The sequence below is a fragment of the Nyctereutes procyonoides genome, unplaced genomic scaffold, assembly GCF_905146905.1.
Source record: "Nyctereutes procyonoides isolate TBG_1078 unplaced genomic scaffold, NYPRO_anot_genome, whole genome shotgun sequence".
Lineage (NCBI taxonomy): Eukaryota > Metazoa > Chordata > Mammalia > Carnivora > Canidae > Nyctereutes > Nyctereutes procyonoides.
In genome coordinates this window covers 8,422,340-8,483,287 of record NW_026575130.1, presented here as the reverse complement: position 1 = coordinate 8,483,287, position 60,948 = coordinate 8,422,340, and the positions used below count along the sequence as shown (strand labels likewise).

General features: G+C 37.4%; 3 protein-coding genes across 9 annotated transcripts; all 3 read left to right on the top strand.

Moving 5' to 3' along the window:
* The first annotated feature begins 12,127 nt into the window (after nt 1-12,127).
* Nucleotides 12,128-20,347, top strand: GAR1 (GAR1 ribonucleoprotein). 7 transcript variants are annotated; one of them, XM_055342527.1, is made up of 7 exons: nt 12,128-12,184; nt 12,759-12,965; nt 14,421-14,575; nt 15,035-15,094; nt 18,075-18,213; nt 19,620-19,688; nt 20,052-20,347. In XM_055342527.1, exons 2-7 carry the CDS (start codon nt 12,770-12,772, stop codon nt 20,063-20,065), a joined length of 633 nt encoding a protein of 210 aa, XP_055198502.1. In that variant the 5' UTR covers nt 12,128-12,184; nt 12,759-12,769; the 3' UTR covers nt 20,066-20,347. The 7 variants fall into 7 exon arrangements, with proteins under 7 accessions (XP_055198502.1, XP_055198504.1, XP_055198499.1 ...); XM_055342529.1 differs by lacking the exon at nt 12,128-12,184 and adding an exon at nt 12,187-12,255; XM_055342524.1 differs by lacking the exon at nt 12,128-12,184 and adding an exon at nt 12,193-12,319.
* Nucleotides 20,348-24,045: 3,698 nt separating this feature from the next.
* On the top strand, nt 24,046-41,376 carry RRH (retinal pigment epithelium-derived rhodopsin homolog). Its single transcript, XM_055342343.1, has 8 exons — nt 24,046-24,240; nt 29,346-29,536; nt 31,618-31,717; nt 32,252-32,405; nt 33,294-33,462; nt 38,290-38,468; nt 40,109-40,235; nt 40,845-41,376. Exons 1-7 carry the CDS (start codon nt 24,105-24,107, stop codon nt 40,221-40,223), a joined length of 1,044 nt encoding a protein of 347 aa, XP_055198318.1. The 5' UTR covers nt 24,046-24,104; the 3' UTR covers nt 40,224-40,235; nt 40,845-41,376.
* Nucleotides 41,377-42,501: 1,125 nt separating this feature from the next.
* Nucleotides 42,502-57,651, top strand: LRIT3 (leucine rich repeat, Ig-like and transmembrane domains 3). Its single transcript, XM_055342330.1, has 4 exons — nt 42,502-42,620; nt 45,357-45,829; nt 54,174-54,479; nt 56,324-57,651. Exons 1-4 carry the CDS (start codon nt 42,502-42,504, stop codon nt 57,469-57,471), a joined length of 2,046 nt encoding a protein of 681 aa, XP_055198305.1. The 3' UTR covers nt 57,472-57,651.
* Nucleotides 57,652-60,948: the final 3,297 nt, after the last annotated feature.

The following is a 60,948-nucleotide window of genomic DNA, read 5'->3' as shown; positions in this document are numbered from 1 at the left end:
GACAGAGTTGGGGCTACAAGTTAGAAATTAACTCCAGTGAAAGGAAGGGAGATTAAGCAGGGGGGAGCAGAGAGAAAAGTGAGACTGCAATGCAGGTTCAACAAAGCCCTGGTTAACTCATGGGGAGCTCTGGAGCGAGTGTGGCCTGTCACAGTGTCTCTGGGTCAGGCAGGAGTGGTTAGACTATTAAATCCTGCCTTGCTCAGTCACCTGGTGTGGATTGTCCAGGAAAGGCATCCCCTTAGGTGAGGCCATTCTCTGCAGCTGAGGCAGACTCGGAAGGATCTCTCATTTAGTTGTCATCAGAAGAAATGTCTCCTCATCACACTTTTCACAGGTAGGTAGCAAACCCTTCCATGAAGTGGAATTTGGGAAACTCATCTTCCCATTTTTAGAGTGCACCATTTGCACCTCTTAGGTCTACCTTTCATATATGCTCCAAGAGTGGCTCCTTCAAAACTGCAGTAGGCTTTTCTTCCTGAGGGAAAATTTAGAAGAGGGAGGTGGTAAGAAAAAATGATGGCCCTGGCCCTTGTAGTTGCTCTTGAGGCTGCAGGTGATGCTCATCCATCCTCTGCCTTTTTTCTATCCATTCTAGATTCCTTTCACCCTGAGCTTCCACATCTGCCAGCCTCAGTTGCTTACCTAATGTCATGACTCACAAACTTCCTGGAGCCTCTGGTTACATTTCCTTCTCAGACCATAGTTGTTTTTATCCTTTTACTGTCACAGGAGGCACTAAATAGCTATATGGTTCCATACATACTCTTTTCCCTCACTGTATGACAGCAGCCCTGCTTCCTCTAAATGAGCAGGGTCAGTTATTCCTGTCAACATGGTGACTTCTCTTCTTTCTTGCCGATTCCTAGACACTGGAAGCCCAATGTGCACCAGGCAGAAGGCTCAGCTTATAACTCATTGGGATTCTTGCTGTGCCTCCTGGCAAAAGAATGCTTCCTTGGAGGAACAAGATCCCTAATTCTGCAAAGTCTACAATTGTGGAGACAGGAAGCACAAAGCTCTGTTAGTCACTGGGAGTGACAGTATGTGTGGTCATTCCGGCTTCTATTGCTTGGCTCCCAGACCTCCATCTTCTACTATAGGGTGTACAATGCTAAATGAAGGTTTTTTATTCAATGCATATATTACTTCCTGGAGGACAGTACCCAGTCCTCAGAGTATTGTCTTTTTTTTTTTTTTTTAAGATTTTGTTTATTTATTCACGAGGGACAGAGAGAGAGAGAGAGGCAGAGACATAGGCAGAGGGAGAAGCAGGTTCCATGCAGGGATCCCAATGTGGGGCTCGATCCTGGAACTCCGGATTACACCCTGAAGGCAGATGCTCAACCACTGAGCAACCCAGGCGTCCCTCAGAGTATTGTCTTTAAATAGCACCTCACTTCTGCATTCAGCAGGCTGTTTCAATGACCATAAGGTTGCCAGCTTTCAAGTGATGGAGTATATGATATGACCAGTGAACTGCATGGTCATTGACCTACTCACATCTCCTTTGCTATCAGGTGGGTCCCCTTGTCTGACAGGATGTTGGAAGATTACGCTGAAATCTTTCGGATTTGGATCCCAGCTGAGGCCTCGCAGGCAAGAAAGGCACACTTCAACCTGGAATGTGTGTCTATTTGTGTGAGAATGTACCGCTGGCTCTTGTAAAATTGAAAGGACCAACTGTGTCAATTTACCAACAAGTGGCAGTTGCTTTCCCTGATGCATTTTCAGCTTGTACCTACATTGTAAGCCCACCTATCTGTAAACCAAACACGTTTTTCCCTCTTCCTGGTCATACCATATTCCTATGGCTGTGAGCTGAGGAAAGGACTTGGATGCAACAGTTTGGATTAGGTGGGGAGGGGGAAATCTGAGCTACAAGCTGGTGCAGTTTGCTAGTGTCCTTGGTCCAGTTTGTATTTGGTTCTGGGTGTACACTTCCATCTTATAATACGGTTTTTCTAGGCCTGCTCTACCTTATGTTTTGTGGGTGTTAGGACTCAGCTCATAATGGGCATTTCTGGTCACAGGTGACATAGTGTGCAAGGTTCAGTAATTCCAGATTTACCAGGGGCTAGTAGTAAACAGTTATTTCTCAAAAAGGGTATAGTTTTCTGCTGTAGATAATTCATGGCCTTGCTCCAGAACCCCAGGGTTCTCTTTTGTAATTCTCTCAATGGTTCCTTCTCAAACATTGGGCAATGTTTTTTTCCACCACTGACAATTCTAACATCATAGGTTCTGTCAAATCATGGGAGAACTCTTTCCTGCTCTGGCAGCCTGAGCAGTATTCCTGTTTTGTGCTTCCTTCTTTGTGAAGGCAGTTCAGGATAAATAATTTGTCTTTTACTTTAGAGACGATATCCTGGCAGTTTTCTAAGCACTGGTTTCCTAAAAATTTTATTGATGTGCCAAGCCTTGTCTCCTGGAGTATATGTATCTTTTTAAGGCATTTGGCAGGCTAGCCACCTCTCACTTACCTGCTCTCATCAATGTAAAACCATCAATGTAATGGAACAGTGTGATGCTTTACAGGAAATCCAGATGATCCAAATCTCTTCAGACTTTATTATGACAGAAGATGGGAGATAAGATCTATGGAAAAACTGTAATGTATATTGTTGCTTATCCCATGTGAACAAGAACTGTTTCTGATCTTCTTTCCTGTTTAAAATACTTATAATTGTTTAGGTTTCACTGACTAAATTCTTATTGATACACTTTATAATATTGCTAAAACTAGCATCAAGGTTCTTATCTCTAAAAGAAATTCAACTGAAACAATTTTAAAGCAAAGGGGTGATTAGAATGAATAGAAAACAACAGCAAAAATATCCAAATTATAAATTTTTACAACAATAAAAGCATACAACTCAGGATAGCATTAAAAGAATAAAATGAATCAAGTGATAAAAAGGAAATAATAAAGACATAAGCAATAGTAAAGAAACCAGAAAGTAAAAAAGTAGCAGATTTTATATATAAACCAATGAATGATTTTGAGAAATTAAAAAGAGAGGGTTAAATATTTTAGAGGAAAGCTGTTGAAGTGGCAATTTTTAGGGGGGCTGCCAACATCCATTTTCCTTCATAATAGGTTCCCAATTCTCTTTGTGGAATTATTGCTCTTCTATTATGGGTTGTTTGGGTGGGAGAATAATTCCCAGCACCTGCTTTTCAAAACAAGTTAAGAAATCCATATCCAGCCTCTTTCCATTCCCTTTTAGAGCAGAGACTAATCAGAGTCTTTTTTGCTCATGTCTAAATCTTGAATTAAGTGTGATAAGAGAACAGAAGAGCCAATTGGGAATTATATATTGAAGCAGCAGCAGCAGCAGCAGCAGCAGCAGTGCACCAGTCAGACAATTTAGCTGTTAGTTATAAGACAAGTTTCCTGTGATTCCTTTTCACCTTCCTGACCATCCTCAGTTCTTAAGCCTAACTTCTTAGCCTTCTGTCAATAGTCTGAACATTCTATTATCTGCCAAATGAATTTTCTTTTGCTAAAGTTATTCAGAGTTGGTTTGGTAGCTTGTCACTTAGAACCTAAAGTAATAAAAGTATGTGCAATTTATCAAATAATCTGAAGATCCAGATGAAAATTTCAAGGAAAATAAAATGATCAGAATAATTTATGCAAGGAGAGGTAGAAAATTCAAATAAATTAATAGCTAAGAAAAAATAGAAAAGTTAAAGATTTTAACCCCTAATGACACTTTTACTAACTCTTTCTTTTAAAAAAGATTTTAAGTAATATCTACACCCAATGTGGGGTTTGAATTTACAAACCCAAGAACAAGAGTCACATACTCTACTGACTAAGCCAGCCAAGAGCCCCTATTTTTTTAAAGATTTTATTTTACTAACCCTTTTAAGAAAGATCATTCTTCTGTTATTTAAACTTTCCTAGAACACAGAAAAAGATGAAAAGCACTCCAATTTATTTTTTTTAAGATTTGTTTATTTATTTATTCATGAGAGACAGAGCAAGGGGTGGGGGGCATGCAGAGACACAGGCAGAGGGAGAAGCAGGCTCCATACAGGGAGCCCAACGTGGGACTCGATCCTGGGCCCCCAGGGTCACACCCTGGGCTGAGGCAGCGCTAAACCGCTGAGCCACCTGGGCTGCCCCAAGCACTCTAATTTATTAGCAATACTCAAAAAATGGTAAGATGGGCCTCTGAAATAAATCTTTAAGTTAATAATTATAATTAATCATTCATTTATATGTAATGATCCTAAATAAAATATTAGCAAAGTATACATTACAAATCACAGCATATTAAAAACAATATAATGACCAAGAGGGGAGCATTTTAGAAATTTACAAGGATGTTCAACATTAGGATATCTATTTATATAATTCAGTATATTAAAATTTTTAATTAATTAAAATAGATTAAATAAGATAATCTGTATAATTATATCATAAAATATGGAAAAGGTGTTTAATATGAGTTTAACATAAATTCTTAATTTTTAAAAAGTGAGCAATCTGGAAAAAGAACAAATATCATTAATATCATAAAGGATAGAAACCAACAGTAAACACCATGTACAATGGTGAAACACTAGAGGCAAACCCGTAAAAATCAAAGATGATGTATTTAAATGTTGTTGTTGCTATTGGAGGCAATAAATATGAAAAAAAATTGCAGTAGAAGAGACAAAATTGCCATTATTTGCAAATAAAATGACAGTCTACTTAGATAAAAGTGCTTGAAAAAGTATTAGACCTAATGTCAGTTATTAAAATGACTAGATACAAAATCAATAGAAGAAAATGACTTTTTTATCAACAATTAAAAAAATGTAATAGATGGTTCATAATGACTGACATTCTCTATAGTTAGTATCTCTTCCCTCCCAACATGTCATTGAAAATAAATATAAAAATAAAAATAATTCCATTGCACCATCAAAAACTGAAAAGGGATTCCATCAATAGGATATAAACAGTGAAGAGTTACTGAAGATGTATAACAGAGGAAAAGATTAATTGCAAAAAAGTTTAAGAAATGTTATATAGGTGACAGCGAGGTATCCAGAATAAGGGAAACCACAAAATAAATGGAGACAGTAGATTCTGAGAGAAGTGATGGACTAGGTGGTCAATTAAAGAAAGATCAGAACAATTGAGCCAGTAGCCCATTCTTTTATTATTTTTAAAGTAATCTCTACCCCAACCTATGAGGGGCTTGAACTCAAAACCCCAAGACCTAAAGAGTTACCTGCTCTGTCAACTGAGACAGTCAGGTACCCTGAGCCCGTATCCCATTCTTGGGGCAACTAGCTTCAGCATTTGTTCCAAGATAAAGTCTACAGAAGGCTCTCTGCCCAACAGGTTCTAACTTAGCAGTTCCTGAGTGGATAGTGAAGCAGGAGAAGCAAAGAAGCATTCCAGGTATATACAACTTCATGGGGTTCAGGAAGTCTCTGCATTTGAAAAATAAGCCATAGGAAAGCTCCTGAGGCCTCACATCCCACTGTACCCCTCTCCTGCACAATCATCCACGCAGAAATCCTAACAAGGATCTATACAACCAGAATGTACAGCACAAGAAAAACGAAAAGAAAGATTAACTTCATTTATGACTATAGGTGCAAAAAGTCCAATGTCAGCAAATTGATACAAAATCTTAAAAAGGATTCAGCAGTCTGTAATTAATAACATCAACACTTGACAACTATTTTATGCACACACACAAACGCACATATGTCTGTAGGTTCAAGTAAATACGTGGGCTGTCATAATTATTATTTTTTAAAATTTATTCATAAGAGAGAGAGAGAGAGAGAGAGGAGAGGAGGCAGAGTCCCCCCCATGCAGGGAGCTTGACGTGGGACTCGATTCCAGGTATCCAGGATCATGCCCTGGGCTGAAGGTGGTGCTAAACCACTGAGCCACCCGGGCTGCCCTCAAAGCAACCATTAAAAGTCATTTTGAAATAGTCTGGGAAAATTCTACATGGACTGTTACTAGCTGATACTAAGGAATTATTACTTTAGTTAAGTGTGATAATGGTATTGTGATTATGTTTAGAAAGTCCTCTGGGGAAAAAAAAGTCCTCTGGTGGAGATTTATGGATGAAATGCTATGTGAAGCTTACCACAAAATACTCTAGCCCCCCCCAATACATACATATATATATATATAATAAAAATATATACTAGTAATTTATAAATAATTATAAGATAATAAAATATTTTGGAATTACAAATTTAAGAATGTATATTTTTAAAATAAAATATTTTCCGAAGAAACAAATAATCCAATCATGAAATGGGCAAAAGACCATGAAGAGAAATCTCACAGAGGAAGACACAGACATGGCCAACATGCACATGAGAAAATGCTCCACATCACTTGCCATCAGGGAAATACAAATCAAAACCACAATGAGATACCACCTCACACCAGTGAGAATGGGGAAAATTAACAAGGCAGGAAACCACAAATGTTGGAGAGGATGCAGAGAAAAGGGAACCCTCTTACACTGTTGGTGGGAATGTGAACTGGTGCAGCCACTCTGGAAAACTGTGTGGAGGTTCCTCAAAGAGTTAAAAATAAACCTGCCCTACGACCCAGCAATTGCACTGTTGGGGATTTACCCCAAAGATTCAGATGCAATGAAACGCCGGGACACCTGCACCCCGATGTTTCTAGCAGCAATGTCCACAATAGCCAAACTGTGGAAGGAGCCTCGGTGTCCATCGAAAGATGAATGGATAAAGAAGATGTGGTCTATGTATACAATGGAATATTACTCAGCCATTAGAAATGACAAATACCCACCATTTGCTTCAAAGTGGATGGAACTGGAGGGTATTATGCTGAGTGAAGTAAGTCAATTGGAGAAGGACAAACAGTGTATGTTCTCATTCATTTGGGGAATATAAACAATAGTGAAAGGGAATATAAGGGGAGAAGAAATGGGTGGGAAATATCAGAAAGGGAGACAGAACATAAAGACTCCTAACTCTGGGAAACGATCTAGGGGTGGTGGAAGGGGAGGAGGGCAGGGGGTGGGGGGGAATGGGTGACGGGCACTGAGGGGGGACTTGACAGGATGAGCACTGGGTGTTATTCTGTATGTTGGCAAATTGAACACCAATAAAAAATAAATTTATTTTAAAAAAAATAAAATATTTTAAGGATGCCTGGGTAGCTCAGTGGTTATGCATCTGCCTTTGGCTCGGGGCATGATCCTGGGTCCGAGGATTGAATCCCATGTCGGGTTCCCTGTGGGGAGCCTGTTTTTCCCTCTGTCAATGTCTCTGCCTCTGTTTCACTTATGAATGAATCAAATCTAAAAAAAAATAAGTTTATATGCATAATTTATAATTATATATATTATAATAATGAAGGGATAGATGAAACAAGATTTGCAAAATGCTGGTAATTGTTGAAACTGAATTATGAGGTTTGTTATACTGCTCTCTGAACTTTTATGTTTGAAATTTTAATAATAAAAGTTTTAAAAAAGAAAGTCATGAGTTCATATTGTTTCCAATTTACAGTCAACTTTGGCTAAGTCCTTAGAACATCTTCTTCTGGGATCCCTGGGTGTCACAGCGGTTTGGCGCCTGCCTTTGGCCCAGGGCGCGATCCTGGAGACCCGGGATCGAATCCCACGTCGGGCTCCTGGTGCATGGAGCCTGCTTCTCCCTCTGCCTATGTCTCTGCCTCTCTCTCTCTCTCTGTGTGACTATCATAAATAAATAAAAAAAATTAAAAAAAAAGAACATCTTGTTCTAGTATAAGGTTTTTCAGCCCTTTCTCTTCTCTGTTGTTTAGAATATCTCCTTACCAAGTATTTTAATTAGATTTCCTAACTTTTCAGTAGCACAAATGGATGTATGCTACTTATATGCTTTCTCTTTTTCCCTCCATTTTTTTTAAGATTTTATTTATTTATTCATGAGAGAGAGAGAGAGAGAGAGAGAGAGAGAGAGACAGACACACAGGCAGAGGGAGAAGCAGGCTTCCTGCAAGGAGCCTGATGTGGAACTCGATCCTGGATCCCGGGATCATGCCCTGACCTGAAGGCAGATGCTCAACCGCTGAGCCACCCAGGCATCCCCCTCCATTTCTTTTATAATCTCTTTGTCCATTATTCTGTAGTCACTTTGTTGACAAATACAATAAATGGTCAGAAATTCAAATTATAAAGTTCAGTTTAGTTCAGGTAACAAATACTTATTGGGCATTATTTTTTTTAATAGGCACTGTGCTAAATGCTTAGGATTCCAAAACAAACTGTAGCGTCCATTCTTTGGGAACTTAGAATCTAGTGTAGATTTCTCAGTTGGGTTCTGCAGATGCCGTTAGGAATTCTGTGAGAAGTCACTAGGAATTCAAAAAAAAAAAGAAAGGAGAAAATTTTTAATTTTTTTGACTTTCCTCCTCCATGCAATGCTAGTACTTGCAGTAATGAAAAGTGATCAAGCAGCTCTGTTAGTAATTTTGCTAGAGATTTTTCAGCTATATGGCAGTGTCTGCATGACTATGTCCATTTGGTAGAGTCCACTCTGTTTTTGATGTGAGATAGGGGATGCTATTGATAATTAGTGACTGCTGAATTGTACTGAGAGGGTAGTGATAGGCTGATGGCATCAGCTTCTCCCTCTTGAACTGTATCTCCTTATCCTCCCCCAGCTTCTCCATACCCACAGCTACCAGAGAGCAAACAAACTTTCCCTGATATGATTAAAAAAAAAAATCAAGGAGTAAATTCTAAGTAAAGCTATGACTCAGATGCTTCCCTGTTTTGTAATTTTGTGATTGCAAAACATGGAGCTTGTCATTAAGAGTGAATTATAAAGATTTCATTTTTCCTTTCTGATTTCCTTGTGTAGTTTTCTTGTTTTACACTTTGTTAGAAACTGTTTTACAAACACGACTTAAAGTCCAATGTGATGACCTCAAGGTCGTGAGATTGAGCCCCACGTACTCAACCAATTCAACAAAGTCATATAAGGAAAAAATGTCTCCTAAGTAGGCTAGTTTCTGCAGCCATTCTTGATCTTCAAAGAATTTGGCAAAATCTCGCCTATTTTCTTGGAAGTATTACCACAGTCCACTTCTCAGCGCAAACATCCTGTTTGCGCTGAGAACCAAAATCTGTATTAGTTTTTCTTATTGTGTAACAAATTAGAAACAAAATCTGTATTAGTTTCTCTTATTGTGTAACAAATTAGATTGATAACAATGATAGAGGAGAGTACTCAGAGGTCTGAGTCCAAAGATTCAGAAACCAAGGGTATGGTGCTATCATGAAGACTAACAGGGAACTGGAATGACGCACAATTTGGGAAGAATAAGAGATGAGGGGTGGGACCGAAAAGGACTGAAAACTCTGAGACTCTAGGGTTCTACTTTGTTCCTCTAAGTGGCTGAAGTTACTTCACGTCTCTGAATGTTACTTTCTTGCTGTCAAGAAGTAAAATAAAGGGGTACCAGGTAATCCTGAAGGTCTTATAAAACTTCAATAATTTTTATCACAGTGAGTTAGAAATAACAGTGGACCCCAAATGGAGCTAAACGCTGAACATAAAAGTTAAATGAAGCAAAGCAAAATAGAGCAGGGCAGTTATGAGTAATATTCTTCATAATATACAGTATTTATTTATTTATTTATTTTTTTTAATATACAGTATTTAAAATACATTTAGCAAATATGAATAAAAATACATTTATCAAGTTCCTTTTATATGTAGGCTTCTTAGGGGCTTAGAATAGTGCAGAAGACATATTGTGATTCCTAGTGATGAGGGAACAGAAGGCTAGCTGAGAACAAAGCACAAGCTCACACCCTGCAACACCCCCCTTCCACTCCTGGGTGGGAATATATGTGACTTTCCCCCAGGAAGTTCCCAAGTATCTTAATGTTAATGCCCTGCTAGAGTAAAAACAACCTTAACTTTGATGTAGGAATGAGCGGCAAATGGGGCTAGGCAGGGAAAGTTAAGGGAAAGGCTGAGAATCAAGCTCCCAGAAATCTGTGGGTTCCCATAAACGAAAGGTCCAGAGTCAGGCTCCCACACATCCCAAGAAAACAGGGGCTTTAAGACAGTAAAAACAGAGAAAAATAATAAACCTGGCTTCCTAGCTCCAAAATGTTGGGGAGTATCTCCCTTTGATGGTTACTAAGTAATCACGGAAACTCACCAGACCACAAAGAAGTCAGTCATTATGGTGTTATCAATACTCTCTGATCAATCCAAGACTGCACAAGAATCTCAAGGCCATTGGGCTCCCTGGCCCGTTCTCAATCAAAGACTGCCACTAAAAGCCCTGTGGCAATCCTGTGGGGACCCCTCTGGCTTCTGAGAGCTTTCTCTGTACCTCTGCTTACTAAACTTTTATCGCGTTGCTCACTCTCTATTGTCCATGAGATTCATTCTTCAACTCCATGAGGCAAGAACCTAGCTCTCTCATATCAACTTGACAACTGCAAGGCCTCCAGTATCTTACAGGTCCTCCCCAACATAGGGAAATCTTTTTGAAACTTCCCTTTTCCTTACCTTCAACTCCCAGGTATATAATCAGCCAGCCAGCCCTCACTAGCCCTGGGCAGCAGCACTCTTCCTGCCCGTGGGTCCTGCCCCCAAGCTTTAAAAACACAAACAAACAAACAAAAAAAAGCAAACAGAAACCCCACCACCACCACCATTTTGCACCAAAGACGTCTCACGAATTCTTTCTTGGTGGTTGGCTCTGGACTTCACCCCAGCAAACCTCACCTATATTTCCAAAACTACATCACTAGTATTCCCATAGCGAAGTTCACAAAGTTCTCTCCCAATTACATCAGCCCTCTGAAGCAGGTACCAATCCCCACCCTTTCAAAGAAGAGGAGGTGGACTGTGTCAAATACCAAAGGAAGAAGGTTTCAAAAGATTCCAGTATAAAAGAGACCAACCAAATTTAACAAATAGGAGATCACTAGCTTTCCTTGGTAGAGAAATCTCACCGGAAGCTTAAATTAGGTATTAAAGTCTTAAAGGAAAAAAAGGATAGAGGGGCTTGTAGCATAGATGGTCCACGGCCCGTGTCAGTGCTCAAAACCTACTCTCCAGGGACCCCTGGCTGGCTCAGTCAGAAGAGCCTGCCACTCTTCCGCTCCCAGCTGTGAGTTCGAGCCCTATGTTGGGTGTAGAGATCACCTAACTAAAAGGTTAAAAAAAAAAAAAAAAGTACTGACAAATTAAATAAACTATTTGGCGTAAAAGATAAAAATACAGCTTAGGGCAGCCCCGGTGGCTCAGCAGTTTAGCGCCGCCTTCAGCCCAGGGGGTGATCCCGGAGACCCGGGATCGAGTCCCACGTCGGGCTCCCTGCATGGAGCCTGCTTCTCCCTCTGCCTGTGTCTCTCATGAATGAATAAATGAAATCTTTAAAATAATTTTTTTAAATACGGCTTCGTTTTTTGTTACCTAAAATATACTTTTAAAGAAAAAACATTTTTATTTATTTTATTTTTAGAAGAAACATTTTTTTTAAATTTTTTTTTATTTATTTATGATAGTCACACAGAATGAGAGAGGGAGGCAGAGACATAGGCAGAGGGAGAAGCAGGCTCCATGCACCGGGAGCCCGACGTGGGATTCGATCCCGGGTCTCCAGGATCGTGCCCTTGGGCCAAAGGCAGGCGCCAAACCGCGGCGCCACCCAGGGATCCCAGAAGAAACATTTTTTAAAGAACACACACGCACGCACTTTCCCCTTCCTTTAACGAAGTGTAACGACAGGACAAAAGAACCGCCACAGGTCACCTCACAGTCGAGCTTACTTCAAAAGGTCCGGAAGAAACACACGCGCTCAGAAGAACGCAGGAAGCCCTGCGCGGCTTGCGACCCCACCAGATCCACCCCAGGGTACAGCGCAGCTGCAAACGCAGAGATGGGGCAGTACAGTTGCGGGGGCTGGCGACGAACTAACGAACGAGGAGACCATTCTGCAGCCTGAGAAGCCAGGGCTCCCCCCCAGCTTCCAGCCACCTGGAACCGCCAGGTCCCCGGGAGAGGGGGGCGGAACTCTCACGCCAACCATCTCCCGGGGCAACAGCGCGGCCGCACTTCCGGCAACTTCCGATTCAACGGACGCCACTATTATACGTCATTTCCTCCGCTCCTCCGTAGGCAAACGGACGTGACAGCCGTAAACTACTGTTTGACGGTGGGTAGTATTGCCGCTCTTCCAGCGCTGAAGGCTGTTTTGGAAATGTGACAGCGCCCCCGGTTCTGCCGGTGACTGGCTTTTTTGTAAATCAGTCGTTCGAATTTCTTGTCGCTCCCCGCCACCTTTGTGCGGGTACGGTGGCCGAGGAGGCTCGTTCACGGCGGAAGTACCGGGCTGGCGGGTGGGTGGCGGCAGCGGGGCCGGAGGGGCACGTGGCTCCGGTGCGTTGCGGTAGCGAGCAGAGGGGTCTGAGGATGTCTGGACGCGGGACCCAGCTACGGAGGGAGGGGGGAAGGAAGGGAATGTGGCGTGAAGACCTTTCTGCCTGCTGGGGGAGGAGATACTGAGCGGGGGCGGAGAGGCTGGTGAGCGGTCGGTCCGCGCGCACAGGGCAACGGGAAGGTGACACTCCTCACCCTCGGGTTCATCTCTGGCGGCTTGGCCTTGGGTGAGGTGGCAAGGTTGCTGTACGTATTACTGTCCCGCTGTACGATGTTCTGACCGTGGCACAGAGGGTGGTGGACCCAGAGGCCTCAATGACCAAAAAGATACGTACTGTTTTTCTTACCAGGTAGAGTAAGCATGTCTTTTCGAGGCGGTGGTCGTGGAGGCTTTAATCGAGGTGGTGGCTTCAGTCGCGGCGGAAGCAACAACCACTTCCGAGGTGGAGGCGGTAATTTCCGAGGCGGCGGTGGTGGTAGAGGAGGATTTGGACGAGGAGGTGGCCGCGGAGGCTTTAACAAAGGCCAAGACCAAGGACCTCCGGAACACGTAGTTTGTATGTCGGTTTCAAAGCTTAACGTACTTGGGGGGCGGAGGTTGTGGGTTTAAGTTTGGGAAATGAGCGTGCTGAAAGGTAGCTCTAGCAGCTCGCCTATGGAAGTTGCTGCTGGGTTGGGGAATCGGGTCTGGAGATGCTGTAAGCTGACTTACAATCGTGTTGTAGCGCTCAAATGTAAAGGGGAGATCAAGAAAGCAGAACAACACTTAGAATGCGTCGTGGAGGTGGAACTTGAGCTTGGGCTGAAAGGAAGTTATTAAGTAGGTAATACTGTGTGTTTATTCCTGTTGTCCCCGTTTCACAGGTAAGAAAACCGTGAGAGTTGAGTTTCTTTGCTAGGGTCGTAGTAATAAGTTTCTTTGCTGGCATCATATTAAGAAGTGATCCGTTTGAGCTACAAAGCCACGTTTTCTGACTCCAAAGCCCATGCTCTCCATTGCTTTTCATAAGTAAGAGAAGTGAGGAAAATTGCCTGTTAGGGAATCTACAGAGGGGAGGGAAGCCAAGGAAAAAACCTAATGAGAGTAGATTTGAAGTAATTATCAATGAGGTGGGATGGAAGTCCTGGGACGTGAGACAGATTTGATAGTAGAAGCCTACATCAAAAAGGAGAAGTGATGAAGAGAGTGCAACCTCACACTGGTTGGATCAGTGTGCAAAATGGTTTGAAGAGTGCAATGGCTAGAGTCATAGGTCCCAGCCCACAAGCATGCAACAGTCCGTGCATGATGCACTGTGAGGGTAGTCAAAGTGAGGAGAAAAAAAGGACAGGTTTGATGGGAGAGCGATTTCAATGGAAATAAATTCAGTAGAACTTGGCTAGTTCTTGGGAATAAAAGGTTCCAGGTTTGGATTTTGGGTGATAGGGATGAAGTATTGGTTTTGGAGGGATGTGATGAGTTTTTTAGTTTGGGGTGACGGTCAGAAATAAAGGTAGTTATTTTGGATTCCACACGTCCCTGAAAAAGAGTGAAGAGTCATTGGTAAAGAGGTGGTAGTAGGAAGTTATAAAAAGGGAGGAAAAAAGGAGAACAAAGACCGATTTACAGTTAGGGACCGGGGAAATGAAGAGACAGAATGTAAGCATGGTGTTTAATAATAATACTTATTGTTATAATAAAACACCTGTTATAGGTTGGATGGCCTTAATGTGCCAGGCACTTTTCTAAGCACCTGACATTTATTATTGTATTTATTCCTCATAGTAATATATATAGGGTGTTGGTATTGCTATTTGCCCTTATTAAGAATAGGACAGTGAATCAGAGAAAAGAATCTTACCCCAGGTCACAGAGCTAATGTGGAGTTTTTGGCTTTTTTTTTTTTTTTTTTTGCTTCAGAGAAGAACAGATAAGTGAAATCCCAGGTACCCAAGAAGAAAGCTTCCAGATGATGTTGGTCAATATCATTTGAAACTGTTTTATATTTTAACATTTTCTTGTCCTATTTCAGTATTAGGAGAGTTCCTGCATCCCTGTGAAGATGACATAGTTTGTAAATGTACTACAGACGAAAATAAGGTGCCTTATTTTAATGCTCCAGTTTATTTAGAGAACAAAGAACAAATTGGTAAGGTGGATGAAATATTTGGACAACTTAGAGATTTTGTATCCTTTTTCATTAGAAGACCCAGTGATCTCATTAAAAGGTTACCATTTGCTTTTTTCTGGAGCTAAGTATTGTTTTAATTAAACTTCTTGTTTTATTCATTTGGGAGAGAGTATTGGTAAGATTGTAACATAAAGGAGAATCAAGAGAAGAGAATATATTTCCCCATATTGAAAAGGAAGACTATAATAGAGTAACTTCCTTTTTGGAAGGTTTTAGAAGTGATTACCATTTGGATAAGTGCTACAGGATTAAGGTACTTTGCTTTGATTATGTTGATGCTACTGGAATAGCGTGGAACTAGAAGTTTTAAAGATAAAAACTTCATTTCCTCTTGGAAACTTATTTCTTACTTTTCCTAGATAATTTCCATATAGCTTTGTTTTTAAAATTACATAGGAATTCAGAAGGTTACCTCTTGTGATCTTAATTGCTTATTTCCTTAATGTAACTAATAGTATTTTTCTGTTAAATTGTCAGAAAATATGAAGGCATCTTCCTTTAAAAAACTGCAGAAGGTGAGTGAAGCTTCTGATAAGTAGGATCTTTGGTTTTGTAAGTAAATGACCTTCCTTAGGACAGTGCTACTTAGAGCACTTGAACCCTCCAGTATATCATTAGTGAAGCTCTTAAATTGATATGTTCTGTACTTTAAATGTTGAACTAACTGATCCATAAAAGTAATTTAATACAAGCTTTCAGAAATTACTCTTAGGCAAATTCTGTAACTGCTACAGTATGTTTTTTTGTTTATGTAAGATTCTTACTGAAAGCTTACATGACCAAACTTTCTAAATAAAGTGTTAAATTAGGAAACATTATTTGAGAGAAGTCAGATATTAAATGATTTCACAGATCTTTCAAAACATGATAAATGCTGTGAAGGAGAACTGCAGATTGCCATGAGGATGTTAGTAGTGGGACCATATTTAGTATATTGGCTTTCTGAGTAAACTAGAAGCCGAGACCTGGAACTTGATTAGAGGTGATTTCCAAACCTTGTTGCTCATCAGAATATCTAGGGGAGCTTTTAAGGTCATGTATTTCTTGGTCCCACTCTTAGAAATTGGAGCTGGTAAGTCCTCAGATAGGGACCAGGCTTCAATTGTAAAAAAGGCAGGCTCCTGGATAATTTTGATGTAATTAGATTAGCACTTGGGAACCACTGCTATTCAAACAGGTGGGAAGCACATTGTAAGTAGAGAAAACTGTACAAGTCTCTGAGACAGCCAGTTTAAGGATCTGAAAAAGGCTGAAGTGTAGCTTGGACATAGATCATTTAGGAGGGACTAGAGAGGTAGGCAGGGGCACGGTTACTAAGGCCTTAGGTCATGGGAAAGCGTTTAGTTTTAGTTTTGTTTTTAAATATTAGGATAAATACACTTAAATTATACTTAAAAAGAGCACCAGAAAAATTAAAGAGCACCCTGGAAAGGGGTTAGTACTGTATGTGAAGGGGCTAGGTCAGAGACTGTTGCATCAGTCCCAGAAGAAATGGTGTTTCGGACCAGGGTAATAATGACAGTGGAAATGGAGAAAAGTGGATGGATTTATGAACAATACAGGAAGTAGCATTGATAGATCTTGGTAGTTGATTAACAATTGAAGTTAAAAATATCACCATCTTTCAGATGTCTGATTTCAGATCTTTGTGGATGGTGTCACCATGTACCAAAACGGGAGACACCAGAGAAGAAGGAAATTGGGGGAAGATGATGAATTCACTTTTAGACATGATGAGTTTGAAGCACTTGTGAGATATTCACATAGGAGCTCAAAGGAAGAGCCTGGATTAGTGATGGGATTGCAGGTTGTCATTGTGCAGATAGTATATGGTACAGTCTAGGAAGAAAGAGTAAGAAAAAGAGCTTTGGGGTATCTCCTAAATTTTATATCTATCTGGAGATTAAGAATAACACCAGTAAAGGAGGAGGCAAACCAGGAGAGTTTCATAAAAGTAGTTATCTTCTGAGTCAGGAGAATACAAGTGGTCAGCTATGGCAAAGTGCTGCCGCAGAGTTCTTTGGACTTAGCAACAGGCAGGGCAAAAGGTCATGGAGCCAATGGAGTGGTGGGCACAGAACCCAGATTGGTGTAAGAGATTCTAGATGGGGACAGTGCCTTCTTGCTGGCATATGGCTGCTGTAGAAACTGGCAAGTAGCTACTGGGAAATTCAGCTGCTTCAGGCAGGCCCGAGAGCCAGGCTTCGTATTTGGTGACCTGAAAAAAAGAATTGGCCTGTGATAACCACTTAAATTTGATCTGGATGCCTGCCTTTTGTCACAGTATTACTTATTTGAGGATTTATTATTTTTTAAAAAGATTTTATTTATTTGAGAGAGAGATGGAGCATAAGCAGGGGGGAGGTGCAGAGGGAGAGGAAGGAGCAGACTCCCCACTGAGCAGGGAGCCCAATGTGGGGCTCAATCCCAGGACCCTGGGATCATGACCTTAGTACTTAACTGACTGAGTCACCCAGGGGCCCCTGAGACTTTATTATTAAGTGTTTTTGTTGTTGTTTGCTTTTTTCACGGATGCTAAATTGGGACATTCTACCTCTCTTCATTTTTAGATCCACTACACTGCTCAGGTTCAGGTCCTCATTATCCAGCCTAGGCTATCCAATTGAATTTTCTGTAATGATGGAAATACCTGCCTAGTAAAATAACTAGTAATCATTTGTAGCTATTGAGCGCCTGAAATGTGGCTAATGTAACTCAGGAACTGAATTTTTATTTTATTTATTTATTTATTATTTACTTTAAAGATTTTATTTATTCATGAGAGACACAAAGAGGCAGGTTCCTGCGGAGAGCTTGATTCAAGATTCCAGGAGTCTGGGATTACAACCTGAGCCAAAGGCAGATGCTCAACCACTGAGCTGCCCTGGTGTCCCAGGAACTGAATTTTTAATTGTGTGTGTGTGTGTGTGTTTTTTTTTAATAATAGAATAATAGAATGGGTTTAATTTATGCATATAATTTATTACTTTATATGTTCAGCAAATACTGATTTGATCAGTAGTTTGAAATAGTTTTCAATATTTCAAAGTTTCAAATATTTCAAAGTTTTGAAATAAATAGTGTGTGCTTCATTTTGAATTTTAATGTTAAATTTTTAACAGTTTTAAGGGCAATTCTATTGTGAAAAGGTAGTTAATTTTTAGAAGACATCTATTTATAAAGAGGAATTAGATTGAATTGATCTTCATTTTTATTTATATGCTTGTAATGCTTATCGTGTGGAAAGTTTAAGGGCTTTGTATACATTACTTTTTTGATCTTCATGAAGACTATGGGGTAGGTGCTTCATTCTCTTCATCTGATAGATTAGGACATGAAGGCACAGAGAAATTAAGTCTTTGCCCAGGGTTACACAGTAGTTAATAGGGTTGAGATTTGAACCTAGGCAGTCTTGAGTCTAGTGTGTAGATCCTTAATGATCATACTGTATCACTTCCCAAGCCATCACACTAATTGTTTCTGTCATACTTCCAGTTTTATATAGACCCATATAAACTGCTACCACTGCAGAGGTTTTTACCTCGACCTCCAGGTGAGAAGGGACCTCCAAGAGGTGGTGGCAGAGGAGGTCGAGGAGGAGGAAGAGGAGGAGGTGGCAGAGGTGGTAGAGGTGGTAAGTTGTTTTTTGGGGAAATTTTCTAGTGAGATTTCAAACTTGCAGCCAATTCACACAGTACAACTTAATTTTTATATAGGCAAACCTCCTTTATGTTTTTTTTTAGAAAAGCTATTTTCAAATCTTGACAGATTACCATAGTAATAATGCTTTGTTTCAATGACTTATTTTTTAAAAAATCTAATAAAGTATAATTTTGAGGGATTTTATCTTTGGGGTTATCCATGTTTTGTTGTGCATTTTATAAAGTGTAAGATTATCTTGACTGAGTTTTAGTTTTTTAATTAATATTATTGGGTGTTGATTATATGCTGAGAGCTAGTTGTATTCTTTTAATATCTATGTGTATTCTTTTAATATTCAGCAAAACCTTGTGAGATAGGCGATAGCCTTATTTTAGATGTGGAAATGGGTGGCTCACAAAAATTAATTTGCCCAGTTAATTGGCAATCCAGATTCTATCTTCTGATGTCATGTCAAAGACTTACCAATAAATTTATTGCTTTGATTTCAGCATTTTGCTATATGTATTTCCTAAAGTTTTGGTACATTCACCATTGTGGACCGTTAGATGATGAGCAGGGTTGGGGATAAGGTGTGGTGCAGTATTGAGTATGCCTAGATCTGAGTAGTGGTGTGATGGGGGACAGGATGATGGCAGAGCCTAAGTAGTTGGGAACAGGAGCCAAAAATTGGTTGGATATCTTCTGTTACTGAAACAGAAAGGAGAAAGAAGTCGGTTTCCAACTTTGCCTTTCTCAATTTAATTATTTCATTCTAAATATGCTTTTTTTTTTTTTTTTGATCCAGATAGCTAGGAGAGATAATCTCTTTAAGAAATCTGGATATATCTTTTTAAAATATTTTCGAGACACTAATGAGATCCCCCTCATTCCCATTCTATATTCAGTCTCTCATGTGACACTGAAAAAAATTCATTTGTTTTCTTAAAACTTTTATATTTATATACCACTGTTTTGGGAATATGTTTTTTCCTCTTATTGTAATTCATCATTCCTTACAAAGCTAATCAAAAGAAGTAAAAATGGAGACTGAAATAGGAGGTCAAATATGTATTGGATAAATGAAATTTTTTAATTTTCTTATTAAATATGTGAGCATCAGTGATGGTCCATATGTGGCTGATATCCCCAGAGTGAAACCACCCCTATCTGTTACCTTTTGTTCTTAGAATAAAAAGCCTTAGTTTAATCAAAAAAGTAATTCAGCAGAAGTTGAATTACTCATACATTTAATAGTAGGGCTAAATGGAACTTTAAAGTTACAAGTTTGGTAATTCATTAAAACAGGATTCTTGTTTAAAAAACTGTAACGTAGGTTATTAGGCTTATCAGATTAGGATAGGCTACCATAATTTTTATAAATATTTCCTTTATTTTTAGGTGGTTTTAGAGGTGGAAGAGGAGGTGGAGGTGGAGGCTTCAGAGGAAGGGGTGGTGGTGGTTTCAGAGGTGAGTGTGAAAAATAGTCTTTGAATCACTGAATTTCTAGGATTGGTATTACCTACCATTTTAAATTTTTATTCAGTCTTATTTCTGTTTCCCCAGTATATGGAACACCATGGTGTTCTTTGCTTTAGCCTAATTTAGATCTTTATTTTATGTCACTTTCTTGCTTTTCCTTTTGAATTTTTTCACCTACTTCTGTTTTGCGGAATTAATTTGAAAAAGCAGTATGAATGACAGTTAAATTTGGTAAATTGGTTGGCTACATAGTATAAGAATTAATGTTGATTTTAAGTTTGAGATTTTATTTATAGTGCTATTAAAAATTCATTTACTATAGCCTTAATACTTTCATTTTCTCTTAATTAGGGAGAGGACATTAAGTGTAGGAGTTGACAGAGAAACTTCCTGCATGATCTACTTCAATGGCTCAGAAACTTGTTTCTTGAGGAAGTCTGGAAGAACTGGTCATTTTATGATGGTGGAACTAAAATGTCATCACCATGCAAAAATGAGTACAACAGAATAAGCAGTTTTGCTCTAAAAGTATGAGCAAATGTTTAAATGTTTTGTATAACGCTTGGAACTCTGGGGGCTTAATAAATGGCCAGTTTTCATTTGAAGCATACTTGGAATTTTTAAAATAAAATGTTTTATTTCTTTAACTTATAATAGAACTGTGTTTATTAAAACAGCAATTTTTGAAGTTAAAAGGAACAATTAAGCTTAAACCCAGTGGATTTCAGATAGAAAAAATGATTTGTTTATGTATATAACTGATTTTTAAAAAGAAGGCTGGTGAAACAGTACTTTAACGTTATTAATAAATTAACACCCCTTTCAAAATCTTTGCCTTTTGTATATGAAAATATCAGCACTTTTTATTGCGTTTCATTTGTGTGCATAATGGTTACAAAAGCAGTTTCTTTAATTGTAATTAACAATTGGTTAGCAAATTTTAGTGTTGGGTATGAATCTATTAAACTTGGAACAGCTCTTTTCATGTAAGAACTAAAGTTCAAGAAATTTCTGGAGAAACATTTAATTCTCACTCAACATAGAATTCTGAAAGTTTTACGGACTCTTATTTTACTTTTTTAAGGGGACTCTAAAGGTTTAAGATGTTATTCATCATAAGAAAAAAAAAGATATTATTCATCATAAATAATTTGTTCAGATTCCTGGCAATATGTTCAGATTCCTGGGTAGAGACATTTCAGATTTTTTTTGAGACATTACATATTAAATTGACTTTTGATGCCCACTGCTAGTGTAGTATCAAGATATAACTATGAGAGCAAGTTAGAATACTGTGATAATGAGACCATTTCCCTGCCATTGATTTTTTTTTTTCTCTTCTCACACATAATCATTCTCAGAATGATGTTTCTCTAGCTGTTCCTTTCTACCATACTATACCTAATAATCAATACTTGATTAACTCTTGGAATGCTTGAGCATATAGTATTGTCTGCATTATTAGCAATTTAGGTTTTACTTATCTTTTTTTGTTTAATGGAATTACAGCAGAATTAATAAGCATGTAGGCCATAAATATATATGATGAAAATATGTTGAAAATTTTTCACAGGAAGAAATAGTGCTTTTCAACTTGGGAAAGGAGGCTATTTGATTTTTTAGAAATGTTGGGTTGAAATTGAGTTGAGAATTAAAGCCAGAGTTTCTACTCTTGGTTTGTAAAAGACATAGTGAGCATTAGAGGGGTGATGATGGCATTGTCCAAAGAACAAATAATAGTGCAACTGTCCTATGCTTGTTTTGACGTTTAAAAGTCTCAGATGGTTTTGATGGAAGCAATGTGTAGATCAGTAGACAAACTACTTGAGGTTTCCCCTTTTACATCTTTTGGTCATTGGTTATCTGTATACTTTTATTTTCACATCTTAATTCCCCCTTTTTTTCCTTAACAGTTTTCTGGATTTCCTTTTTTTTTTTTTTTCTTAAAAGATGTTATTTATTTATTCCTGAGAGACAGAGATTGAGAGAGGCAGAGATAAAGGCAGAAGGAGAAGCAGGCTCCCTATGGGGAGCCCAATGTGGGACTTGATCGCAGAACCCTGGGATCATACCCTGAGCCGAAGGCAGATGCTCAACCGCTGGGCCACCCAGCATTCCTCTGGGGTTCCTTTGGGGCATTTAGTTTTGAATCAAGTTCACATGTTTAGGGAGCCTAACAGTGAATTCTGTACTGTGGTGTGGTAAATATCACTGAGTTCCATTGTAAAAGATATTTTGATGATTATTCACGTAATAAGTCTTTTGAGTTGTTAACTGAATAACATCTTGATTGCTTGCATCATGTTAAAATGTACTTGTTGTCATAGCAATGAAACAATTTAGTGGAATACAAGCAGTATTTCCTGACACTGTTAGAAATTCGGGAAGAGTTATGAAAGGATTGACTTCAGGCTAGTTGAAGTTTATCAGATTAAAGAATTGTGAGCTATATGTAAACAGGATATGCTTATAGTTCTATTTCTTAGTATTCTAAACCTCATCCCAATATATCTTTTCCTGTATCATAAAGGAAGCATGAACAAGTGGTTTGAATATACTTATCACATTCATACCTGTAAAGATTTTATCTACAACAGATGCATTTGGAATTATATTTTTCTTTCATTCTTATAAATAGAAATAATTATTTCTGGAAGATTTAAATGGTTGCTGATTTAAATGGATGCTACAACTAAGTACAATCCATTACAGAAAAGGAAGGGAACATGAACCTATGAACCAAAGAAAACTCAAAAAAAATTTGTTTTATTCTACATACTGAATGCAAACAACAAAACTTAAAACCCAACAACCCAGAGATTTTTTTTTTTAAAGGGAGATTCCTCTTAGGTGTTACGGTAATTGCTTTAGGGAATATTTGAAAATATTTTGATATTGGAATCTGATGAGATTCACTTTCCTCACATAGATACTCTTTGGATTGTTACTTGACATTTATAAGAATTTGAGTGTTGGTAGTTATAAGATCTGGGCAGATCAACCTGGTTCAACTTCATTTTATTTTTTAAAAATTTAAAGATTTTATTTATTTGACAGATTAGGAGGGAGCACGAGAAGTGGGGAGGGGCAGAGGGAGAGAGAAGTAGACTCTGCTGAGCAGAGAGTAGGGCTTCATCTCAGGATGATGAGACCATGACCTGAACAGAAGGCAGATGCTTAACCAGCTGAGCCACACAGGTGTCCCTTAGCTTTATTTTGTACATGGTGTGGAGGAATTGAGGCAAAGGATTATCTTGGGTCCTCTCCTGCTATGCCATTCTAGGAGTTCTAAATTAAATTAAGTGGGTATATATAGCCCTCTAGTGGTTTTGCTATATGCTTACACTGTTAACTTTGGTACATGTAGCATTTCTCTGAAGTTACTGATTTTGAAAAAATAGCTATTGAGAAGAATCAGATTTTAGTAATATTACATGACATAAATAATGGAGGGGAAAAGATGGTATTCTAACAATTTTCATGCTATATTATAACCCATTTCTGTAACCTACTTTTTGGGTTATTATAATATGGTCCAGAATATTAGAATTGCCCTGCACCTTACAAGATGAATGATTGCATCCAGATTCTTTGCTGATAAATGCTGTGATTGTTATCTGATAATTGTGCATATCAAAGCATAGGGTAAATTAAGTAAGGTACTTAGACTGTGAAGTAGATCATACATATCCATGCTATGAAATACAAACTACTAGTAAGTTAGACTTAAATTTATTGACCTGGAATTTATGATAGGACTTTGAGGAAGAAAAGGTACAGAATGATTTTATATGCATATCTCCCCATTTTGCTTAAAAGAAAAAAAGAAACTTCAAATCCTAGTATGAATATGTGTTTGTATAAGCAAAGAAAAACAGAAGATCTAAGCCAAAAAATATTACTACCTTTAGGGCAGTGAGATTTGGAAGGATAGAAAGATTACTTTATTATTTATGTCTGATTATTCAAATAGGGAAAAAGAAACAAATGAAAAAAATTGAAAGGCTCAACAGAAAGGAAACTTAATCTGAAAAGTTTTAGGTGACCAAGTTTGGTTTTTAATTTCAGAACTGATTTCCAGCAACAATGAGTTAAGTCAACTCCTGCTGATTTAGAGTTTGTTTATTGTTTTAATGGGAGGTGTGCACTTCATAATCTCCTTAGATACAAGACTGATGCCCAAAGTGTTTAAAATGTGTGGTGCTTGGTATTTCTCTTTATTTTGCTAATAAGCTTTTTCCTTGTTCTGGGATTTAAAATCCTTTCTTCTCCAGCCCAATTAAATTTGTTAAGAGGGCGTCTATGAAAAGGCCCTTCTTTGAGGTCTTTGAGTGGAACTGATTGGTTCTGAAAATTCTTCCTTCATTGGTTCTTAAAACATTTCATAATTATTGAAGGCTCATTATGAAGGCTGTCTCAATTTCTTCCTCCAAAATGCTAAGGAATAATTTAGACAACAGTACAGACTCTAAAAATGAAGATGGCTCCGTCTTTTCACAGACTGAACACAATATTGTTGCAGCTTACTTGATCACAGCAGGTATGGATGTTTACTTCATTAACCATTATTTTGCTTTTGAGTGGGTGAAGAAAAGGGGTTTTCAGCTTAAGGCAGGAGGAAAAGCATGGATTCAGAGATGTTTCAGGTTCCATATTGTTGACCAACAAGTCAGTTATTTTGTCTCAGTTGGGGTGCTCATGTGGTAAATAGGGATAATAATACTTGCCCTATTTCGTCGATGTGTAGCAAAGAGAAAGTAGGTGAAAGGATAAATGAAGGCATTGTTAATGATGGTTAATGCCACAAGTTATTTTGTATCTTGTGTAACAGTAGTGAAGTGGGACTGAGAAAAATTTTCTAGAAAATAATTCTTTTATGATCATCCATATAATTCGTTATTACGTTAAGTTTTTATTGGTGAAGAATGTGTTCCATGGCAAAAATATATATGCCATTTACTATTCTCATACATACTATTCATAGTCTTGTCTTGGTGGTGGAATCTAGTTAGGATGGAAAGGTCTTAGAAAAAGTTGCAAAAAGAGGTAGCAGATTATTGTCGCTGAGGACAGTTTGAAAATTCAGCTCATTCCCAGAATGCTGTATTGGGAAACTCTTGAGCTTTGGATTTCATCTTTTAGTATCTTTGCAACAATGAGCAACTTCCTTCAGCTTTTTCTTCCATTTTCTTATCTGAAAACAGGATAAGAATAAGGTAACTGTCATGATTGCTGAGAAGAGCAAAATTAAATGACCTAAATGACACATACAGTAGGTGTTGGATGCATACTTGTTTCTTTCTGCCCACCTGTACGCACTCATTGATGTATACTAAGGTTTAAGATAAAGGCATGTTTACTATATAAAAGGGGTGGAGGAAATGAAATAGAAGTTCCAACTTTTTAGCATATAGGTTGAATTGTATACATTTTATATTGAGCAGTCCCTTCATTTCCAACTTTATGCTCAGTAATAAGTTTTAGAAGTAACTCTTAAATTGGGTTATTGCCATTTTGTGGATTGGCTTATGAAAATTCTCAAATATATTCAAAAGTGGAGTGAAAAGTATCAGTTAATTTATAGTTGCTTAGTTTCCCTATAGTTCACAATTACTTCTGTGCTAGAAATTGTGGATCTTCAGTTAATTTTTGTAAATTTCAGTGATATGCTAACTTGTTCATTTGAATACCTCTGTATGATAAATACTGGACAAGTTATGTTTTCCTTTCGAAGTTTGTTGTTGAAACAATATGAGAAAACAATATGCTAATTAAAGAGAAAAATCTTTACAACTACATAGAAATACTTTGTATACAAACTTTTGATTTAGCTAGTTTTTTGTAGATGAACAAGAAAAACTGTCTTTTTAAAGTCTGTTTACAAAAGTAACATGCAAAGAAAATTTCTTGTTAAGAAATTGTTCCAGGTTCTTATGCCATAGCAGTAACAACAGTAGGAATTTTACTACCACTACTATGATGATGGTCATCACCACTACCACTACCACCGCCACTACTACTGCTACTGTTATTTGAATACTTGCACTGTTCTAAATACTTACACATACAGGATAATTCATCCTTATCCTTATGAGTTAGTTTTATCTTCTCCATTTATATAGATGAAGAGTTTAAATAATTTACCCAACACACATCTACTAATATCTACATCAGGATTTGAACCCAGGCATTTTGATTCTAGAGCACTCATGTAATCTCAAGGGCCAGTTTTACTGAGGAATATCATTTATTTATTCATTCATTCATTCATTCATCATTTATTTATTTATTTATTTATTTATTTATTTATTATTTGAGGAATATACCTTGAGGGTGTGTTGTGTTTTTGGTAGATAAACTGAAAGGAGCATATCTAACCTCTTCATGCTTCTGCTGAAAGATTTATTGTTCTTCAGGTCTCTTAGTTTTCCCCTTTTAACAAAACCCACTTATATTTCCAAATCAAAACCAAGGCTTTGCGGAGAAGAATTTAGTTAAAGCATTTTTTTCATTTGTTATCTTTACCAAGAGTTTATTAGTTTTGTTTTGTTTAAAATTTAATTTTCAATTTAATATGTTTCTTAGATTTTAGCTTACAAACTTTTACCAGCTTGAGCACTCTCCCTTTCTCCAGGTAAGGCTGGGAGGCAGGAGGACATGGTATATTGAGGGTCTAAAATAAGTTCATTATGGATGAATTGTAAAGTGAAGTGTAAGAGATATTAGGCTGCAGAGGAGGCTGTGGACCAGGTAATGAAGAATCACCTAAATGATGAGGAATCACTGAATGACACGATTCCATTTGCATCTTAGAAATACACTATAATAGTAGCTAAGAGACCACATACAAGCTGTTGTATGATTAAGAAGGATCCTGAAGAGGAAGAAGTGGCAATTGGGATAGAAGTAGACACATTCAAGAGTCAGAAGTTAGAATTGTTAGTTGTATGTGGCAATTGACTGAGAAGGAAATGAAGTGTCAAAGATGACAAGTTTTCTGTTTAGGGGTTCCTACTTAGATGGGGAAGCTATTCATCAAGATAGGAGTACACTTGGGAAAGAACAAATTTGAGGAAAAAAAGTCTCTGGGTTCAGTGTGAGAAATGCCCAGTAAAAAGCTGCATGTGTGGGTTTGAATTTTATGAGATCAATCTGGAAAGGAGCAGCATATAGGCTTGGATATGTATGAAATCACAGATTATGTGTTTAATGTTAAACGAAAGGGGGTCTAAGAAATTTGGACAATGCACATATCTAATAAGGTAGAGATGGAGAAAGGCCAGGGTATAGATTAAGTAGGATCTACCAAGAGATTATAAGAAAGCTACAGAAGCCAAGAGAAAATTACCTTAATTTAGACATAACTATTAAATGATCTATTGTCTACTCAGAAAATACCTGCAGCCAGGGAAATAGAGTAGAGAGCTTGAGATAGTGGCTGAATGGATAGAGAAAAAGGCCAAATTGTTTACCTCATACCCCCCATTATATCTAAGACCTACCCCAAAATACAATTACTTTATTCTGGTTGTGTACTGGTAGGCAACAACTTCTGCATTATGTTTTATATGACTTAAAATCATCAAATTTGTACTTAGCTTAGAAAGATTCAATTCATTAAGCTTTTTGGATGCATGCTACAATACTTGACACTATAAATAGAGCCAAAAGGGCACCTGACTGGCTCAATCAGTAGAGCATGTTTCCATCCATCCATGTTGGATGTAGAGATTACTTAAAAATAAAACCTTAAGAAAAAATTTTTAAAAAAGAGACGGAGAATCACTGAATTGGCTATCATTGTGCCTTACTTATGCTTTGCAAGAATAATAGAACTTAAACAATATGAGTTTTAATTGTGCTCTGTTTATTAAGTAAATTTGTTAACTGCTACATACTCATAGAACACAGAAGTCATTAGGAACCTGAAATCTAGATGAGAAAACTAGGAATACCTAAGAGTTAAATACAGCATCACATGAGATGAATTATGTATACTATAAGCAAGCACTTTGGAAATTTAGAGAAGAGAGAATACTGCGGGTAGGGGAAGGCTCTAGGGCAGAACTGGGCTTGAATAGAACTTTGAAGGATAGGTAGCATTTGAATAGATACAGGGAGAGAGTGTTTCAAATGGGAAAAATAAGAGTCAAAATTTACAACAAGCTTGTGTATGTGATAAATAACTAGAGTAGAGGGGTTGTTTGGCAAATGTGGTAATTTGCTTAGAGAAGGTGAAAACAGATTGAGTCAAAACCTGGAATATCAAGTTGGGACACGGGGGCTTTTATTCCACAGCCAATGGAGAGTATTGGAGTTCTGAGAAGAAAGATGGCTAATTTTATGTTAAAGCCAGCTTACTCTGCCAGCAGTATGAAGGGAAAAGAAAAGGAACCTGGAAGACTAGTGTCACAGGATCCTAAAAGAAAGTTTTGACTGAGGCCCCAAGATGTAATAGAAGTTCTTCGTCAGTTGCTACTTTTGGGTGTTGGTGTTTGGAAATCCTCCCTCTCTACAATTGCTGGGGGCTGCTCACCAATAGTACACTTCAAATACAACTCTTCTCTTGTTGCTTACCCCTCCTTTAGCCCCCAGGAATCTGGTAATGGCTCTAGCCTGTCCCAAAATCTATTCATTCCTCATCCCCACTGTTAGGACCTAGTGTGATCCACAACTAGCTTATGGGAAATTTATGCATCCTTCGCAGCATGTAGAGGTTGTTAATTGGGCTAACATGAGTGTCTGGTCCATTCAACAGTAGTACTCATTGTATATTAAAATACTACCATTCTAATTATGAAATCCAGTCATCTGTCTACTTGAGTCCATCCCGTCCCGGGGCATTGACAACAATGAGTTTCTGGCCCTGCAATGCTACGAGTCAGATCCCAGACTGTGGAAACTTGGAGGTATCATGTGTGAGGCTTCTCAATGTACCTAAAACCAGTCTGACTCCCTTTCTGAGTAGTCAAACCTTGCAGTGTGCATTCTATAAGGGGTCTGTGTGTGTGTGTGTGTGTGTGTGTGTGTGTGTTGCATGATGAACTCAGGTTTGAAGCTGTTGAATTTCCAAAAATACTGGAACAGTCATATGATCTTACACGTAGTAGATCCCTAGTAATGTTCAATGGGAATGAGTTTAATGAGAAGGGATATGGAACTGGAGCATGAGTCAGGGCTGGAAAGTGACAGAAGAGCTGTTAGGATAGGGTGATATCTTAAGGCTTGAGAAAGCAAACAAGAGAGAAAGAAAAGCCTCAGGCCTCAGGCCTCAGGAAGGAAGAAGAGGAAGTTAGACTGCCAAAAGAGATGGTATGGTCATACATATATCTTAAAAATCAGCAGAGGTGGTATCATGAAAGATAGGGGAGGGATTTCAAGGGCAGAGTGATTGACAGGGTATTAAAACCAGCCTTCAGTGCTCTATATGCAATCGGTAGATTTTTTGTTTTAATTTTATTATTTCCGTTTCACAAGAAGGGCTGGGAAGACACTACAACCAGTTTTAAGAACAGTTGGAGCTCATCAAATAAATGAACTAAAATGGACTTGCTATGTTTTTGAAGGGACTTAAATATTTAATTTTGAATACTACTTTTAAACATTCAAATTAAAGTGATTTTAATTTTTTGTATATGTTCTCAGGTATAATAAGTATTTTCAGCAACCTAATAGTTCTGGGCATCTTCATTAAGTATAAGGAACTTCGGACACCCACAAATGCAATTATCATTAACCTGGCTGTTACTGATATAGGAGTCAGTAGCATCGGATATCCCATGTCGGCAGCTTCAGATCTGTATGGAAGTTGGAAATTTGGATATGCAGGATGCCAGGTATCGGAGACATTTGGAATGAAAACAAAATAAAAGATTAAAGAGATATAAATTTAAACGTCTAAAAAAAAAATATCCTGGGACGCCTGGGTGGCTCAGTGGTTGAGCCTTTGGCTCAGGGTGTGATTCCGGTCTGGGGATCGGAGCCTGCTTCTCCCTCTATGTCTGCTTCTCTCTGTGTCTCTCAGGAATAAATAAATAATCTTTTTTAAAAATACAAAAATACAAAAACATCCCAAGGGTTTCAATCAAACAAGACAATGTAGGATAATAGATAGACTGCTCTTACTGAAAATAGCTTCAGAAGTGACTGGGAAATATATTCTTTAATAAGAGAAATGACATTGGTAGCATTCATTATATTTTCGAAATTTCCCTGACAAAACAAAAAATTTCCCCCAAAACAAAAAAATTAGCATTTAACCAGAGAAGAAAAGTAAAAATTTGCATATTCAAAAAACTTGCATATTGCAAATTCAAAAAGAAATATCCTGTTTTCATTTGAAACAATGAACTATTTAATGACAGTATCATAATATCCAAGTAATGTAGTGAGTTTACCAGTTTTTCCCCCAATGGAAAGTCCTCCAATGGAATTGCTATTAATTATATCCATTATTATTTTTACTGACAAGGAAATATATTAATTTGTATTAGGATAGTAGGCCATGGCTTTTGCTTGATTTTTACAAACAGTTTGCTATTTTAAGGTATAAAATTATAGAGAATAAAATGAGAGTAATAGAGTAATGGATACTCACATATATACCACCTGGTTTTGTCAAATCTTAATGTTTTGCAATATGTGCTTCAGGTTGTTTTGCTTTTTAAAGATAAAATACTTGAGGGGCACCTGCGTGGCTCAGTCAGTTAAGGGACTTATTCTTGGTTTGGGCTCAGGTCATGGTCTCAGGGTCGTGAGATGGAGCCCTATGTTGGCTCTGTATGCTCAGTGCACAGTCTGCTTGAGATTCTTACCCACCCTGCTAGTGTGCACACACTCTCTTTCTCAGTTAAATAAATAAGATCTTTAAAAAAAATAAAGATCTAAAACCTGAAAAATACTATTAAAGGCCATGCATTGCATACCATCCCCAATCTTACTTCCTTTTCTTCCATGAGTGTTTTTCTATCTTGGTACATATTTACCTGCAAATAAACTAAACATCCAGAAAACTGTTTGGATGTTTTAAGTTCTGTATAAATAATACATTGTTTATGTGATGCAATCTTATATGATTGTATGTTTTTGATGTTTATCCATGTTGATGGATGTAGCTGTAAGTCACTTTTTTAAATTACTACACGATATTCCATTTTATGAACATACCCCAGTGTATTTATTTTCCTGTTATTAAGCATTTATTCTCAGTTATTTTCTGTCACAAAACAAAGCTTCAAGTAAGCATTCTTTTGTCTCTACAATACATAAGAGGTTCTTTAAACATCTTGTTTATGAGAAAGATGGTTGGGTTGTAGAGCATATTCATCTTCAACTTCATCAGATATGGCCAAATTTGCTCTCCAAAATGGGTATGCCAATTATGGGAACTTTGATTATTCCACATTCTCTCCACCGCTTGGAGTTGCCAGACTTTTATTTTTTTTATCACTTTGGTGGGTGTGAAATGGTACTTATAATTTGCACTTCTTTGAATATGTATTGTGGTTTACATCTTATATCATAAACATTCAGGTTTCCTCTTGTATGAATAGCTCATTTTTGTTTGTCTTTTCTTTTTGTTGAATTGTTTATCTTGTGAACACTAATATTTTGTTGGTTATATGCACTGCACTTAATTTATGGTTTGTTTTTTGCATTATGTTTATAGAGTATGTTGTATAGAAGTTTTACTTTAAGTCTTAAAATTTTAAAAGTTTATTTTCATTAATGAAGACCTAAAACACTTTCCACAAATGTCTTTAGTAAGCCAGTTACAATATGACAATAGAAAATTTATTCTAAAATTATTAAAAAACATTCAATGTATTTAAAATGTATTCTGGCCATGGAATAAAAATGTAAATGTCTCTTGGGAGGGTGTATAGAATGGTGTATTCTTTCCAATTTTGAATTTTAGATTTATGCCGGATTGAATATCTTTTTTGGAATGGCAAGTATTGGATTACTCACTGTTGTGGCCATGGATCGATACCTGACCATCTGTAGTCCTGACACAGGTATAGCACTTCTCTCAACTTTCCCAACGAATTCATTTCTTGCTTAAGTACCACTCACACACATTCACTTTAAAATATAAATGTAATGAGTTGTAATCATGGTCAGTTATTTCTCTGACAGTCCTTGTTCAAAAATTTCAATGATTTCCTATGATACTTAGAATAAAATCCAAATTTCACAGCACAACCTACGAGGCTCTGTGTGGTCTGGCCCTTGGCTATCTTTCCAGCTTTGGCAAGGACACCCTATGGGGTACTGGCCTAGGCTTTTCCCATTTCAGGGATCTTTGTAAATGTGCCTGGAGCGTGTTTCTCCCTGCTTATTCTCTGACTGATCCTTTTTATCATTCAGGTGCCAGCTTAAATGCCTTTTTTCCCCCTAAATATGAATTCAGGTAGATAGGCTCTGAGTGAACTGAAGTGCTTTGCAAAGAATCTACTTCATAGCAATGTTAAGTAATCAGTTAAAACAAGGTGAAGATATGAATTTCATCAGTGGCAAGTGATGCTAATATTTCATCTGTTTGTTAATAGGAAGAAGAATGACCACCAACACTTACATCAGCATGATTCTGGGGGCCTGGCTCAATGGTCTCTTTTGGGCTTTGATGCCTATTATAGGGTGGGCTAGTTATGCCCCGGATCCTACTGGGGCTACTTGTACCATAAACTGGCGGAAAAATGATGCGTAAGAGACACATTTTCACTTCATAATCAACTGTTTCTAATGTAGACATTTTTTTTGTAATTTCAAATTTAAGCTCAGAGCAAATGCTTCCTTACAGAATATGGCAAAGTGCTTCCCTGGTAGTGATGATGCAATTCTAGCATTGAATTATGCTTGTTTGCAAGTAAAGGCCATCCAGCTCCATTACCGTCCTTACCCTCTTCTGTCCTCTGTCTCCTGGGGCAGCAGAGTGGGTAGAGAGCACCCATTGGGTATTGGCATCTCAGGAGTAGAATCTGAAAGGGAAAACGGAATGTTAGTATCGCTAGACAGCATGTGGCTTTGCCGAAAGCCCAGGCTGACTCCCGACTATCTTTTCAAGATGATCTGGTGATAAAGCTGGAATGACCCAGTAAAAGCAAATCACCATAAGGATTTGCTTGCTCCTTAGTGATGCTCTTCTGTATTTACCAGGGAAAAGAGGGTAACTTTGTTAAAGAAAATGAAAGATCACTCAGAAAAACAGAAAATTTCTCTCAAACTAAATCTAAATCTTAAACTTTCTGTAGAGGGTCAATAAGTAAATATTTTAGGCTTTACAGACAAGACTGTCTCTGTTCTAATGATTCATCCCTGCCTGTGAAAGCAGCCATAGACAGTATGTAAAAGAATGTAGTTCCAATAAAATTTAATTTACAAAGACAGATGATAGACTGGGTGTGGCCCATGGGCCATAGTTTGCCAACCCCTAGCCTAAATGAACTAGTTAAATATTCTTTCCAACCTACTTAATAATATAGTGACTGTTGAGCAGCGCCAGTATTATTTTTAGTAATTGTCCTGTTTCCTTTTCCTTATTCAGCACATGAAACAAATAGAGATTTAATGATTCCCTTTTCTTATTTTCAGATTTTTTGTTTCTTTCACGATGACAGTTATTGCAGTAAATTTTATTGTGCCCTTGACAGTGATGTTTTACTGCTATTACCATGTCACTCGATCCATTAAATGCCATACTACTAGTAACTGCACTGAGTATCTCAACAGAGATTGGTCAGACCAGGTAGATGTAACAAAGGTAAGACATTAAAATTCTTAAAATGTTTTTGTAATGGAGCTTTTACGCCTATGTGATCCATATTACAATCACCTCTCCCCAGCACCTGATGCTTACTCTCTGGCTCTTTTTCTTGTGTTTGTCTCCATATTTTTAAAATTTATTTTATTTTTTAATTTTTAATTTTTAATTTTTTTTGTCTCCATATTTCTAAATGATGTGTTTGTCTGCTGTTTTGGGTATTTTTTGTTTGCTATCACTCTTGATTTCCTACTATAGACAATGAGAGTGTATTTCTCTTACACCATCTTTCCTACTCCTCCACCCTGACCTTTCTTCTCCTCTTCTTGTCTGCATAAGGTTACTATTTGGTTACATTGTTGTACATTATCATAACTACCTAAATTCTGTTTACTACAGATCTCTGTAGGGTTCTGTGATTTGTATTTTTTAATCATTTTTTTTCTTTTGGGGCTAATAATTCATTCACGTCTTTTATATTCTCTTCCTCCTTCTCTCAGTCCTCTCTTCTGCTTCCCTCTGTCCTCCGCACTCCCCATAGTTTTGTTTGCTTGCTATTCTGTGTACTTGTCATGAATTCATCTCTAAACTCCCCACCAGAGGCACCAATCTTCTCTCAGTGTTTCAAATGCATCAGAAACTAACTGACTTCATCCTTTATTTGGAACTATCCCTCTTGGAGCTCTCAAGCATCTTGTTCTGCCCTGGCCCTTCTCTAAGACCACTGCCAGCATCCTCAGATCTTATCAACAGCTGGGAATGCCTTTGGCCTCTCTTCTGAGGTGAATTGCCCGTTTTCTGGCGTGTGTATCTTCCTTTTTCTTGGTTACTTGCTCTCATTTGGTGGAACACATTCTCAGGTAGATTTCTGAGAAGGTTATAGGGAGGTAAATTATTAAAGATTTTATTGCCATATCTTAATTCTATGACCATATTTGACTGTTAACCTCACATGGAATTTTAAATAGAAAAATGATTTTCAAGGACACCTGGGTAGCTCAGCTGTTAAGCATCTTCCTTCAGCCCAGGGAGTGATCCTGGAAACCCGGGATCAAGTCCCACGTCAGGCTACCTGCATGGAGCCGTCTTCTCCCTCTGCCTGTGTCTCTGCCTCTCTCTCTCTCTCTCTCTCTCTCTCTCTGTGTCTCTCATGAATGAGTAAATAAAATCTTAAAAAAAAGAAAAATGACTTTTAAAAAATTTCATTTATCTATTCATGAGAGACACAGAGAGAGAGAGGCAGAGACGCAGGCAGAGGGAGAAGTAGGCTCCGTGCAGGGAACCTGACTTGGGACTCGATCCCAGTTCTCTGGATCAGGCCCTGGACTGAAGGTGGCGCTAAACCGCTGAGCCACCGGGCTGCCCAGAAAAATGATTTTCAGGGTTTTGAAGGCGTTGCTCTATAGTCTCCTAGCTTCCAGTGTTGCTATTGTGAAGGCTGACAGCATTTCAGTAACTGACCCTTTGTAGTGTTCTATGTTCTCTCTGGAAGCTTGAAGGATCATTTCTGTGTTCCATGGTGATGTGCCTTGAGGGAGCTCTTTATTCACCCATGTACTGGGTATGTGGTGAGTGCTTTCAATATGAGGACTCAAGTCTTCCCCTTCTAGGAGATTTCTTGTATTATTTCTCTGGTGATTTCCTTTCTATGTTTTGTTTTTTCTATTCTCTTTCTGGAAGTCTTTTTTTCTTTTTCTTTTTTTTTTCTTTTTTTTTTTTGGTATTGAATCTTCTGGATATATCTTCTAATTTTCTTAATTTTCTCTCCTACGTTGACCCTGTCTTGGACTTTGTTTGTTTTTTGTTTCTACTTTCTGCAAGATTTTCTCAACCATATCTGGTCTGAAATTGGGTTAGAAAAGTGAGGCTCAAGCCTTGGGTGTGAAATTTAAGCGGGCACCAAAAAACTCAGCAATCCAAAAAAAAAAAAAAGTAGCTAATGTAGTATTTTTTAAAAATAAGAATTAACGTCACATCAGAAAGGGAGACAAACCATAAGAGACTCTTAACTATAGAAAATGAACTGAGGGTTGATGAAAGGGAGGTCGGTGGGGGGATGGGGCAACTGGGTGATGGGCATTAAGGATGGCTTGTTATGTAATGAGCACTGGGTGTTATATGCACTGATGAATCATTGAACTCTATCTCCGAAACTAATAATACCCTATATGCTAATTAATTGAATTTAAATTTAAAAATTAATTTAAAAAACCATATTGAACAAAATATAAAATTTTAAATAAACACAGCATATGACCCTGCACTTGCATGACATACTTCATACCCTAATCTTGGCTAACCACATCATTCAACCTTTCTAGTGCATTTTAAAAATTCTGCCCTTTCTTTTTCAGCTAGGGTAAAGGATAAAAATGGTTTTAATAGATAAAAAGAGTTATTTTACACCCTCTACTCCTTTCCTGTAGCCTCCTTTTCTTTTATGGATATATATCTTCTCTCATTTCTGTGATGGTATTATGTATATACTTACATTTTCCTCTGTTCATCACATATTTTTTGTTTCCCCTGAATTTCTGTACCAATTTTTTGGGTATCTTTTTTTAAAAAAATTATTTTTGAAGTATAGTTGACATACAATGTTATATTATTTTCAAGTGTACAACATAGTGATTTGATGTTTCTCTACATTACACAACGTTCACCACAATAATTATAGCTCCTGCCTGTCACCTTACAATGTTACTACATTATTGACTATATTCCCTATGCTGTACTTCTCATCCCTGTGACTAACTTATTTTATAACTGGAAGTTTGTACCTAATCTCCTTTACCTATTTTGCCCATCCCCCTATATTTCTCTCCTCTGGCAATCACCAGTTCTCTGTATTTATGGGTCTATTTCTGTTTTTTGTTTGTTCATTTGTTTTGTTTCTTAGATACCACATATAAATGAAATCATATAGTATTTATCTTTCTCTGTTTGACTTCTTTCACTTAACATAATATACTCTAGTTCCATCCACATTGTTACAAATGGCAAGATTTCATTTTAATGGCTAAGTAATATTCCATTGTGTGTGTGTGTATGTGTGTGAGTGTGTGTGCTCCTGAACCATTTTTGTCTCTGCCTGTCAGTTTGTTTCCTCAATGTGTGGTGGTCAATGACTGTCTCTTGCATGCATATTTAAGAGTGATGCACTAAAATGCTGATTGTAAGCTCTGAGCATTCACATTCACTGGGATGTTCCTTTGGGGGAATTTCTGATGCTCTGTGTCTGAATGTATTTTCTTCTGGGCTGGTCAGTTTCCAAGAAGTTTCTTTTTTGTTCCTAAGAGGGAAGCATAAGTCTGTCTCCTGTACTGTTATGGCTCAGAGCAGGGCAGCATGCAGCACCTCTCTTTCAGTACACTGTTCCCGCTCTCAGCTGAGCCTGGTGCCTTCTAGTTTCTTGCCTCTTACTCTGAATCTCTGGATTCTTCTGGGGAGAGGAAGGGGAATTGCCTGTTTGAGTGGTGAGTGGTGAGGGGATTCAGAAATCTAATTGCTTCTTTTTGCGGATTTCAATGAGTTCTGCTATATCTCTACATTCAGAGCCAGCTTGTTACCTTCAATTCCAGGGACTTTATGTACTGTTGTGGAATGGATTAGTCTGTATTTAGTTTTCCCCTGCTGCTGGCTCTTTTTAAAATTTTTTATTTATTTTAAAATTATTCTTGTGTCTGATAAGTAATTTGCTGCTTATCCAATGATTAATAAGTTTTAGTTTTTATAAAGCTATTGTCTAATCTGTGATTCTCAATCCTTGTGGGTTTTTATCTTTTTTTTTAAGATTTTATTTATTTACTTTAGAGAGAGAATGAGTGAAACATTCTTCACTCATGAGTGGAGTGGAGTAGAGGGAGAGGAAAAAGTAGACTCCCAGCTGAGCAGGGAGCCCAATGTGGGGCTCCATCCCAAGATCCCCAGATCATGACCTGCACAGAAGGCAGATGCTTCACTGACTGAACCACCCAGGCGCCCCTGGGTATTTATCTTTTTAAACCTCTTTTCCATCATCTTAGTGGATAATCAATAAAGAACAACATAAAAATTATAATTTTTTATTTAAACAAGCTGCAAGGGGGAACCTCTTTACAAACTATCTGTACTGTGCATATATATTGAGCTCAAATCATCTGTTCAGAATTCAATGAACTCAATATAGAATTTTGTTTTTTTCCAGGTTGAATTTAGAAGGTTAGAAAGTTATAGTTTAGATTAGCAGATAATGACAGTGAGGGCAAAAAGCACAGTTTCAGCAGTCCATAGCACAATTATTAGAAATGGGTTAGGAGTGGGTTTTCATCTGCCTCTCATCAAAGCCAGCTTTAGTATTCCTCTCTAGCACACCAAAAGAAAGAGGATATTCTTTACATTTGTATAACATTCTATCCATTTAACAAGTCCTTGTTATCATAGAGACTTTGAGTCACACAGGCAAAGTACAACAAGGTTTGGGAAAATTCAGTTTTTCCTCTATGTCATCATCAACATAAATTTATTCAAAGTCCACTCTAGATAATTTTTCATACTATTTTAAATATATTAGCTATTTTGGGCACCTGGGTGGTTCAGTGGTTGAACATCTGCCTTTGGCTCAGGTCGTGATCCTGGGGTCCTGGGATTAAGTCCCACCCACACTGGGCTCCCCACGGGGAGCCTACTTCTCCTTCTGCCTATATCTCTGCCTCTCTCTCCCTGTGTCTCTCAGAAATAAATAAATAAAATCTTTTATATATATATATATATGTATGTATATATATATATATTAGCTATTTCAATATTTTAGATATTGGGTTTGCCAAACATTGATTTATCTTACAGATGTCCGTGATAATGATATTTATGTTTCTGGTGGCCTGGTCCCCTTATTCCATTGTGTGCTTATGGGCTTCTTTCGGTGACCCAAAGAAGATTCCTCCCTCAATGGCCATCATAGCTCCACTATTTGCAAAATCTTCTACATTCTACAATCCCTGTATTTACGTGGTTGCTAATAAAAAGTAAGTACTGTTTCAAATGCTTTTAAATTTAAGAAAATGGATATAGAAAGAATTTTAAAAAGATTTTTGAGGAGGCAAGTGACAGAAACTCACTTCAAACTAGTGTACGAATTATTTGGCTCATGCAATATGTGTCCAGGCCCTTAAATACCTAGAGCTCCAGTGACAGCCTCTTCCCACATGGAGGCAAGATGATTACGGCAACCCAAGACCCACGTTCTACCATAAGCTAAGCATCCCCAAATTTGAGTTTCAATTCAGATGACTCTCCAGCAGAAAAGCTGCTGGACGGTGGTTGGTGGCCTCAGTTTAATTCTCATGATTACCCCCCACTCCCAATACATGGAATTGATTTTCCAAAGAAAAGAGTGGTTCTATTATCAGAAAATGGACAAGGTGAGGAAGGCAATTTATGCTCCTTAAGTGGGTGGCATAGTTGCATATTTATTAAAAAGAAGCTATTCAAATGCAAGGGAAAAACTCAGTTCCAAAATAAATGGGCTTCAGGAGTGGATAGTCGTTGAGGATAATAAAGAATCCTTCCTTCTCCCTTTGTTGGAACTCAACAAAGATTTCTTTTCTGTCTCCTCAGTGAAGCCTAGATTACTTTATTTCCTGTTACTGCTGAAAGATGGAATAACCAATTTATTGACCTTAAATATTTGATCAGAAAAATCTCAGTAGAGGCCAGGTAATTTGATACTGAAATGCAAACTTTTGTGTTTATGCACATGTTTGGGAGAGCCGTGTTAGCTACAGGTATACAAAGAAACATAAACACTGTCAAGACCAAACAGACCACATAAGAAGACTAAAGAACGTACTTTAAATTCAGAGTCTATTTGTAGTTCTTTTGGAAAGATTATTTTCAAACTCCCCTTAATTTCAACTGGCATTTGCTCAGAAGAACAAATGTGTAAAATACACATTCTCAGTTCAAGTAAATTGTGACTGACATTCAAAGTATCATCCTCCGGATGTCTGGGTGTGGTTGAGCATCTGCTTTCGGCTCAGGGAGTAATCCTGGGACCCAGGATCGAGTCTCGCATTGGGCTCCCTGCAAGGAGCCTTCTGCCTGTGTCTCTGCTTGTCTCTCTCTGTGTCTCTCATGAATAAATCAATAAATAAATCTTTAAAAAAACAACAAAAACAAAAACAAAGTGTCATCCTCAATACACATAATTATTGATTTTTATTAAATATCTTCAATGTTTATAATCAATGGTGCATATTTGGCCTTTAACTATACTGTATACTTTATACATTTATGAATATGCTTTTTAAAAAGATTTTATTTATTTGAGACAGAGAAAGTGAGCAAGTGGGTATGCTTCTGTCTGGGGAAGGGACAGAGGGAGGGACAGAGGGAGAAGCAGGCTCTACACTGAGCAAGGAGCCTGATACAGGGCTCCATCCCAGGACCCTGGGATCAGGGCCTGAGCTGAAGTTAGATGCTCAACCGACTGAGCCACCCAGGCACCCCATTTATGAATATCATTAACAGAAGATGTTAAAGTCCAAAGCAAAAATTTATTTGGAGATGTCAATTAGCAATAGAGGCATCTTAGCCATGTTTGAAAATGCTTTAAAAGTTCTAAGTCATTATAGGATAATGCCAGATTTCCCCTTTCTTACTATAGATTTCGGAAGGCAATATTTGCCATGTTCAAATGTCAGACTCATCAAGCAATGGCCGGGACGAGTATTTTACCAATGGATGTATCTCAAAACCCGCTGGCTCCTGGAAGAAACTGAAATAAGAGAAAAGTACATAGTATTAAAATATTTTGTTGCTTCTCCCCCATGGTTTAGTTTTATTTTAAATATGATCTGTTTAGATCAGAGGTAGACAGAGATTATTGTCTTACTACACCCTCAATTCCTCAAGTGTAGCTTCTAGTTCTTCTATTTGTGGGATGGCTACTGTAGTGAGTGTTTATTTCCTTTATATGAGCTTAACTATTCATTACCTTGGATGCACAGGCACTTGAGACCCATTCTCTTTCTCCCAATCATGGCATTCAATGACCTGGTAACTGGTGTGGGCCCTCCACTAGACTAGAAGAAGCCACTATTTTAATGTTAAAATAAATTAATAATAATAATAGTCTTCAATAAGTAAATTACTGAAATGAGTTGTTGGATATTCCTAGGTAGATGGAAAACATTTTTAGCATTTCACACTTTTAAAATTGCAATGCAATTATTAACCTCTACTATTTAACAAAAATAATTGAACGACTATTAAACACATTGCTTCTAAATCACATTAGTTGATGCACATGTGTACATTACATAGCAATATAATCTTTGCATATTATGTATTCTTCATTTTTTTTTAAAATTTTTTTTTTAATTTTTATTTATTTATGATAGTCACAGAGAGAGAGAGAGAGAGGGGCGCAGAGACACAGGCAGAGGGAGAAGCAGGCTCCATGCACCGGGAGCCCGACGTGGGATTCGATCCCGGGTCTCCAGGATCGCGCCCCGGGCCAAAGGCAGGCGCCAAACCGCTGCGCCACCCAGGGATCCCGTATTCTTCATTTTTAATTAACATTTTTCTGTATATGTATTTCCATATGTTTGCCACTAGAATTAATCAGGGAGGTTTGTGTATTTGTTCTCTTTTTCCTTTGTTTGTCTGAAATTTATTTTTATTGTGGCAAGAACACAACATGTGATCTACTCTCTTAACCAGTTTTTGTCTACAATACAGTATTGGTAACTATAAGTACAGTAGTATATAGCAGATCTGTAGAACTTCTTATCTTGTTTAACTGAAACTTTATGTATATTGATAGCTGGATGCTTGTTCTTTGGTGTATCTTTAGCAGGTAGATGCATTTTGCCTGGCATGTAATAGTCACTCAATAAAAAAAAATTGTTGAATGCTGAATGCATTTATAAACTCATGCATTTGTTGTCTTAAATAACCATTGTTTAAATAGTTGACATTTAAAATCTGCAGTTTTTTATTTTAATTGAGCAAATTTTTCTAGCTTTACTGTTTCTATATGCATCCTATCATTTTTAAATAACATTTCCTACAATATTCTTATTTTTATAGAATTGGCTCTCTTTTGAAAAGGTTTTTGGTTAAAAGATGATTGATAGAATCACTCAGTACAATAACACGATTAAATTATATGTGTGTGTGTGTTATCAGGCAGGGGCAATCAGGAGGTACTTGACATGCCCAGATATATATAAATGTGTGTGTGTGTGTGTGTGTGTGTGTGTGTGTGTATAAAACCTAAATCCCTGATTGTCAAATATCCATGAAGATTTACCATTTTATGTATGTGGAGGTAGTTTTTAATTATCGAGTTTAATTTTTATTTTCTGATAGAGCCCAAATTTGCTAAAAGACATGACAATTGATTTTCAGATATGATTTATTGCCTGTATTGAGAAACTAATTCAAAATAAAATATATTCTTGATCAGAGATAATGGTCTTCCTTATAAACAAACATGCTAGGGTAAGCCTTATACTCCTCTGAAGCGACCTGGGAGAACCAGAGTTTTAGTCTTGCCATTCAGTGGTGGGTTGAAGCAGTTTGCCTAAAAAATCTAGGTACTGAATTTAGTTTACTTTTTTTTTTTTTGAGATCACAAATGCAAAAAATAAAATTTATATGTTATAAATAATCCGTAATATTTCTAGCATCTGCTAAAACACTGAATTATTTTTAACATTAAGTGTATCTTCAAGGCATAGTACCAATTACAACCATAGTAAAAGGACTTAGTAGGCATTTCCTTGCAAATTTGGATATGGGCACCTATTGAAATTTTCTTGACATATGCTTGATTTTCATTTTCCTTAGAATGTGTTACTTTGCTGAAACCATATTCAAAGGCTAGGTCGATTGATCCCCTGTAAAATACACTTGAAGGTTAAGTAACTACAGATCTCAGCTAATCCCATGTAATCTGCTGTTACTAAATGGCTGTTTGCATTCCTGGTGCACCAGTTTCTGAAGCTTAGGATTTGGTTTCTACTTTTTGTTCAATAACCTTCAGAAGGAGCGATGCATCTCTCAGCATGTCTGTGCATTGTGCTTGTTAGCTTTTTGGAAAGAGTGAGCTGTTCATGTCCTTCACAGTGTACCTGCGATTATCATGGCAGAAATGACGGAACGGGATCAAGGTATGCTCCTCTCCTTGCTAGTGAGTGTGCTAATGATTCTAAGGAAAAGGACTTTAACTAGACAGCCTTATTTTGAAAGCAAATTGTGGACCAGGTATCAGAGGAGAGAAGGTTTAATTTACATAAGCTTTAACTTCCTTGTGTTAAAATCAGTTGCCCACTCTTTCATTTTGAGTAGTTTAACTCTTAAAAGCCCCTCAAATTATTTGAGACCCTCAGACACATCGTATGTTACAAAAATATCCATTGCACTTGTGTTCATCACGTGTCCCTTTCAGGAGGTCAAACCACTGAAATAAGTGTTTAGCTTGTTTATAGAAAATCTAAGAGGGAGGGCCAATCAGGAGGTACTGGACATACCCAGATGATTTGCTTCCCTTCTTTCCCATTTCATTTTGAAGGTTATTCATGCCAACTGGATAGATTTTTTTTAAAGTAGGAAGGAAGATCACAAGAGTGAAATTAGAGAGGCTTATAATTAGGATTTTTCATTTTAAAGTATTGGAGTTTACAAAGAGAAGTTTGAAAGACATGGATCAGGGTTGATCCCTGTCTGTTGCAGATACTGGGGAGCCTCACAGAAGTTAGTCAGCCTCTGGGTTGTTTTAACATCTACCTGTAAAGTGAGAATAATTGCATACTTATAATTTATGTGAGTCCTTTGAGGTAGAAGTTAGATGCAAAACAACTTTTGTTAGCTAAACATGATAGAACTTGTTTTTTTAAAAAGAGGATATTTAATAATAAAATCAGATTATTTTGTGACTTGGTTGAAGTGAACAGTGAGCCTCTTATAGAAAATAATTTGTTAAAAGAATCACCCAATTTATGTCTTACAACTTTAAACAAATAAATAATAACAATTAAAATATATCTTTGAGTAGTTTGTCTTGTTATTGTATGAACTTTACTTAACCAGTTCTTGGTATCTTTTTTGACTATCCACTAGGTTATTTAAGACAAAGAGAACAATCTGTAATAAATTAAAGACCTACTTGGCAAAAGTATGAAGCAGTTAATGAGTCAGGGCAGGGTACTTTTAAGAAAATAGTCACAGAAAATTTTTTTTCATAGGGATGGCCCCATTATTGATGGATTTTATAAAAACCATAGCATATTATGCCTGGCAAGGACTCTAGAAAAAAAATCTAATTTGACTGCTGTCATTTTATAGACAAAGAAACATAACCACAAAGAGACTAAATGACTTGTCCAAGCTCACAACACTGAGCTGATGTAGAGACTGGCTGATAAAGATGCTAGGTCTTTCAGCTTTCTATGTAGGCTTTCTTCTATTACACTGGAATGTTGAGTAGAAACCAGATCATTCTAGCATAAAGTAGCACTGGAATTTGTAATACAGAATCGAGATGAAGAATCAGAGGTGTTCCTAGAGAATTCCAATGATTCCATAAGGCCTTCTCCTAAAGTTACAAAAAGGAGATGACCCTGTCAGTACACTCCAGCTTTATGCTATCTACTTCTCTTCACATTATACGCTGGCTTTTAAAATGCACTGATTCAATGTCATGTGTTTTTACTGAATGGCTGTTTCATTGTTATTATGTATGACAAGTATAATGTATTATAGTTTAGACTATGCTTTGCAAAATTTTTATTGTCCATTTTCAGCAATCCAGCAGGGGTGAGTATATAAAGAGAGACAAATAAGTCTTTTTTCAGGTTAAAATGAATCTAAATTCTCTGGTTCTTCATACTTTACACCCACACATGGGACAGGCTTGTTTTTCTATGCCTGTTTTACACGTGCCACTAAAGCAAGATCACAATGTGACTTATTCAAGGTCACTTCAGTTAGTGAGCATTAGGAGGTATAAACTCACAGTTTCTGGTTTGTTCCTTAGGCTGAAAGCAATGCACAAGTCACATTATTAAAAGAGAGTTCAACTTTAAGTATCTGGTGTGAACACTTGCTCTTTCTCCTCCCTCCCTCCTTCCCTTCCTTTCCTATTTCAAATTAAATTATCTTCTTAAAAAGGATCAATTCATAACTTCAACAAGAGATTTTTATGAAATAGGCAATTTCCTAAAGAGTATGTACTTTGGAGTTGGACAGATGTGGGTTTGAAAGACGGCTGGGTAACCTACTAGCTATGTGACGTTGGGCAGTTACCTCATGTTGGTGGGCCTCAATTATTTTCCCTGTAAAATGAGATTGATGATAAAATAGCTAACAGCCATTATTAAGTGCCTATAATGTGCCAGGATTGTATAAAATTTTACATCCATTTCAGTTAATCATCCTAACAGTGCCATATGGGAAAATGAAGTTGAAAGATTGGGGAAGTGGCTTTTCATGGCCACAGGGGAAGTGGCAGAGCTTAGATCTGAACCAAGATCAGCCTGACTCTAGGGCTAGTGCTTTTACCTATTCCTCAATATCTACCTTAATAGGGCTGTTGATGATTAAGTAAGGTAGGTGTGACATGGTTGCACAGGCCTGACACATAAAGAACTTCATCAGTATTAGGTTGAACCACATGAAATTGCTGATATTTGCTCATTTTTAACCTACAAAAATGGCCATTTCATAGGATTCAACCTAGAAGAAGAAGACGATGATGATGAATTCCAATAGGTCAGTCAGGCTCAATGAATACTTTGTGAAAACCAGTAGGAAATGAAAAATGTTTCATTTTCCTGCATGTTTCAAGTATTATTTTTTCACCTGGGTCTTGGAAAGCGGGTTTCCTTCTATTGCTCTTGTGACACTAGGTCGGTGCTATGTAATGACCTGGATATGAATGAGGTCCCTATGAACTTCCCCGTGGACACTGTGAAGCTACGTATAGAGAAGACAGTCATCCGCAGAATCCCGGCAGAGGCCTTCTACTACCTGGTGGAGCTCCAATACCTCTGGGTGACTTACAATTCCGTGGCCAGCCTTGATGCCAGCAGCTTTTACAACCTAAAGCAGCTGCATGAGTTGCGCTTGGATGGAAATTCTCTGGTTGCTTTCCCTTGGGCATCTCTGTTGGACATGCCCCATCTGAGGACCCTGGATTTGCACAACAACAGAATAACCAGTGTGCCAAATGAGGTGGTCAGGTACCTGAAGAACCTTGCCTACTTGGATTTATCAAGCAACAGGCTAACCACACTACCACCAGATTTCCTGGAGAGCTGGTCCCACTTACTTACAACATCATTACGAAGCCTGGACCTTACACCACGAAGAATTATTCTTGGTAAGCTCAGAAGCCTTTGGGCTTCTCAGGTCCAGATAATTTGCTTGGCCTGACTTCAGTAGTCCAGTCTTTTCATATTTATTTAATTTGGCTTCTTATTCTATACTTACACTTTTGATGGGATGGAACTTTATCGGCTGACCTAAGTCGGTTGATCTGTTTACCCCATGTGAGATGAAATGGCTCTGTGTGTGCACTGGAGTGAGGGCAGCAGTGTGTGTGTGTGTGTGTGTGTGTGTGTGTGTGTGTGTGTGTGTGTGTGTGTGTTTTGGAGGAGGGAGGGAGATAGACTCATAAACTGAGAGACTAATGCTGATGTTAGAGAGCCTGGGGCTGAGTGATAAAATCTACCAACCTGCCCTGATTCTGTGAGCACATCAGTCAGTGCTCCATGCTCTGCCATAGCCAACCTGCTCTGTTCTCTTTTCAGCCATTCATTAGGCTCTTCAGGGGTGGAAGAAGGGCACTGGCATATTTATGGCCATTTCATAGGGTTATGAAGTGGCAGTGGTTTTATTAGGGAGAATAGCTTCCAGATTTTTCTTAATCTAAAAAGAAATGATAAAGACAATCTTCTAATGCATTAGTTTAGATGTGATTTGTTTTGTAGACTTTGATCTTGACTTTGTTTAGGTTCTGTGGGTATTTGTCTTGGCTTCTTAAAATGTAGACTCCTTCCGGTAAGTCTCTCTCTTCCTTTTTTTGTCTCTTCCCACAGTGTTTGCATGGTGCTCTGAACATGGCAAATGCCCAGTAAATGTGGTTGCCAGATTGAAATCAGTAGACCTTTCTCAGGGGTACCTGTGGGCAGTGAGGCCTTTCATACTTTTGTGTGAGACAAAAGCCTAAGGCTCTGATCAATCAATCAATTTGATCTACTAAATTCTTGTTCACCCAATAAGGCTGTGTTGTGAGTTCACATGTTACAACCATTGTGGCCACCGAAGAGATTATATTTCTTAGGATGAAAGAACTGAGTGTTTGGCCAGTGAAATGATTTCTAAGCCTTTTGGTGTGAGAAGCAACTTGCTGATAAATTTGTGCCATGAGTTCTAAGTCCTTACTTAATGTCACATGCTCAAACATTTGCTGAAGTAAAGTATAAATGAAATAGAATTTTGAAAAACAATTTTTTGCTAAAAAAGAAAATGCCATGGCAGCAGTTAAATGATTTTAGCATTGCTTTTGTTGAAATATAAATGTATTTTGGTGCTTATGAGACTAAAAGTACGAGTGATAAGAACCACATAGAAAGAGGAAAAATAATGTAATTTTTTGTCATATACCTATTTTATGTTTGCCTACTGCTTATCTAGTGCTTCAGACATTTTTATTAGGGAATAAAAGAAGTATTGTAGGGTGAGTTAGGGGAAAAAACATTAGCTTAATTTTTTTTAAAGATTTTATTTATTCATGGGACAGACACACACACACACACGCACACACACACACACACACACACACAGAGAGAGAGAGAGAGGCAGAGACACAGGCAGAGGGAGAAGCAGGCTCCATGTAGGGAGCCTGACTGGGACTCGACCCCGGGTCTCCAGGCCCAGGCCCTGGACTGAAGGCAGCGATAAACTGCTGACCCACCTGGGGTGCCCTCTATTAGTTTAATTTAATGATAGTTGTGGAGTCCTTCTTATTATGTACACCATGATAGACACCATGTAAACCTATAGTGTAGTACTTATTTACTTTATTTTAGCCACTAATTTAGTCCTTATGATAATAGATAGAAATGGTCTTAATTTATATATTGAGATACTGTTTCTCTACACATTTCTCTAAGTTGCTTTCGATCTATCAAAAGGTGATATATAGTAGGAAATAAAATCAAATTACTGAATTGTTATTAATAGCTTTCTAACGATTAGTTGCTATTATTGCTAATATCACTATAAAGAATTGATTTACACAACATTAATATTTTTCCATTGTGAGTTAAATTTGGATGAAACTTCAGGGATCAGTTGGAGAGGGTTATTGAAATTTCACTGTCCACAGAGATAAACAGCTTTATCTATGTTTTAGGGTTCAGTTTCTTCAAAAGCAGATTCTTTAAAGGGGTAATATGAAAATGCTTTTCGTATAACATTAAATTTAAAAAGCAGGGTGTTCAATGGTATATAATCATAATTATTTTAAAGTGTGCAAAGAAAAAGCCTGAAAAAAATATACTAGCTGGTTAACTGTCCTCTTTGGGTGATGGGATGTCTTTTCAGTATTCTATATTTTGAAAATGTTCTGCATTGATCATGCATTGCTATTATAATAATAATGATAAAATCATGATAATAAATAACAGAGGATATTTTGAAACATGCCGAGATATATGCAGCAGCTGATCTTACCAAAGCCACGCCTGCTATGTAACAAAAGGGAAAAGAAATGCTCTTCTCTAAAGAAGACTGGCTCACATGTGTGAATCACACATAGAAAACTCAGTTTTTTCATCTGCAAAATGGAGGTGGGAGATCTCACTCTCTCTCATTCATAGGATTGTAATGAGAATATTATGAGATATTTTATGTGGCAGTTCTTTAGAATATGAGGTGAACAGTCTCTGAGGTTATGATTTTAGATCAACAATAATCCATAGCAGCTGTGACTGAGATGGGAGTGTCTTATAAAGAAAAACTCCTCTATTTTGGCTTTTTCTGTTACTTTAATTGAGTCTTCCAATTTTGTCATTAAAATATGGTAATGAAAACCAGTTCTAGCTTTTCTAGAACTCAGTGTTTAACTGTAGCAATTGTATCTTTCTAGGTGCCCTGTAAAATTTACTTTTCTATTATTATAGTGGAATATATTGTGCTTTTAATTGTTAGTGTCCTGTGTTTATTATTGTTAGCAGATGAAACTTCTGTTTGTAACAATAATAGTAATAGCTAATATTAATAGAGTGCTTACTCAGGGCCAAAACTATTTCTTATACTTTATATATATATAACTTCTTTCAGTCTTATGTTAACCCTGTACTGTTTCACCCCCATTTTTAAAAAAGATTTTATTTATTTATTCATGAGAGACACACAGAGAGAGGCAGAGACATAGGCAGAGGGAGAAGCAGGTTCCCTGTGGGGAGCCTGATACAGGACTTGATCCCAGGACCCTGAGCCAAAGGCAGATGCTCAACCACTGAGCCACCAGGTGACCCCCACCCTCATTTTATAGAAGAAGAATTGAATCACATATTCAGCCACATGCCCAAATTTACTCATCAGACAGTGATGGAGCTAGGCATGAATACAGTTGTTTGGCTCCAGAGCCCAGGGTATTCCCCACTCCTTTGTAATGTAAAGTATTGTATGTAATAATACCAGAGTTCTTTTTCTTATATATGTATTATTGATCTTTTTAAATCATGTATTTGTTTTTAAAAAATTAGGAAGAGACCTTTCCATTAGTCCTCTTTTCTACATGAGTAAAAATATCAAGTTCATAAAATTGTCCTCTAATATATCATAAAAACATTGTATACTCCCACTAGTGTCCTGCAAGTAAACATTTAAATGAACTATGAAACTACATTGGATTTTCTATTTGTAATACAGGTAAATTTCCATGCCCTCTTTCTCAGGAATAAAGATACATTTACACAGGCAGACTCTGTAAGGACCAACACTCTTTGTCTTGGAAAAAGCTTGCAGTAGGAGAGGGCATAGAATGCTTTTTTGGGTGCTTTTTATTGGTACTCAAATCTTCTCAGTTGCAAACATGAATTTTTTTTCCCATTCAAGATAAAGTTTACCTGGAAGGCAGTGGCCACAGGAGTATTCCCACAAAGTTTTCTAAAATGGCATTAATTTAATTCAACAAACACTCCTCAATCCCTGTTGATATGCTTGTTCTTTTCTAGCCACAGAGGAGATAAAACCACAAACTAAGGTTAACTTCTTACCAGGTGCTCTTCTGAGGACTCCCTAGCAGTATCTCAGCCAGGACAATGCCAGTAAGTGGGTTGTAATTATTACCTGCTTTTTACAGCTGGTGCAGAGGCAGAGTCAAGCTTCAAGTTCAGTCCATCTCCAGAGATATCATTCTTTTGTTTTTTAAGCCTTTTCTTAATTGAGAAGTTGAGGTATAATTTGCACATCATGGATCTTAAGTGTACAGCTTAGTAAGCAATGGCAAATGAATACCCCCATGAAATCCACATCCTCATTCAGATATAGAATAATTTCTTTTAAAAAAATTCATTTAAATTCAATTAATTAACATAAAATGTATTATTGATTTCAGAGGTAGAAGTCAGTGACTCATCAGTCTTATATAACACCCAGTGCTCATTATATCGCATGCCCACCTTAAAGTCCATCACCCAAATACCTCATCCCCCCTCCTAACTCCCCTCAAGCAACCCTCAGTTTGTTTCCTATAGTTAGGAGTCTCTTGTGGTTTGTCTGCTTCTCTGATTTTGTCTTGTTTTATTTTTTCCTCTCTTCCCCTATGATCCTCTGTTTTGTTTCTTAAATACCACTTATGGGTGAGATCATATGATAATTGTCTTTCTCTGATTGACTTACTTCGCTGAGTTTAATACTCTCTAGTTCCATCCATATCATCGCACATGGCAAGATTTCATTTTTTATGGCTGAGTAATATTCTATTGTATATATACATATATACACCACATTTTCTTTATCCATTCTTCTGTTGATGGACATCTGGGCTCTTTCCATAGTTTGGCTGTTGTGGACTTTGCTATTATAAACATTGGGGTCCAAGGATATGGAATAATTTCATCACACTGGAAAGTTAACCTATACCTCTTCTCCTCCACTTCAAGCAACCACTGTTTTTATTTCATCACAATAGGTTAATTTTGTCTGCCCTAGAATTTTATTTAAATAAAATCATGTAAGATGTACCTTTGTGTCTAGCTTCTTTCATTTAGCGTTATTATTTTTTTAAAGATTTTATTTATTTATTCATGAGAGACACACAGAAAGGCAGAGGAATAGGTAGAGGGAGAAGCAGGCTCCCTATGGTGAACCCAATGTGGGACTTGATCCCAGGACCTTGGGATCGTGACCTAAACCAAAGGCAGACGTTCAACCACTGAGCCACGCAAGTGTCCCTGGCATTATTGTTTTTGAGATAACTGCATGTCATTGCATGTTTGGGTAGTTCCTTCTGCTGAGTCTTATTCAGTTTTATGAATATATAAATTGTTCATCCTTTCTCCTATTTTTTGGAAACATGGGGTGTAACCAGTCTTCAGCTATTATGAAGTAAGCTGCTATTAACATTCTTGTGCAGAATGTCAAGCCTTTTGTCAATTATATGTGCTATTAATATTTTCTCTAAATCTGTGATTTATTTATTCATTTTCTTCATGTTGTCTTTGGTAAGAAGGTTTTAAATTTTAAAGACATTTAATTTATCAATTTTTTTTCATTTATAGTTAGTGCTTTGTGTGTCTCATCTAAGAAATATTTGCCTACCTACAGGTCACAGAGATATTCTATTTTCCTTATAGTTTTAACTTTTATATTTGATTTCTGGCCTTATAATTCTTAGCTTTTATGCTTATGACTGTGGCCTATCTCAAAATAGTTTTTGAGTATAGTGTGAAGTAGCGGTTGAGCTTTTTTCCAAACAGATGTCCAGTTGTTCCAGGACCATTTGTTGAAAAGAGTTTACTTTCCTCCTTGGATTGTTAAATGCCACTGCCACCACAAAACTGATTAAGGTATGGTTTTTGCTTTCAAGAACTTATGGTCTGCAGAATTAATTTTGTACAGGAATTTATTGCTGACTCTGCATGAAAAAATAGCACATTTAATTCAACTGCTGTGATGCATGGAAAACATTGTCCTTTTAGAGAAGGAATAAGGCAAAGTTGATTTGTTCCTATCCAAGAATAGTTATATAAACTAAATTAATTAGTGCAAATTACTGTGATTGTGATTGGTGTGCTACCCTGAAGGAATGCAGTACAAAAATAACAGTTTAACTTTAGGGAGTTCTTGTACCTTTGTCCTCAAATTGGGAGAAAAAAAACACTTGATGAATGGGTCAGCACTCAGGTCACTATTATTATTCAGGTTTTAAAAGTTGTGCTTTTGACCTTGATGTTTCAAGGCGAGAATAAACATTATATTTTTGAAGGGTTTAAAAATATTCTCCTGTTCTATATAACTTTTAGACATAACCAGTTGGATTAATTTTTAAAAGAATTTTGTTTCAGGGGTGCTGGGTGGCTCAGTCAATTAAGTGTCCAACTCTTGATTTCAGCTCAGATCATGATCTCAGGGTTGTGAGATGGAGCCCCTGCATTGGCTTCCACACTCAGTGGGAAATCTACTTGAGATTCTCTCTTTCCCTCTGTCCCTTTCCCCACTCACACTCACATGTGCATATACTCTCTCTCCTTCAAATAAATAAATCTTCAAAAAAATTTATTGTTTCACCACTAACACATTTTTATGCCAGTTTCAAAGCATGAATAAAGCTGTTAATGTTATAGAAATGTCCTAGGTAGACATTTGTGCTCCAGACATCATTGCTCTAACATGTGTTTATAGATGACAGCACTTATAGCTGCCACCTATGGCTCTAGATGTTTTTAGGTGATGAAATGAGTTATGGTGGAAGGAATATTAGATTAAGAGTCTGAGATATCTGGGACTTACTCAGGACTCTAAGCTACTTACAGAATCAAGGCAGTAATCTCTTTGTGCTTTAGTGTCCTCTAATGTGATACTTAAAAAATCATACTAGCTTCCTGAGGTCAGTATAAGACATAGAGAGCTTGAGAATGAAAGCTTTAAAATCAGGATATTTAAAATCAGGTTCAAATCCTGACTATATACAGTTGTGTGACCACAGGCAAATCCCTCAGCATCTCTGAGTGTTGGCATTCTCTTTACGATGAGGATGATACTAATATTATCCACCTCATGCTATTGTCAGAATTGAGGTAGACAAATCCTTTAGCATGCTTAGCACTGTTGGAAGATAATTTTTCATAGTCTCTCCCATTTCTGCATGTCTTGTGAGCAGAGGCAGCCACTGATTGCATTTTGTTCTGAACTGTCTTTTTAAGGATGTTTGTGTAGAGAACTGCTTTGGAAGGTAAAGATATGTCTCCCTCCAGAGAAAGTGTAGGCAGGTTTACTGACCAGTATAACAAAGATAATGTCTTCCTCCAGAGCCATAAGCTATCCCCCACTTCTAACCAGGAGTCTGTGTCTTCTGCCAACTGGGAAGTATTGGTCACCCTAAAGTAGGCTAAAACTCAGACCATTTACAATTCTTGGCAAGTACAGTATTTGCCACATAAGAAGCAATCGATAACTGCCAACTTGTTCTATTATTATTTTATAAAGCAAAAATCTAGTATAACAAGTGTTTTGAGAGCATAAAGTTTTATCCACATTATTAATTATTACATGACAGAATGAATTTGATGTTTGCTGGCAAGTTGGATATTAGAGACTGGTCATAGATTCATAGGACTAAATGTAGGAGGAAGAAGTTCAATGTAATTCACCCATGGAAGAAATGAAATTTCTAAGATGGAAAGTACTGGCAGAAAAATATGAACCAATCATGAAATACTATTATAATAAAAATAGACATAAATAGAAATTTATATTAAAAATAGATGTAAATAGACATAAATAGAATTTATGAATGAACAGTTAAATCTTCCAACATGGTTGGAATTTTTAAAAATTGCAGTTCTGTCTTTTCTCTTTCTGAATCAATGTATAATCTACTCCATTAGTAAAAAGCCCCAGCCACGAAACTTTTTGAGATAAATCCCTTGCAACCCTAGGCTTTATGTGAGGTTGCTGTGGGACATGACCCCTAACATCCTTAGAGAGACTTTTGTCTGCCAGAGGCTTTGAAGCACTATCTTAGATCTTTCTGGGATCTTGGCAAATGATGTTATAGTTTCACCCTCCCTGGATTTGATCTTTGTGCTGAAGCCCTTCCTAGTTTGAGAACTTTGGAGAGGCTGGGGGTAAGAAGCAGTTTTATTACTGAACCCAGCAAGCCTTGGTCCTTTTCTATTTAACAGTTCTTCACTTAGGTGCTGTAAGTCCTTTCCATTTTATCATGTGCAGCAAGAAAACGCCAGGTAGCACTTTAAGCTCTCGATCTGGAAATATCCTTAGCGAGAACATTTGTTTCATTGAGGGCACTTTATACTTTTCATGTGACAGTGTTTCTAAACTCTCTGCCACTCGCTAGAGGGGTCTGTTTTTAGGGAGAGAGTACAGATACTTGCCTGTCCAAGTCTGTATCTGACATCACCAAGAGGCTGTGATGTCAACTGAAGTCCACAGAATAACCTTTATCAACCTTTTCCTTCCTTCTGGTTTAGGTCTGCAGGACAACCCTTGGTTCTGTGACTGTCACATTTCCAAAATGATCGAGTTGTCAAAAGTTGCTGACCCTTCTATAGTGCTTCTTGATCCACTGATGATTTGTAGCGAACCTGAGCGCCTGACAGGGATTTTGTTTCAGCGGGCTGAGTTGGAGCAGTGTCTGAAGCCATCAGTTATGACCTCGGCCACCCAGATCACATCTGCTCTGGGTAGTAACGTTCTGCTGCGGTGTGATGCTACTGGCTACCCTACCCCACAGCTCATGTGGACCAGATCTGACAGCTCACCAGTTAATTATACAGGTATTTTCTTAATTCAGGCCTAAAAAACAAGTAGTTCCCAAAGATCTGAATTTAATTTCATGTTTTTGTGTGATTTGAAATTGGCTAGTTAATTCTTTTTATTTTTTAGATTTATTTTTTTACTTTAGAAAGAGAAAGAAAGAGCAGAAAGAGGAACAGAGGGAAAGGAAGAGAGAGTATCCCAACCAGACTTCCTACTGAGTGCAGAGCCTGATCTTGAGATCACAACCTGAGCCATAACCAAGAGTAGGGAGCTCAACCAACTGAACCACCCAGGTGCTCCTGAAATTGGCTAGTTAATTCTAATAAAATATGCCAAGATTGTTTGGTGAAAGGAATTTGAAAGATTCATTTGATTGGTTAATATTTTCCTTAGCTTATCTAACTACATAGACAATCTGATTTCTTTTACTGATAGAAAACAACATGATCCAGTGGATGGATGATTGCAAATAAGGCTCTTGGTCTTGCTTCATAATCTTGGATATGGCTCACTTTAAAATGGATAACTATTACAGTATTCTTAGGAAAGATTTTAATACAAGTTTCTCATTTTTGAATAATTATTTAAATAATAAATTACATGCAAGCCTTATTATGAAACAAAAGGATAATTTTTAGAAATATGGGTTTCATAGACTTTTTAGATCCTACTATGACCAACTCAATGCTTTGGCCTTAGTTTCAATAGTATATTCTTTTTTTTTTTTAAGATTTTATTTGTTTATTCATGAGACACACAGAGACAGAGAGAGGCAGAGACAAAGTCAGAGGGAGAAGCAGGTTCCATTCAGGGAGCCCAAAGTGGGACTTGATCCCAGGATCCCGGGATCACTCCCTGAGCCAAAGACAGATGCTCAACTGCTGAGCTACCCAGGCATCACTCAATAGTGATTTTCTGATGAATTAAAGTGATATATTTTTTAAAAAACTCATTAAAATTAAATGTAAATCAAAGTAAAAGTAATGAAACCTGATGGAATAAGAAATACTCAAGGCCTAATATTCTTACAAATAGTAGATGGCCCACAGTTTGAGGCAGTAAGTTAAATTCTGGGATACTAGGATACTGCTTAGGATATTACTATTCTTCAGAAAGCTTAAAAAATCAAGACAGAATGGTAAAATGTTAGATTTTAGTGTTTAGGAAAGTAAAATTCCAATTCTGCAAAAACTATATATTATTCTACAAATAAAGGAAACCATGGTTTACTGATTTATTTAGATTAAATATAAAATGAAAGACTAAGAATACTAATTATGACTTTTCTATGCCAGAAAATGATCTGCTATGCCATCTGGCTATGTAAATAGATAGCATTGTATTACAATGATAAAATTTTTTGGGAAACATTTAAGTAAGATTTTGTAATAACCATTTCAGAGGACCATAGTGAATTAAAATTCGAGAGCATTGGTCAGGCCACTTTGTCTTATCCCCTTATTTAAAAAATATGGAAACAGAGGCCTAAAGATGCTAATTGTCTTGTCTGAAATCACATACTAATAAGGGGACAAACGTTTACTAAAACCAAGTCTACCAATTCATAGCATTGTGTCTTTTTAAAATACCATTCCCCATACAGACCTCACGGTACTTGGCATGTCCTAGACCTTCATGTAGACAGTTTACAGAACTATGACCTGCCATCAGAGACTTGCAGTGGGCCATTTCCCTCCCTTGATTTATGCAAAAGGGATGCATGTAGATCCAGGTCAGTTGGCATGTTGCTTGAGTTTCTCCTTTTTTTCCCCTCACAGAGTATTTTTCTTAAATAAATATTTTTTAACATTTATTTATTTATTTATTTATTTATTTATTTATTTATTTATTTTTCTTACAGTAATTCAGGAATCTCCAGGGGAAGGAGTCAGATGGTCCATAATAAGCTTGACTGGTATTTCTTACAAGGATGCTGGGGATTACAAATGTAAGGCCAAAAATTTGGCTGGAATGTCAGAAGCTATGGTTACTGTGACAGTGGTTGGTGTTGTCACAACCACCATATCATCAGAGACCTCTGAAAGAACTGGAGATCACCCTGAGGAAGAAGTCCAGCCAAGATCCAGATCTACATCCCCGCCTGGTTCATTGTCACCTTCTTGGCCTTCCTCCTCCCCTGCTTCTTCCATTTTTCTTTCTAATTCTACTCCATCTCCTCCCCCCTCTGCTTTCTTCTCCTTATCTCCTTTCCTCTCCTCTATTGTTTCTTCAACCACAGCTAGAAACACTGGAATTTCAACAAGCCCCACCATGGCCAGCCAGCAGTCACTCCAGTTCCACCCAGATGGGAAAAGAAATTTAAAGGTGGAGTTGGGTGGAAGTCAGCTTCCTTCAGGTAGTGCAAGTAGAAAAGAAGAGTTGGCATTGTTGGATGAAGCAACGCCAGTGGAAACAAATACCACAATAGAGAATCTCAGGGTAGTTGGTGAGACTGAAGAGAGTGTCACATTGATGTGGAACACTGTCAACACCACACAAAAGTCTGAGATGACAGTGTTGTACTCCAAGTATGGTGAAAAGGACCTGCTGCTGCTGAATGCTGACTCCAGCAAGAACCAAGTAACCATAGATGGCTTGGAGCCTGGTAGGCAATACATAGCATGTGTCTGCCCAAAAGGAATACCTCCCCAGAAAGACCAGTGTATTACCTTTTCTACTGACAGAGTTGAAAAGGAAGGTGATTCTCAAGTGTCTTTCCTTGTTGTGGTGAGCGGTACCGCCTGTGTTGTTGTCTTGCCATTGATATTTTTCCTGTTGTACAAACTTTGCAAACTGCAATGTAGGTCAGAATCTTTCTGGGAAGATGACTTGGCAAAAGAAACTTATATCCAATTTGAAACCCTGTCCCCCAGGTCTCAAAGTGTAGGGGAGCTTTGGACGCGAAGGCACAGAGATGATTCAGAAAAATTGCTGCTTTGTTCTAGGTCAAGTGTAGAATCTCAGATGACTTTTAAAAATGAAGGTTTGAGATCAGAGTATTATTGCTAAGATTTTACACATGAACCCCACAAAATTTCTTCCATGCAACTAAGGATTGAGGATATAGTCGGCCTTCTGTTTGGATGACCTTTTGTTCAGACTTTCATTTCCTCTGCGAAAATCACAAATGAAGAGCTTTTAACTGTGGTGTTTTTTTTTTTTTTTAATACCATGTGAGGGGCACCTGGTTTCCTCAGTCAGTAGAGCCTACAACTTTTGATCTTGGAGTTGTAAGCTTAAGTTCAAGCCCCAATTGGATGTAGAGATTACATAAAAACTACCATGGCATTTCTGAATCAAACAAACAAATAGTCTTGATTTTTGTTATGTGGAAGATATCCATAGAAATAGTTTTTAGGATAGTGCTTGATAAATTAATAGTATGTTTTAGGGTAGTGTTTTAGTTTTTCAAAATAAATTCATGTGAGAATAGTTATAAAAAAGTGAAGTCTGAATTTTAAAAATATAGTTTTCTAAGAAGTGAAGAAAGATTAGTATAACCAGCTAAGCCTTGATGTTCATTCATGTTTGAAGTGCTTTATGGCATTTGCTATGGGTATTTACTGTCATTGCCTAGTGGGCAAGAGTGAGAAAGTACAGAATTTTTCATTCACTAAGGTTAAATCCAACTCAGTGGAGAGGGAGGGCTCCAACTCTTGGTACCATTATACATTACAAGACTGTTATGGTTGATTAATATTGCAAGAAAAAAATGTTTTATCCTTAGAAATATAGATATCAGCAAAAAGAAGTTTAAAAAGAGGATCCTGAAAATAGTAAAGCCATTTCTAAAAATAGTAACCATTGCATCCTAATACATTTGCCAACAGACTATATGGATCTTTTTAAAAAAAAATGTTAAAATTTTTTTTAATTTAAAAAATTTAAATTTTGAAAAAAATTTTGAAACAATCTCTTTAATATTGTGATATTTACTTTTCTCTTCTGCTCTGTTTCTCCTTCTCTCCCTCCCCTTTCCTTCCTTCATTTCTTTTTTTTCTCTTTTGCTTTGTCAGGAGATATTCAGGTAGCCATAGGACCACAGCTAAACTGTTTGTCTTTTGCCATGTTATATTTTGATTTCCTGGCTAAAGGGAAGAACTTTGAGTCCTTTTTAGATCTGAAAAAGATGTTTTAGGATTTTTTTGGTCAAATTTTCTATAAAAAACAGAGAAATTGAACTGGAGTGGACATAGGAAAGGGGATTCATACATAAAATTTAGGTTTTTAAAAGAAAAGTTTATCACCACCTTTACTAAAGATTATATTCTCTTTACATTGGAGATTCTGGACTACAGAACAGATTTATAAAGGTGTGTCAGGAGTCCTGAAATATTCTGAATAGCAAGTTCTAAGAAATCCTAAATTTTACATAAGCAATAGATTGACTTCAATGTTACACATTGTGGAAATTATAATACAAGCAACTGGACAATGAAAAATCATTCATTCCAATTGGCTGTTAATTAAATTATAGTTTAGACATATTCTGAGTATTAGAAGGAGACCAGCATGGATGGATGGCCTATCCAGAACTCCCAAATGTCCCTTTCTTGTATAATTTCCTCTCCTCTTTCCTTTCCAACCTGTTTGTCCTTGGTGCTTTCATCACTGAGTGCATTTCTAATCATCTAATAGTTTTAAGTTCAGTATTCATTGTTAAGATGTGTTAGAAAAATATTTTTTACAAACAATTTTGTGCCTAGCTTCAAATTCTGTTGGGTCAACTTAAAAGATCACAAAAACTCACATTTCTTTACTCTAAAGACATCGTGGAATTCACTGCTACATTTAAAAGGTTCATATAGGGGTACCTGGGTGACTCAGTGGTTGAGTGTCTGCCCTCGGCTTAGGTCATGATCCCGGGATCCTGGGATCAAGTCTTGCATCAGGCTCTCTGCAGGGAACCTACTTCTCCCTCTGCTTATGTCTCTGCCTCCCTCTCTATGTCTCTCATGAATACATAAATAAAATCTTTTTTAAAAAAATTAAAGGTTCGTATAAACAGGCTGCCAAAATACTACCACATTAGAAATAATGACTATAGGAAAAGGTCACAGACCTTACCTGAGGTAAGTGGCACCCAAGTTGTACAAAGGCAGGTTATTTGTTAAGAAAGGAGACTTGGCCCACCCTGTTGAGGTAAATTACAGACTGCCTTCATAAGGAAATCAAGTGAGGCCTGCACTTAATTTTGACCAATGAGGAAAATCTAGCTGTGGGTATGGGCGGGAGAAAGCACTTCTGTCATCTTGAACTTGGCCTTGGCCCATGAAGTGAGTCCTAAGTAATGTGTTACTAATTGTGAAAGAACTAAAATAGTAAATTAGCTATTCTCTAAAAATACACATATTTGTATGTTGACAAGGTTATTCTGATGATATCATTGCTCTTACATTCTTACAAGTATACTTTCCTGAGTGGAAGAAAAAGGTTGAGCATTGTGGAATTCTAGATCATCAATAGCCTGTTTATCAATGTCCCCATAAGCATTGTAGAGAGCAATAATAATTGATATATAGCCAATATATGTGACAATTAAATATGACTACAGTGTTTTACTCTCAGACAAGATATATTTGAATTTGTAAAACTTGGGTAAATGATGAGGGTGTGTCACATATGAGACTATCATAAATGATGTGTTCTAACATAAAAAATGTTGAGAACTGCACTTATGATTGCTACAAAAGAGAACCCTGGACTTTAGAGTCAGACAAGTGCTCTGGACTTTGGGGAAACTTTTACAAAATGTTCAAAGACAAAAAGTTTTGACCCACAGACTTGAGTCTCAAAAAGGGATTATGGTTAACAAAGGGAGATTTTATTTTATTTTTTTTTTTTTATTTATTTACGATAGTCACAGAGAGAGAGAGAGAGAGAGGCAGAGACACAGGCAGAGGGAGAAGCAGGCCCCATGCACCGGGAGCCCGACGTGGGATTCGATCCGGGGTCTCCAGGATCGCGCCCTGGGCCAAAGGCAGGCGCCAAACCGCTGCGCCACCCAGGGATCCCCAAAGGGAGATTTTAAAAACCCAAAAACTTTTAAGTGAATAATTGTGGATTTATTTATTTATTTATTTATTTATTTATTTATTTATTTATGATTTTATTTATTTATTCATGAGTGACACACAGAGAGAGGCAGAGACACAGGCAGAGGGAGCAGGCTCCCCGCGGGGAGCCCAGTGCAGGACTTGATCCCAGGACCCCAGGGATCATGACCTGAGCCAAAGGCAGATGCACAACCACTGAGCCACCCAGGTGCCAATTGTGAAATAATTTAAATAAAAAAGGAGACAACTCAGGAAAGTTGAATGGCTGTCTACTAATCTGAATATTTAAATAATACATGTAGAAGATATAAAGAAGGAAGAGTAACCAAAGATGAAGGTAGAGGTGTAGCAAATCTATTATGAAAGTGTTATAAACTAAAGCCCCCAATAAACTGAGCATCAAAATTATGGTAAAGTTAACCAGAAGGAA

Coding starts and splice junctions, on each gene's coding strand:
- GAR1 (XM_055342527.1), top strand. CDS start 12,770: ATGTCTTTTCGAGGCGGTGGTCGTGGAGGCTTTAATCGAGGTGGTGGC. Junction 12,966..14,420: donor ACCTCCGGAACACGTAGTTT/GTATGTCGGTTT, acceptor GTCCTATTTCAG/TATTAGGAGAGTTCCTGCAT. Junction 18,214..19,619: donor TGGCAGAGGTGGTAGAGGTG/GTAAGTTGTTTT, acceptor CTTTATTTTTAG/GTGGTTTTAGAGGTGGAAGA.
- LRIT3 (XM_055342330.1), top strand. CDS start 42,502: ATGCATCTCTCAGCATGTCTGTGCATTGTGCTTGTTAGCTTTTTGGAA. Junction 42,621..45,356: donor AATGACGGAACGGGATCAAG/GTATGCTCCTCT, acceptor TTGTGACACTAG/GTCGGTGCTATGTAATGACC. Junction 54,480..56,323: donor CTCACCAGTTAATTATACAG/GTATTTTCTTAA, acceptor TTTTTCTTACAG/TAATTCAGGAATCTCCAGGG.
- RRH (XM_055342343.1), top strand. CDS start 24,105: ATGAAGGCTGTCTCAATTTCTTCCTCCAAAATGCTAAGGAATAATTTA. Junction 29,537..31,617: donor TTGGATATGCAGGATGCCAG/GTATCGGAGACA, acceptor TTTGAATTTTAG/ATTTATGCCGGATTGAATAT. Junction 38,469..40,108: donor TACGTGGTTGCTAATAAAAA/GTAAGTACTGTT, acceptor TTCTTACTATAG/ATTTCGGAAGGCAATATTTG.